The sequence below is a fragment of the Engystomops pustulosus genome, chromosome 2 (assembly GCF_040894005.1).
Source record: "Engystomops pustulosus chromosome 2, aEngPut4.maternal, whole genome shotgun sequence".
Taxonomy (NCBI): Eukaryota; Metazoa; Chordata; class Amphibia; order Anura; family Leptodactylidae; genus Engystomops; species Engystomops pustulosus.
The window spans coordinates 96,212,259-96,284,347 of NC_092412.1; the positions used below are offsets into that span (position 1 = coordinate 96,212,259).

Consider the following 72,089-nt stretch of genomic DNA (forward strand, 5'->3'; position numbering starts at 1 on the left):
GTTTCGAGTAACGAGCCCCATTGAAGTCAATGGGAGACCCGAGCATTTTTCAAAGGGACCATGGTTCGGGAATAAAATGTGTTATTTAATTGAAAAAGAATGTCTTCTGATAATTTGCAAACATCTGCGATCTATTCTTCACTGTTCCGCGCGTATATTATCTCCCGACAAGTTAGCAGATGTAAAGAACAGTGAAGAATAGAATAAAAACAGTGAACACAGTGAACACAGTGAACACAGGATCATTTAAGATAAAAACACAGTGCAGAACACAGTGCAGAATAGATTACAGATGTTCGGCACATCTGCTTACTTGTCGGGAGATACGCGCGGAACGGCGCGTACAAAATAGCATGTGAAGAACAATATATATGTGTGAAGAAGACATTGCAGATGTATGGAAACATCTGCAATGTGTTCTTTACACACATATATATTGTTCTTCACATGCTATTTTGTTCGCGCCGTTCCGCGCGTATCTCCCGACAAGTAAGCAGATGTGCCGAACATCTGTAATCTATTCTGCACTGTGTTCTGCACTGTGTTTTTATCTTAAATGATCCTGTGTTCACTGTTTTTATTCTATTCTTCATTGTTCTTCACTGTGTTTTTTTAATTAAATGCTCGATCTCGAGCAGGGGAAATACTCGTCCGAGCAACGAGCCGTCTCGAGTACCCTAATGCTCGACCGAGCATCAAGCTCGGACGAGCATGTTCGCTCATCTCTAATGGTTACCTAGGCCCCCGCTGCCTGTCGGGGGAAATCCGACTCGCTCCAGGAGGCGGGGGGTGTACCCTTACTATTAAAGAAATTAGACTTCCCGTAGGAGGGGAAATCAAAGAAAGAGGCAAAATTAGGATGAGTAAGGGGGGGGGGGGTAAAGGAGATCTTTTCTTCTGTATTTGTGACCATTCTGGTGGCGGTGCAGGGGGTGGGGGAGTAATTTCCCAATCAGGAATATCAGGGACCTCCAGGTCCAACGCCTTACAAAAGCTATGTAGGTCTGCATAGGAGCGTAGCAGAGATGTTTGGCCACCGTCGATACGGAATGCCCCATCGATACGGAATGCCTTTGTCTCTCAGCTGGGAGAGCAGCAGCCGCAGCTGGCGTCGTTTGTGCAAGGTAATCCAAGAGAGATCAGAAAATATCTGAACAGTGGTTCCTGCGTATTTGAGGGTTCCTGCTTTTCTGGCTTTGCTCATTATCAGCTCCTTCATCTCGAAGTCGTTCACACAACAAACTATGTACCTGGGTCTGGTGGTGGTGCCACGAGGACCTAGTGCTCGATGGGCCCTGTCAAATTTGACCTTGTGTGTGGGAGACTGGTCGAGGTTTTGATTAAACAGATATTCTAGCAGTGCTCTAACATCTTCTGGGCCTTTTGGTTCAGGCATCCCCCTAACCCTCAGTTTGTTGCGGCACCCCCTGTTATCTAGGTCCTCAATGTGACGATTCATATCCCTTATAGTGGTTGCCTGAGCTGCAGTATTGTCTGTAAGTTGGGCCACATACAACCTCGTATCATCATGAGCAGATTACAGACCCTCCACTCTTCCCACCAGGAAATGTAAGTTTTCTTTCACTGACTGCAATTCTGTACGAAATGTGTCCTTAACCTCTTCTATGAGGCCCCTAAAGTCCTCCTTAGTAGGTAGATTCTGGAGCAACAGTTGCATTTCTGGGGATGTGCAGAGAAAGAACTTTGCAGGTGATCCGCTTGGGGATGCTGAGCTACTGGGAGGTCCCCAGTGGCAGCTACTGGCAGCTAGACCTGTCAGGGATGGGGTAGCACTCAGGTCATCCTCTAGGGGGGTATGCCAGGTTACTGATGGAGCCCTGTAGTTGGGAGAGTGGTGGGTCAGTGGGGCTGTGGCTCTATCTGGCTGGGGCAAGGGATGTTGCCCTGAGGGGCTGGGGGGTGCCTCTTGGGGTCCCGCAGGCGAACCTCCAACCTCCTGATGGTTGTGTAAGGGGGAGGCCGCTGTAGGTGTCCCAGCCATTGGTTCCAGAGGGCAGTGGGGGGAGCCGACCTGCTGTGTGAGCTCCACCTGAGACGTGGTGGTCGGGGATGCCCCAGCGTTGCAGACCCCGTTCTGTGGGGCCTGGGCCAAGTCGTCCCGGGAGATACTGGGGAGGGGGGCAACGGTGGCAGCTACCTCTGCCCAAGATGGCGCTTCACTGCGCGCCATGCGGTCTGGGGTCAGGGAGACGGACAGGGAAGGTCCTACCCGGCTCCTGTCCTGCGTCTGTTCCTTCGGCCGCTGCTGCTTTGGTGCCGCTAGATGGGTCCCTGCAGGATCCAGCGCAGCTCGTCTGTCCTGGAGCAGGGTCTTCTTTACCACTCCGGCGCTGTGTGCCTGAGGCAGAGAGACTCGGCGAGCCGGAGGTTGCAGTGGCGGGAACTCTGTCGGCCCGGTGAGGAAGCGGTCCAGAGTTGCGCTGGAGCCACTCGGGTGGTTCTGTCCTTTAAATCTGCACCCCTCAAACTATTAGAAACAACTTTTAGGAAGATTGTTAACCCCTTGAGATCTTCATAGTAATTAAATCAAAATGGGGGTGAAATTTAGAATGGTCACATTTTGTCAGTCATACATTTATTTGGCCCTAAATTTTAAACATTTCCAAAAGATAAAAAGAGAGAACCCATCATAAAATTTGTTATGCAATTTCTCACGAGTACAGAGGACCCCCGCATGTGGCTGTTACTTGTTTTATGGACACACAGCGAGACGCAGAAGGGAAGGAGCCCCCTGCAGCTGCCAGGATTTTAGTTTTCTCATTGGCTCCTTTTGTAGGCTATAAAATTATTGCTTTTTCGTTGTGATCATGTGATGCCACTTTTTCCAGTGTTACAATTTTGGGGTTGGTATTTCCTATTGTTGAAAATGTATGTGCTTTTTTGGAGGGCAGGAATAGAAAAGCATTAATTCTGTACTGAATTTTTTACTTTTTTTTGGTGTTCACCATACAGGCAGTTACATACGGGGTACATATAAGATAGGTTCTGTAGGTTTGTTCTTAAGTTGAATTTGTATGTAAGTCGGAACTGTATATTTTATAATTGTAACCCCAGTCAGAATTTTTTTTGGTCTCTGTGAAAATTGGATTTTAAAAATGTTTGGTTGTCATAAGAACCAGAATTAACAATAAAGCTTATTTGCAGACACCTTTTACAACTCCTACAGCTGATTATTGTAGCCTAGGGCTAAAGTATAGCGAATTACCAACATCCAGAGGTCCGTTTGTAACAAGGTGTTGTCTGTACGTCGGGTGTTCTTAAGTAGGGTACCGCCTGTATGGCCTAATAATCATGATATCTTTATTCTATGGGTCAATACGATTATGCGGATACCATACTTGAATATTTTTTCTTATGTTTTACTAAATTTGCCAAATAAAACCCTAATGTGGGGAAAAATCTATCATTTGTTCATCGCCTTCTCCCAAGTGGCATAACATTTTAACTTTTTTGGCTACAGAGCTGGTTGATGGCTTGTTTTTGCTGGACATGTTGTACTTTGCAACAGTATCATTCTGGAGTACATGTGTTTTTTTTATCATTTTTTATTGCATTTTTTGTGAGATTAAATAGGTAAAAATCATAAGTTTTCGGCAGGGTTTTAACAGTTTTTTACAGCATTCATTGTGCGGGTTCAATAATTATTTACTTTTATTTTATGGGTTGTTACAGACGCATTGATACTATATATGTGGGGTTTGTGTTATAATTTAGACTTTTTTGTGCATTGTGGGGGTCATTTACTAAGGGCCCGATTCGCGTTTTCCCGACGTTTTACCCGAATATTTCCGATTTGCATCGATTTTCCCTGTATTGCCCCGGGATTTTGGCGCACGCGATCATATTGTGGTGCATCGCGCTGGCATGTACGTGATCGGGGGGCGTGGCCGAACGAAAACCCGACGGATTCGGAAAAACCGCCGCATTTAAAAAAAAGTGTCGTGCGACTCGCGCTTACCTTCACCAGGAATAGGCCGGTGAACTTCAGTGCATTCTAGCAGGCCTCGGCGGACTTCAGCGCAGCAGCGCCACCTGGTGGACGTCGGAGGAAGTACCTTAGTGAATCCCGGACGGACCCGAATCCACCGCAGAGAGCGCGTCGCTGGATTGCGAATGGACCGGGTAAGTAAATCTGCCCCTATATGTCTCTTTATATGTTATGGGGCTTATGGGCATATTAATTGATTTACTAATTTATTTTTTATTGCATTGTTTTTTTAATTTTTTTTTTATTATTTCTACCATTGGAAATGAACAAGCAATCATATGATGAGTGTCATCTGGTGAGAGCATTAGCTGTGCCAGCCTATGCACATTCTTAGGCTGACAATGGCCTTTAAGATGAGGTCACAGATGCCATCTTACTGGCACTGCCAGCAGACAGCCCCGGGGTCCTGATCAGACCTCAGGACTGCTATAGGAATGATCGCCGCCCCCTCGAATCGGGGGGGACCGTTCTGTAGGCAGAGACCCCCAAAAGGAAAGTAGAAAGAACGGAAAACGCGGCCACTCACCGTTAAAAAGTCTTCTTTATTTCATCATCCGTTAAAACAAGTCCAATGGCACAGACCAGTCAGGGTAGAGGTGGGAGCAGGGGTTAGACAAGGCGACATTGAGCATGTAACTAAAATACACGGAGGCAACACGCAAGTACTCCGCTTTGGAGATATCGCACATGTACCGGTACCACCTAACGGCAGAGACCGTCACAGGGACCTCCTGTGTCTCCTGGGGCTTAATGACAAAAATGATTTGGGAGTATTTCTCTAGTTTTGTCGAACCAACTCTGAGTGTACCTCAAGTACCTCAAGTACCTCAAGCCCGTCATAAATAACACCGTGCAACTGTTTAAATGAGTCCCATATAAATGTATTGCTCCTGGTTACTTACTTATTGATGCATATTTTCTCGAGTGTGTCCCGTTACATACTTCTCAGCCAGAATGTAAATATGACTAGTACGTCTCTTAAAAGTCTGTGCTTCTAATTTGTACTTACATATCTTGTTCCTCTTTTAATGCAATTATTCATGTTGTTTTATACTGTGCCTTCCAAGAATACAATACACTTCCGCTCTTCCTCAAGAGCGTCTTGGTTGCCAGGTTATTGGGAAGTGACGTCTCACCTGCTAGATTAAATACCAGGTGTGGATGCCACTCCATAGAGGCTAGAGAAAGTGCTGAACAGCGCAAAACAGCTGTCGCTTTGTCTAACCCCCTGCTCCCACCTCTACCCTGACTGGTCTGTGCCATTGGACTTGGTTTAACGGATGATGAAATAAAGAAGACTTTTTAATGGTGAGTGGTCGCGTTTTCCGTTCTTTCTACTTTTTATAGGACTTGTCTTGTGCTAAACGCAGAGCACCACCTATACGCTTCTATATATGACAAATGTCATCTCTGGACGTCATGTAAAGTTATCTAGTACCTAAGTGAAGGCTTTCCGATAGTGCCCCTTTTTTCTGTTCTTTAAAAGGAACTCTCAATGTCGGCTCGGCTCCGGTGCAGAGCTAAACTGGCATTGGCTCGGCACCGTACTAGCGCTGCACTGAGCGCTAAGCGGTTAAATATTAGTTTTGTTACTTGCTTTACTACTACTTACTTATCAATAAAGACAAAGACAAATGTATTGTCAAAGAAAACTGCAAAACACCATAAATGACAATATGACAGTAACATTAACCCCTTAACAATAAAGCCCTTTTTGGTTTTTGCGTTTTCATTTTTCACTCCCCACCTTCAAAAATCTATAACTTTTTTATTTTTCCATGTAAAGAGCTGGGTGAGGGCTTGTTTTCTGCATAACAAATTGCACTTCATATTGACAGTATTTAATATTCCATGTCATGCACTATAAATTCCAATTGTAGTGAAATTGGTGAAAAAACTCATTTGCGCCATTTTCTTGTGGGCTTGGATTTTACGGCTTTCACTGTGTGCCCCAAATGACATGTCTACTTTATTCTTTATGTTGGTGTAATCAAGGGGATACCAAATTTGTATAGGTTTTATAATATTTTCATACATTTAGAAAAACTTCCTGTACAAAAAAAATAATATTTTGCCATCAATGTGTGAACGTGCACATTGTAATGAATAGGTTAAAATGACACATCCTCGAGTCTTCGGTTGTCATGGCAACCAATCGCCCTCCCCCCCCTCCTTCCCCGAAGAAGTCATGGGGAGCAACAATCTTCGGCACCATCTTTTGTAAGCTGCTGGTAGCTTTGCCGGCAGCGATGGAGAGGTAGGTTAACACCCGCGATTGGTGCTATCACTGATTGTGGGTGTTACCGATATGCCATCTCCATTCACCTGCAGCCGACACGCGATGTAATACTATGTCATGTGTTGGTAAGGGGTTAAAGCGGTTTGCCCATGAAAGAAAGTTCTCATATTTAAATCCCCTAGTGATGTTTTTACAATAAAGCTAATTTTTTAGCACTTACTTTACATTTACTTTTACATTTTACTCAGTTTTATTGTTGTATTAGATCCTATCACTCAGTGATGGTCAGCGTAAATTTCCAGAGTGTGGGCGGGGACTCTCTAAGCAGACACTTCATGATTCCTCTGTGCTATGAGATGCTATAACACACACAGAGTGCCCCTCCCGCCCCGGATAAAGGCCTTATATTATTTGTAGTATGTAGAGTAAACTCTGAGCTGCTTGCTTGCAGGGAGTGCCTGTGAGCTGGTTTTGTAAGGCAGGGGGATGGGGCTAAATGCAGAGTGCACTGCAGTGCGCAGACAAAAGAAGCTATTCATGAGAAGAATCTTCCCTTCCTGAACATAGTCAGAAGATTTATGGTCGGATCCTGGGGCCAAAATTGTATACACCAGGACTAATAGAGACAGGTTGATATTATATCTGTGAAATGTTGTATTTCTGATAATAACAGTGTATTAGAGAATGTGTTATTGTGTTTACCTATACCTATATATTTAAGTATATAATTAGTTAAGTACTGAAAATAGCAATTCAGACTGTTCTCCCCATAATTGTATATTAAATAGATAGAAGCAAATATATATATATATATATATATATATATATATATATATATATATATACAGGCAGTCCCCTACTTAAGAACACCCAACTTACAGACGACCCCCTAGTTACAAACGGAACTCTGGATGTTGGTAATTTACTGTACTTTAGCCTTAGGCTACAATACACAGCTATCACATTTATCACAGGTTTCTGCACTTAAGCTTTATTGCTAATCCTGGTTCTTATGACAACCCAACATTTTTAAAATCCAATTGTCACAGAGACCAGAGACCAAAATAATGTACAATTATAAAATATACAGTTCCGACTTACATACAAATTCAACTTAAAAACAAACCTACAGAGCCTATCTTGTACCTGATTGTACCTGTAACCTGGGGACTGCCTGTATACAGTATATATATATATATATATATATATATATATATATATATATACAGGCGGTCCCCTACTTAAGAACACCCGACTTACAGACGACCCCTAGTTACAAACGGACCTCTGGTAATTGTTAATTTACTGTACTTTAGTCCTAGGCTACAATAATCAGCTATAACCTTATTAAATGTATTACATTAAATGTAAATTTATAATCAATCCTGGTTCTTATGACAACCCAACATTTTTAAAATCCAATTGTCACAGAGACCAAAAAAATTTGGTTGGGATTACAATAATAAAATATACAGTTCCGACTTACATACAAATTCAACTTAAGAACAAACCTACAGACCCTATCTTGTACATAACCTGGGGACTGCCTATATATATATATATATATATATATATATATATATATATATATATATGCGGTCCCCCTACTTAAGGACACCCAACTTACAGACAACCCATAGTTACAGACGTACCCCTCTGCACACTGTGACCTCTGGTGAAGTCTCTGGATGCTTTATTATAATCCCAGGCTGCAATGATAAACTGTAAGATGTCTGTAATGAAGCTTTATTGAAAATCCTTGGTCCCATTACAGCAAAAAATTTTGAAACTCCAATTGTCACATATATATATATATATATATATATATATATATATATATATATATATATATATATATATATATATATATATATAATTTAAATTGATAAATAGGTAAATATTTATGAAATGCAGGAGGTGAGATATATTCATCACTCGCTAATTTTAGAGAATCTTCAGCTAAAAAGAAATCTTCCTACAATCTATTCTGTGTCTTTTACCTATGAACATAAATAGCAGAAAAGAATCCTGTGCAGTCCGAGATGATTATAAAGGGGCATTGTGTTTAGCAATATGAGTCCATTTGGTAGACGGCCTATAGACCTATTGTTAACGAATAACATATACAGCTTAATGAAAAAGTATGTCTTCACAGGGAATTACACAATGTCAGATCATACAGAACCTACTATCCTTATACATTACATCTATACATCTGAGCTGTGGGCTTTAAATATTCTTCATATGTTTTAAGCCTCCAGATGGAGGGTTACAATACATATGTTTTTTTTATTAGAAATGCTTTTCAATTTTCTGGAAACTAAATGAATGAAATGGCCTCCTGTATATGATTGAATGTGTAATAAGCTAACTAGCTAGTGTAGAATAACAAAGCGAGAGATGCATATGTAGTTCTCTGCAGCCGCTACCTGAATATCGCTGCTGTCTACTGCTACCTTACAAAACATAGCTATTATGTTGACAATTTCCCATTGTGAATAAACTGGAGACAATGAATTAGTGTTTCAGAGTTGAAATAACAACATGTTCATATAGTTTAACAGAAATATACTTTGAGATAAATCTATTGATGGATAGGGAAAGGTGGAATAGAGCTATTATGTTACATTAAAAATGTGCTTCTCTTAGAGACTGCTGTATACTAGAGCTAGGGCTGTATAAGTATTAAAGAGGTTGGACACTTTACTTCATGTTTTTTGTAATGTATGGGGGCAGGATATTAGGCAATTTACCAATATACATCCATTAATAGTTCTGTATCACTTTTTAGTAATGTAAAGTAAAGCCACTGGTTCAGAAATTGATTTTACCTTAAAATGGCTGCATGTGAGCACGATTGTCCATAATTAATCTACTGTCCACAGGGCCGGTTCTAGACAAAGTGGGGCCCTGGGCAAAACTAAAAGTGGGGCCCCAAAATAAAACTATTTTATGACTATTTTATGACTAGTCACAGTCAGCAAGAAGCTCAGTATGGTAAAACAAACTGTAATTCTGGGAGAATTTTATAGGCTCAGTTGTTAGCACTACAGCCTTGCAGCACTGGTCAACTTTTGCAAAGAGTTTGCATGTTCTCCATGGGCAATTGCCCACTTTGCCTACCCATAGCGCCGGCCCTGACTGTCCATGGCTATCCACTGTCCATGACCAATATACTATCATAAGGTTCTTTGAAGGTAGATTGGTTATGGACAGTTAGGATCACATCCTCCTATAATAACTATTCACACCCCCTTGTAATAACTATATACAGTCCCCTACAATAACTATGTACAATCCCCCTATAATAACTATATACAGCCTCCATATAATAACTTCATACAGCCTCCCTATAATAACTATATACACCCCCTATAATAACTCTATACAGTCCCCCAATAATAACTATATACAGCCCTCTGTAATAACTATATACAGCCCCCTGTAATAACTATATACAGACCCCCTATAACTATATACAGCCTCCCAATAATTATATACAGCCCCCTGTAATAACTATATACGGCCTCCCTACAATACTATATACAGCCTTCCTATAATAACTATATATACCCCCCTATAATAACTATATACAACCCCCTGTAATAACTATATACAGCTCCCTATAATAACTATATAAAATTGTACTCCCCTTTCATCGTTCCCCTGATGCGCACCGACCTTCTTCCCTTCCCTTGTGGTGTCAGGATAGTGGCTATCCGAGGTGCACCAAGATGGCCATCTTTGTATACATATGATTGTATATGGCAGAGCAGGGAACTTATTCTTCCCTTGCTCTGCCATAGACTGAAGTCGGGGAATATCTGTTGGATATGGCCCGCGGATCCCAGACCCAAATACACTGTGGCCAATTTGGGCGATCATGTGACCCTCATGGTAGGTGCCCCTTTATGGGTAAAGTGGCGGGGCCCGGGCGCACCTGGTAAATTACATAATATCCTACTCCCAACACCTTATAAAAAGAACAGAAAAGATTGTACGGAAATGTACAGAGGCCAATCACTTTAAGTTAGATGTTTCCTGTATATTTGGTCAAGGTACAATGTATAATGACTGTGCTTAGTTCTACAGCTCAGACCCAAATGCTTTATTGGGACTAAACAGCAACAAGGCGGTATGACTGAATGATGATATCACTGGGCTGAAATCTAATAGCAGTGCTCACTGTAATTGCCGCTGCCACTTCGAGTGCCAGGTATTAAATCCCACCAATCTTATTTTTCTGAATAATCCCATTTTAATCCTGTACAAACCAATTTCATGCAACCATGGACCTGTCATAGGTGAACTCAGCTATTCTTGTCAATATTTTAAAAAAGGAATCTACTAACCTACTCTGACTAAGCTATAATACCAGAAACTGTCTATGGATTAGAGTTCTGGAGAATGACATTCTCTAACTTTTAATGCCTTAAAGAGAACTTGTCACCAGTGACCACCCCCTTCCCACACACACAAACCACAAACAGTCAATTTTAGATGTCTTTATACATGTTTCACTTATACCTCTATCCATGGGATTAGTCAGCATTCTTTTTAAAAAAATTACTTTTACGGATGTAGTATAAAGTCAAGCTACACCGCCTCCTTACTGACACTGATACTGTTAACCTGGGTTAAAGGGAACCTGTCATCTGGCTCCCCCTTGGGCCCATAAAGAATAGTGTACATATTGCCAAAGAGTTTTTTATAGTAAAACTTTTTCCGAAAAAAAATAAGTTAGATGAAAGTTAACCTTTCTGTATGCAGAGCTGTGTCCCTAGTCCCATGGGAGAGGTCAGTGAGGAGTGGGGCAGATATGTATGACATCCTGAGGGGTTAAGCGATGGGGGTATGAGATATGGGGGACATGGGAGGGGTTTTTTTTGCTCGAAATTGGTGCATGACAGAGCAGTTTCCCGAGGGGGAGGGGGGAGACCACTCTTCACTGACCACTCCAATAGGGACAAAGCTCTGCAAGTAGAAAGGTAAAGTTTGATCCAATGTGTCTTTTTTGGAAAAAGACAGTTTTACTGTAAAAAAAAAAAAACTCTTTGGCAATGTGTACAGTATTCTCTATGGGGACGTTGGGGAGCCAGGAAAAGAGCTTTAGAAGACAGGTTCTCATAAGAGAATTCCTTGGGGTAAGGTGACTAGCAAGTTAATTTCTCTTCACATAGCCAACATTACTCTCAACCCCCACCTTCCTAAAGAATGGTTAACCCCTTATCTTGGCACCCATTTTCCAAGTTAATATTGTGTATTTTTCAGTTTTTAGAAGCTATAACTTTTTTATTTTCTGATCACCATAGCTGTATGGGGTTTTGACAAAATTTAGTTTTTAAAAGCACAATTTTGGGTTTCATAAGTCCTACTGTTGAATATTTATCTTTATAAATGTATTATTTTTATAGTGGAACCTAAATAACGTAAAAAACTTTTTACTCTGGGTTATTACACACACAGCCATACCAAATGTATAGGTTTTCTTTATTTTACTAACCATATCCTTCTGGGAAAAAACCTTTTCCATCATCGTTTTCCAGAAGTCATAACTTTTGACCTTTTTTTTTGTCAATGAGAGCTTTAAGTTTTGCATAAAGACCTGTAGTTTCTATTTGTTCACGTTTGGGGCTCATAAAGCATTTTGATCATATTTAATATAATTTTTTGTGATGGAAGTTTTTTGTGTTTTTTGCACATATACAGCCTATGCATGTTCTTAGTGTTCTATTTCATTGTTTGCTCTTGTTGTTTTACTGTTTCTTGCAAGAAAGTTAAATAGACCAATACATGTAGAGATGTTATTAATCCGCTGCAGCAGAAATTCCACAGCCCTTTTGCATTTTAATGTTTTACTCCCCTCCTCCCAAATTCCAAAACTTTCAATGAAACCAACAATTTATCATCGGTTTATTAAAAATCACATACTACATAAATGTGCATAATTTTTGATCTTCTGCTATATGCCTTGCAAACAACTTGTTTGATACAGTTGATTTTTGCTCCTTGAACAACTTAGTTTTAATGCCAGGTGTCAGTTTTTGCACATGCAATGCTTTTCTTTTTGTTATACTATGTCTATATATGCTGTATTGATGCATCTGCTGCAAATGTTTTCATTTATGTCTGGCTGAAGCAGAAAAACTGATGGCCAGAGACAACTAAAACATGTAGACCCAACGTTTGTGGCAGGAGATCTTTTTTCTTTTCAACATAATAATCTGATTGTGTTTTGGCTACTACCCCAATCCTAAATCTTCTATGCCAGGATTAAAGAATTTGGTTACAAATTTTTCTTCTTTAAAAGAAAAAAAATGTAATGTATCTTAACTGCAGAGGAATATTTCAGAAGTAATTATCCCCGAGATAACATTGTTCTATATACATTACCTGTCTAATTGACGTTATTAGCATCTTATGTGAACATAAATATAATTTACAACACATTGCTAATTGAATTCAGGAGTAATAGAATTTTCAATGCTTTATAATACCATGCTGCCCTCAGATTTTGAATGGAGCGAATGTACTGAGGTTGACATAGATTACTGGATAGAATACGGAAAACCTCAAAAAGTTGCAATTCCGGGCAGAGTGGCAGTTTTCTGACATAAAAGACATGATAAATGACCCTCTTCCCCCTCCCAATGTTTTCTTAAAATATGTTATTAATTGTGGATGTCAATGGTAATCTAAAATCAGGTGCAACAATGTACAAGATCATATTTGTTAACCATGTCTGTGTAAGTCCTAAGTGCTTATAGTACTGATATTGTTGCTGTTTCCAAGCTGTTAAATAAAAATCATTGAGAGAGAATTATCTTTTTCTAATTTTATTTTTTTTTTTAAAGTTGCCCATTTTTGTGCAGGTTGTTTTTGTGCATTTTTCTACAACTTTTTCATATTTGCACAACAACTCATAGCTGCACAGTATTGGATGGATTTGCTTTATGTATCTAAGTAATCCAGCTGCGTACATTAAAGTAAGTTGTATTGGCCATCTACAAGGGCGCCAGAGGTAATTATTGATTACTACTGGATTGCTGAAGGGGGCCCTGCCTAATGGATTACTGAAGGACGACCCTATATAATGGATTACTAAGGGGAGCTACTAAGGGGGGCCCTGCCTAATGGATTACTGAAGGGGGGCTGCCTAATGGACTACTGAAGGGGGAGTTGCCTAATGGATTACTACAGGGGGAGTTGCCTAGTGGATTAATGAAGGAGGGACCTTGCCCAATGGACTAGTGAACGAAGGATCCAACCTAATAGGTTACTGAAGGTGGATCCTGCCTAATGGACTAGGGCTGTATATTACATTGATCACTGAATGGGGGTGCTGGTTGCTGGATTACTGACTGAGGGGGGCTGTATATTACATGGCTTACTGACTGAGTGGGTTCTATATAATATGCATTACTGACCAAGAGGGCTGTATATTACATGGATTGCTGCTTTAGTGGGGTACATATTACATGGATTACTGCTGGAGGGACTGTATATTACATGGATTAATGACTGAGATTGGGCTGTGTATTACATGGAGTACTGACTGAAGGGGGCTGTATATTACATTGATTACTGCTGGGGGGGGCAGAAATAACATGGATTAATGACTGAGGGGGGGTGTATATTACATGGTTTAATGACTGAGACTGGGGCTATATATTAAATGGATTACTGCTGGGGTGCTGAATATTACATGGATTAATGACCGAAGGGGGCTGTATATTTTACAAATTACTGACTGAGGGGGGCTGTATATTACATGTAGTAGTGAGGAGGGGCTGTAAATCAGGAAAGGGGAGAAAAGATGTATCCAATGTACCGGTAGCCGTTTACCACTGCGCCATTTTGGCCTTTTTTTTACCAGAGGTTAGGAACAGAGGTTTGAACTATAGCCTAAGAAAACATAGATAAAATATTAGCATTAAATTTCAGAAACATGACTGTATGTGCATTATGGCTTGCAATTCTATGTATTTTTACAACACTGCTGTTTTTTTGTTAATAGAGTAGCAGTGCTACCATCATTTTTCATTATCATGACAGCTCACTATAGGTCAGTGATGGCTAACCTTTTAGAGACTGAGTGCCCAAAATACAACAAAGACCCGCTTATTTATCGCAAAGTTCCAACACAGAAATGTAATTTGTGATTTATACTCCCTTCTCTGTAACAGTTTTCATTGATACCAGCACCTGAGGACACCAATAAAGCAGAAAATAGTCCCAGGTAGAGCGGTCACTTTAAAATAGCTCTGTGCACAGCAAGTCCTGGGCTGTCTGGGACTGCAGGAAGATACCTGGAGTCATCTCTGGTGATGGCCTGAGTGCCCACAGAAAGGGCTCCGAGTGCCACCTCTGGCACCAGTGCCACAGGTTAGCCATCACTGCTATAGGTCATATCTCACCTGACAAACGTTGTACATTTTTAGCAATATCTACATAAATCAGATAAAGTATTTTACAGTATGTCTAATTTTCCCGAAAGATTTTTATCATAACAGGTGAATAATATTTTGCAAAACCACTGGCCAAAACTGTAAAGAGAATCTTAGATTTGGAATGCATTACCAGTATATTTGCAAATATATCATACAAATACCAAATATCCTTTACACAAAGCCACTGTGTGAACTCTGTAACGGAAAATAGCGCCCAAATGTCAAATTTGGAATTAAATTGATCAAAAGGTTCTATATTCACCAAAATAGTAGCTATGAAAATCTTATATTAAAACATAATAAAACCTATATACATTTGGTATCCTGTGATTGTAACAAATGAAAGAATTAAGGGGAGCTGTCATTTGGAGCAGATAGTGAAAGCTATAAAAAAAATCCCACAAAAAATTGGTGCAAATTCATTTTTTCACAAATTTGGAATGTTTTTCCAGCTTTCCAGTACATAGTATTTAATATAAAAAAACCTCACTAGGAAGTACAATTTTCTACACAGAAAACAAGACCTCATAAAGAAAGTTATGGATTTTTGAAGGTAGAGGTAGAACTCAAAAATGGAAAAATGCTGTGTCCTTAAGGGTTTAAAATTAGCTCTACTATATGAATATTGCAAATATGGACATCACGTGGAAAAAATACCCTCCTGTGAAACTGCCTTTGCCATGCTTACCCCAAAAATGTCAAATAGGATTCATTGTCAGGACATTTGTGTGTATGAAAGGCTGGCATCTGCAGAGTGTTGTGCACTTAGCCAAACACCTACTATTAGAAGAGACTGTCAAAGCCAGCTTACCGACAGCTGCTTCCAGCTCACAATGCAATGCATGGCAAATACTCCCATGCCCAACTACCCCTCCTTCTCCTGGACTATCCCTACCTCATATCACCATCTCAATGGATAATAATTTCTGCAAAAATAATTTATGCAGTCGGTTTGGCAATATTAAATGTCTACAGTAATACCATGTATTCGAAATATTTTTCGATAATAATAATAATAATAAGATAGATAGATAGATCGATCGATCGTAGGCAGACATCGAAAAATATAGGGAGAGAAGGCAAGGAGAAGATGGGTGTAAGTCTACCATGTGAATGCCCTGTCTATAATACTTGATGTTTCTTATTCTGTTAAATAACAAAAGAAGAAGAAGTCCAGTGTTACCTAAATTCCTGTCTTCTTAGGATGAATTCTCCCACCATATATTCACTTTCCTACCTAATGAAGAGCAATGCCCTGCATAGATGTGGAGGTTAGGAATCTAGCAAAAAATCTTTTCTGGCTTCAGTCCATCATAATTTCATGTACCGTGTTATTCTTATGTTACAGTTCACACATAGACTGCATTAAATTTCTCCTAGACAGCTGCAGTTTGCTATTCTCCTTATAATTTAAAGCAGCGCTCGCTTTTGGTTGCTTACAGAAATCCTGGGAGTGTTACCTGGTGCTTTGTGTGGATTACTTGCTGCACCTCCTAACGCTGCTTGTGTGAATAGAAAGGATCACAGCATTGCGTTTACTGAGACAGAACCCCAGGGCAATCTAGCAAACAAGAGACTAATATAATCTGTACATTATATCATTTCAGCATCTTGGTGTATAACATCCAGATCACAAGGGGTTATTGCACATGACTGGCGCTGAATGTTAGATGGGGGCAAAGAATCTGCAAGTATAAGAAAGGAGTGAGAAAGAAGAAAAAGAGGGCATATGTCTGTGATGGATAGATATGGTGAGAGACAGGTAGAAAGAAAGGCAAGGAGGAACGCGACTGCAAGAATCAGGAAAGAAACAAGCAGAAGTGCGAGGCATAAAGGAGCTGCAGGGATGAGAGAGAAAAGAGGAGGCACACTGCTATGTAGGGGAAAGTGATGTGAAAGTGTAGAAAGGGTCGAATGAGGTAGAAAGGGAAAAGATGTGGAGAAAACGGAAGGGAAAAGGGAAATACATGGGAGTGAAGGGAAAGGCTGGAAGGAAACAATAGGACTAGCCAGAGATCAGAGAAAGAGGAATACAGCAGAAAAAGAAGATGGGGAAAGTGACAGAGAGAAGGGAGATCCAGGAGAGCTGCTGCTTTGTATAAAGGAAGAGCAGGGAATGAGGAGAGAAGAGGAGAACAGACAGGGAGAGAGAGAGGGAATGAAGGAGGGAGATCCTGAGATCCAGAGAATAGACATGAGAGGGCCTGAGCTCCACCTCCCAGCTTACAGCGTCCCAGCTGCTCTCAAACCAACTGCTCAATTCTATTCACTGTCGAGGCTGAACAAAAAAGTGGCTATTTATTAGACTACTTGTTTGGTATTGTTCCCTGCCACACAAAAGACGTTTCATTATGTTAGGAAAAAAGGCCTCCTTTTTCCAGAGAGAGAAACAATAACTTGAAATTGTCTTCAAAGTCTTTACTATCAATAATAAATTTCATTTTCTTGTCTCCCTGCCTTGCAGTGTATGTGTGTAGCCGGGCACTCCGCTTGGGGAGCTCTGCCTAGGCTGGTACCTCATCTAGGGAAATGGGTAAATACTACTGTATAGCTGTATATATATATATATATATATATATATATATATATATATATATATATACAGTTATCATCAAATAGACAGTACTCTAGATGAAGTCCTTGGCTGGCGGTGGGGAAGATGATCTGGAAGAGGTGTACTGTAAGTCTATTACTTCTTACCCTGTGTTATATGAATATGTGTGCTACTGTAACTTGATGGGTTCTTTATGTGCTGTTTTAGGGCTTGTAGAGCTATGCATGTGCACGTTGGGGTAAAGGGGGAGTTGTGGGGTGAAGCAATGCTTTTGGAGGCTACATAAAGGGGGGCATGAGGGGAGGTGTCAATACCCACAACCAGCTCCTTATAGTGGTGGTTGTGATGGATAGTGAATGGGAGCTTTAGCATGCTGGGGTGCAGACCTCGGGATATTGTCTTCACTCTGCTGTAGGGGCAACTTTACGCCTTAGTAGGGAAAAGCGTGATTGTTTTTCATCGTGTGATATATGAGAATGCTAAAACTTCACATGTTCTATTATTATTATTATTAGTTTTGTTGTTATTATTCTTAGTGGTATCATTAGAATTATTATAATTTTATATAGTTCATATAAACATATATAACCGAGATGTAGTTATTCCTGCTGAGACGTTGTGATATGAACTCCCCGTCATTTCTTGTAACCTCATGGTGACATATTATTATTAATGTGAATCTTTACGGTCCACACCCTTGATGTCAAATTACAAGATCGTTTTGACTAATTAAGATGACCAGACCCTTCAATCAATCAATAAGTAGAGATAAAGACGCTCTTCATTATTAGTCTATAGTATCACCGCGTACTTATTATTTATTTGTGTATATTATATATTACTGTAGACTGTGTGTATGTATATATATATATATATATATATATATATATATATATATATATATATATTATATCAACAGGCTCTGCAAATATTGATTTGGACAAATAAGCCTAAGACAATATTTGTAAACAGCTGTTTAAAGCGATAGCAATGCAAGTCAATGAACCCATTGAGATCTGCTTTCACTTATATGTAAGGGACGGAATTAGGGAAGACTTATTGCACACTATTCTCCATTGCACTTACTGGGGTGATCTTAGTGGGGGTTTGTGATACACGTATGATAAATAATTAGAAGATCCTGGAGAGTTGTTATTTAGGAGAATAACAATTGGGTGATGCACAAATCACGGTGCCAACACTGTCATGTAACCCGCTGGTGTCTCCCGTTAACATCCCGGTGATAATGCAGGGACCGAGGCTGCCAGTATGTTCTTATTTCACAAGTGACAGCGGCAGTAGCTTCTTTAGGGGGATGTATGTCAGGGGGATCACCAGGAGCCTGGCATCTCAAAACTGCACCTGCCTGGTGCATGGAGACTCACGACTGCTCCTACAAAGGATTCCAATTATACTACTTTATATACCGCAAAACGTAAAAAAGCACTGGCAACTAATTATTTACTGATTACACAGTAATTATTTATAGTATATAATGTTGTTATTGAATGTTGTAGCAAACGATTTGTATTTGTTAATTCTATATATTATAAAAACTCGTAAATGTGTGTTTTATTTCAATACGAATAAATATGTTTAGAAATTATATATTTATATCGGATACAGAAAGTATAGAGTTTACATACAGCAGCAAGCTGTACTCATCTATTTCGTTTATTTTATGTAGCTATATATATATATATATATATATATATATATATATATATATATATATATATATATATATATGGGTGTGTGTGTGTGTTTAAAAGCCTCTCATTTATTTCATTTAATTTTCTGATCGGATTATCATATATATATATACATATATGTGTGTGTGTATATGTATATATATATATATATATATATATATATTAACATCAAGTTCCATCATATGGCATATGGATCGGCGTGTTTTTTCTATGGTTTTGAACTGGTGTCAGGGTGATGTTTTAATCTGCTTGTATTAAAGGAGTAGATGTAATTTGGATGAGAGGAGAGATTGGAGTGGGATGATCCGCTCCCTCTCCTGTGAACCCCATGTCATGTTTGTACTGTTTGAAGTCAGTGCATTTAATGTCATTTGCAAGAGCAGGCTTGGCCTGGAAGTAGAGAGGACGATGTAGCATAATTCCTTGTGACTTGTCTTCTACTTCTGAATAATCACTTTTCTATTTAGTCTAATGAGGAACAAGGGAAATATTTACTGCAGCATATATCTGAGTGGCACCCATCTCCCTGGATTTATCATCTTTTGTTACACATGAAATACTACACTTAACTTGTACAAAAAAAGCCCCCACCCCCATTACCAAAACACTAGAGCCTATACTTCCAGTACATAGAGAGCCATTAATCTAATTGTAACCGATGGCTCCCATCCTAATGTATTGTTGTCACGAAAAATATTCTTCTGAAAAATATTACCTTGTGCATCATATGTTACAAGTGTGACATCTTAAGTAATTTTCTTCAAGGAGCCGCCTTCTACATTTCAGCTAAACTGGGGTTTCTTACAATTACATTATTTCCATAGAGACTTTCATTTATTATTGCAGGACTTTATTATCTCAATAATGTATTTTACTATATTATGACACGTCCATCATTTTACTAGAAAGTGCAAACTAAAATAGCAAAAATATTTTGTTAAATATCAAGTTTCAAGTTTACTTAGTAACACATGAATATAAATGACCTGATACCTGAAGTCATAATAATGTAGCAACTTGTCTCAATTTACAATTATTTAATTTTATTCAAATTTTATATTACATTCATGTATTCTATTTTCTTCGTATATTAAGATAGATAAATGCGATAAAATTGGGACCAGGACACTTAGTAATACTTCAGTTGATTATTTTTACCGTTTGTAAATAGTGTGATTTCACTACTATAAGTTGTTTCTTTAGCATAGTCCAAACCAGTGTTGCAATTTATTACAACTGTCTTAGTTTTCAGAGTATCTGGGAGTTTGTCATCCCTGTTTCCCATGTTCTCAGATATTCTTGGAGATGAGAAGGAAACAGATTACAAGGTGGATGCTATCTTGTCCCTCTATGTCTTTTCATTCACCATCCAAGGGGCTCCCACACAGCTTGAGTATTGACGTGTCTCCCCGTTGTTAACCCAATTAGAGAATTCATCAAGACCTGTATTGAATGATCTCTCTCCATACAGTATCAGCATTAGGCTAATTAAAAGCTATAATGTCTGATATAATGATTAAATCGTTAGCTCTGCTGTAGGGAAGCGAGATTTTGTTTTCTCTTCAATTAGAAGCTGATTGAGGTTTACAGAGCAGGTCAGCTGTGAAATCTGAATTATATGTGTGAGTATTGCTCACAGGGTGAGACTGTGGACAAATCCTCCTTCCCTCCGTTCTTAGTATACACAAACTATACAGAACACTCTATCATGGTATCATGGATATAGTTTTATTATACAATATAATCCTCTCCAATTGTCCAGAGATTTCTAAAATATTATCACAGGATTAACATGGTATTCTTGGATTTGCAGTACTATGCGTTCTCTTTTGTAAGATAATGTTAAATACACTACATGTTCAATGTATTTAGAACTTGTACATAGGGTTAATGCATTTTGCACATTTTTCCATCTAAATTGTGTATTCTGTGGTCCAGGTCGTCAGCACTTTTAACCAGCAGACGGCGATCAAACTCTTTGGAGAGTGGGTGCTGTGCCCCCCTCATAGTGTTTGCATCTGCTAATGTTTGGCAGCTTGGTAGGTTCAGGGTAGGGACCTCATATGCAGGAAAAAACTTGGAGAGAGGCAGCTTGTATGAGTCCGGCAAGTTGTCCACTGCAGAGCTGGAAAAAAGTCTACCCACAACTAGAAGGTTCTCCTTGACCTTGAGGCAGCTAGTAGAATCTGAAGATGTCTAGCAAATGCACTAAGCATCACATACAGATGTTTATAAAGACATTTTCCTAACTTGTGGTTGTGACATGTAGACATCTATACATTTAGAGTAGGGAGCTCATCGCACAGTACTGTGGAGAACTTTGGGGCTAAATATTGTAGTCCTCAGCAGAAGAACATGCACGTTTTCATTGCATTTTCCTGTAGTTGTTGTTTTTGTTTATTACATGTTCCAGGCACAGAGCCCACAATCCTATGAATAGGGTTTCCTTTATCTTCTGGTCCTAAGGTGATCTCCTGAGAAGCCCTGCACCTACAGGTGATAGGCAGTAGGCAGCTGGGAGTCTCTTATCATTGCTGCGACCTGTTGTGGAGAAGTGACTTCTATTGTGAGAAGAGGTAGGCGGCCTCGGTTGGCGAAGGGGTGGGGGGCAGCTATTTCTATTTGGAAGGAATTTGGCCCGTCTGGTGAGCTGAAAACTGCAGCCTATGAAATCCAAAAGGTGAACAATTGATGTCAGCAGCATTGTCTGCAGTCTGCTCTACTCCCAGTGTAAACCCCAGCGGATCCAGTACTCAGGAGTATACACTTTGTATCATAGGAGTGTGTAAATCATACCAAACTAGGAGCTTCACATTATATATACATGGAAGCCTGAGAAAACGGAATTGATATTTGAGCATGAATGGTGTATCTATGTATGTGTACCAATTTTACTATCTGTCCACCTATTAAATCTGTACCTATCTCTCTAGTATCTCTAGCATCTATTACTACTGTCTATCTGATCCCTATCTTTATTTCGCGATTATCTATCTATCTATCTATCTATCTATCTATCTATCTATCTATCTATCTATCTATGATATCGTTATTTTCATCTGTTATTCATCTATGGATTATGAATTTATTTCTCTTTTATATCTTCAGAAATCTCTATTATCTATTACATTACATATCAATATCTACCACAAATATTTTTTAGAAATATGTTCTATCTATTCATCTCTCTCATATATATATATATATATATATATATATATATATATATATATATATATATATATATATATATATATCGCTCTCTGTATAAATATTATCTATAAATTATGTAGCTATTTCTTTTATTCCTGATACTTCCTTCAAGTGTCTGGATAATACATTTTATTACATTCTATCTATCAATCAATCAATCAATCAATCAATCAATCATCTATATACAGATATGTAGATATTATCCCACACTATATATTTATAATAATCCTCCATCATCTATCTGCCCATGTATCTCATTATCTCTATCTATCATTTCTTTGACTTTTTCTTACGTCCCCGGAGTTTTGCACATATGTGTGACATTAGTGTTGATGTCTGTAGCTTATATACTTGATATAAATGTCCCCCATGTGCTGTGATTTGGGTTAGAGCCTGAGATGAGGTGCACTAGGGATGAGCAGCTTTCTCCATACATTACAATGTTCTCAGGATCCTTGATGGATGAGTGACATGTGTGTGACAGTCACTTAGCAGATCCCTCCAGCTGCTCCCTGCATTCCCTCACACCTGACCTCTGCCGTGACCGGTACACAACTTTCCCGGGGCTGATCTCCCGAGTGTGGGAGCGCTCCATCTCTAGAAGTGGTGCCCCGCAGTTGCCCTCAGCAGCACCTGGACGGCAGATAATAGGGCAGCGCTGTTCCCCTCAGCCAGCAGCACACCCCCCGTGCTCCAGTTGATATTTTTCCCCCGTGACGTCAGGCCCCGGTGTCCCGCTACTCATCACCCCCGCCCCCGGCGTCCTGTGCCCGCCCCTTTCTCCCGGGCTCAGCCCTCCCCTCCCCGCCGGCCGCCGGCCTCCCATTGGCCAAGGCAAAATCATTTAATGGCAGGCGGCGTGCGGGGTATGGCTGCTGTTCGCTGCCTCTAGAGTCTCATGCCACCGGCACACACCGCCCCGTCCTGCTGTATCGTGGAGAGGCTGCAGCACTGACTCTGCCGCCCCCTCCCTGGCACCGTGTGAGGAGGACCGTGCGCTGGACTTGTCTTCAGCCTCTGCCTGACAGAGCATCAGTGTGACCTGCACCTGCCGATGCCCCATCCCGGATACTAACGCCCGGAGCAGCCAGCACTCCCGCCTGGCACCTGTTGTGCGGAGGAGGAGGAGGACCACAAACTTTGTCAGAGTTTGTCTCCCAGAGACCTGATGCTCCAGTCATCTCCCTGCTCCGCAGTGTAAGAGAGTGACCCGCAGAGAGGTGCCCGAGCCGCACCGTGTGCCAGCCTTGTGCCCAGAGCCCACAGCCAGCGGCTTGAATGTACAGCATGATGATGGAGACGGACTTGCACTCCCCCGGGGTACAGCCCCCCAGTAACACGGGGCAGGTCGGGGGAGGAGGGGGAAACAAGGCCAGCCAGGACCGGGTCAAGCGGCCCATGAACGCCTTCATGGTGTGGTCCCGGGGGCAGCGGAGGAAGATGGCGCAGGAGAACCCCAAGATGCACAACTCTGAGATCAGCAAGAGGCTGGGGGCCGAGTGGAAACTCATGTCCGAGGCGGAGAAGAGGCCCTTCATAGACGAGGCCAAGCGGCTGCGCGCCCTGCACATGAAGGAGCACCCGGATTACAAGTACCGGCCCCGGCGCAAGACCAAGACCCTCCTCAAGAAGGACAAGTACTCCCTGGCCGGGGGGCTGCTGCACGCGGCCGGCGGGGGGCACATGGGGGTCGGGCTGAGCCCGGGCGGGGGGGCTGGCGGAGGAGCAGCCGGGGCTGGGACAGTGGTGCAGCGCCTGGAGAGCCCGGGCTCAGGGGCATCTGCCGGGGCCGGAGGATACTCGCACATGAACGGCTGGGCTAACGGCGCTTACCCGGGCTCCGTGGCCGCTGCAGCCGCCGCTGCCATGATGCAGGAGGCTCAACTCGCTTATAGCCAACAGCAGCAGCACCCGGGCAGCGGGGGGCATCACCCGCACCACCCTCACCATCCACACCACCACCCGCATCATCACCCGCACCACAACCCCCCTCCACACCCGCCGCCGCCTCCCCCCCAGCCCATGCACCGGTATGACATGAGCGCCCTGCAGTACAGCCTGCTCCCCGGGGCGCAGAGCTACATGAGCGCCTCTCCCTCCGGCTACGGGGCGCTGGGCTACTCCTCGGGCCAGCAGCAGCACCAGGGCTCCCCATCCTCCGCCGTGTCCTCAGGCTCCCTCAGCGCCCTGGGCTCCCTGGTCAAGTCTGAGCCCTCCGTCAGCCCCCCAGTCTCCGGGGGAGGCTCCCACAGCCGGCCGCCCTGCCCGGGGGATCTGCGGGAGATGATCAGTATGTACTTACCCAGCGGGGGGGAGGCCGGAGACCCGGCGGCTGCAGCGGCGGCGGCGGCAGCAGCGGCCGCAGCGGCAAATAGTAGACTGCACAGCCTACCCCAACATTACCAGGGGGCAACCAGCACGGGGGTCAACGGCACCGTGCCCCTCACACACATCTGACAGGACAGAGACTGAGCGCCCAGGACTTGTCACTTCTTTCCTTTTGTACAGAAATGTTTTCATGTTTTGATGATTGTATAATAATAATATGGGAAATTTGGAAAGTGAAGGTAATAATAATAATCCCTGATAGCTGATGGGTGGGTTGTGTACAGTATTTATCGCTTCTGTAGTCTAGCAGCGGATCCCTTTCTTCTCCTACGTTTCTTTGGTTTGTGATGCTGATTATTTATGGCCCTGGAGTTTCTTTTTTTTAATAATTTCTTTAAGTGTTTGTTTCTCCCCATTTCTTGTACATTGCTGGTGAAATATTTTTTAATCTAGCCGGTGCGGATTCTTATTGTGTACATAGTTTATTAAACGTCTCCTCTGCTTTAAAAAAAAAAAAAAAAAGAAAACAAGAAGTCATCAAAAAGATGAGGTGAATTTTAAGCAAAATAAATTTTCAACTGAAAAAGAACTAAATGTTTTTTTAATTATTGAATATATTTAGTGGATGAAGTTACTGGGATGATTTCAAGATTTCCGACTTTCACTACATATATGTTATGATATTATTTTATGAAGGAATGAAACGAATATATTCTTGTATATATTCGCATGGAACGTTCTGCTGTGTTTCGCTTCCAAAGTTTCTGATATGAATGAGAATTCCTTTACTCGCAAGTAGTAAAGTTTCTCTCTGGTGAATGGCTCTCTTTGCTGCACATTGGCTTAAGTGATATTTTAGACTTTGGAGAAGTATTTGATTATCTTGTTATTAAATTAATCAGAGCTGAGACAAATAGGTTGGCAAAAATTGTGGCGTAAATCTAAAGAAATTTAATTTCCTCTCATCCCTGTCATTGCAGTTATTATACAAGGTCCTTTGACAGTCCCTGTGTAAGGTGCAGTCATCTTCTCTCTTACTTTCTCAGTCCCCAACAACCTGCTCCTATCAGTCCTGAAGCCATTGTAATTACCACACTAATGACTGATCCTATTGTGTCCTGGGGGCTTTTTATGTGCTTCGTTAAACCCATTGCGACATTTTCATTAAGGCCTCTATTAATTTAATGATGTCATAATTAAGCTCTATTAAAGCTGAACTTTTACATGTTTGATAGGACACTACTTTTTTTCTTCATTAGGTCCAGGATCACATACAGCATTGGCATTTTTAATGTGTGTGTGTGTGTATATATATATATATATATATATATATATATATATATATATATATATATATATATATGTGTATATGTCTATATAATATAAATTTGTAGTTTGTATGAGCTGAGCAATAACCTATTTGTAATCTATTTTACCATAAAATCTAGCACATTATAAAGTCGTCCATTGCATTTTACCTTGTGTTTGTGCAGCATGTGTCTTGGAGGTGGAAATGAAGTTTGTAGCAGTTATAGAATTGTTTGTTATCTGCATTTGTGCTGGAAGTCAGGATATCAGATGTGGAGACAATCTAATTCCTGCGCTGTATAAATCAGCATGGCTTTCAGATGTCAGCCGTTTCCCTGTATTTCTGGAATGTAGAATAATTACTACGATTTCATGGAGGGGAATGAGTGGAGCACTGAGGAACTTCCTCTGGTAAAGATGACAGTCAATGTTAAATGTGCGCTCTGCTTCTTGAAAATTCGGCTCTCCTATAATAACCAGTGATTAGTTATATTTTACAGTTAATACGGTATGTTGTCGCATATAAAATATATTGCACAATGTACATAAACTACCAGTTTAATGCTTAGCTCATACACTGGGATTTAGTATTTTCATTTTGTATATAAGAATAATATACTAATTCTGCACAATATATTAATTTCGATTACTGGTGAGAGAATCCGTTGTATTTTAGCTTGTGAATCTTCATCATTCGGGCAGAAAAGACATGATTATTTCTATGGCTGAAGGGTCCTCAGGCTGGTGACACAGGATGTGCAGTTCAGTGTCTATGCAATGTGTCAGCAGAGATTAAGATGAATAGTGGGCATGGGGCACAGTGTTTTGTATTTTCACAGAGTGGGATTACTGCACACAAGTCCTGACCCTGGGGTCATCTGAGAGTCAAACTCCTTTACCATCACCTAGTGGAAAATCAGCAGCTCAGAGCATTATCAACAAGTGAATTTCTATTTCCTTGCACTTGTATAGTTACTGTTGCTTCTAATTATTTGGTTTTAATTTTAGCATGAATGTACAAAAACGATATGCATAATATAATTGTAAAGGTACATATAAACTTTGTGTTGGAATGAGGAGGGGGTATGCTGTCACAGTATGCATAGATACAAAGCTTGGGCTGTCCCATGGACATGCAGGGGGCATGTGCTACTGTTTGAAACTTCTGTCAAGTCATGCAGCACATTAGTTAATGCCATCGACTATAACCTGGATGGTGATGATTATAATAAAGAATGGTTTGTATCTTACATGATAAAATATATTATTTTTAATTGATAAAAAATCAGATTAAAATGTGTGTAATACATTCTGAAACAGATAGAATCGAGCCGAGGAATACATAGTTAATACCACCTCCAGGGCAGGGCACTGCAGGCAGGGCATGTGCTTGGCTGGAGGACAGACGGAGGTGTCTCAGATACCCCGGGTAAGCATGAAATTGCTGGATGTTCCCAGCTGAATGGCATGAGATGCAGCTAAGCCCCCCCAGAGGCACATGGTTATAGCTGGGATTTAATGGAGCGAGCAGGGTAAATGCTGCTCCCAATGGACAATGCAGATTAAAGCTGCCAGTTAAATTGGATCAAACTATGTAAATGAGGAGATGTGAACATTAGGAGGGAGAGGACACGCTGGAGGAATAGATATCCTTTACTGGGAGTATTAGCCAGGGCTGCCGCATGATCATTACACCCAAGTGTCAAAGTGATAATGTTAGAAGTGGAGTTCTTAGGTCTATGGATCAATTACTTACTCATTGCTCCTTTAACACCTATCAGTATACAGAAGTATTCAGTACTAAAGGGATGATCTGCACTGAGAGATTGTCTAGTGGAAAGACCCTGTGTGATTACACTGGGACAGAAAGGATTTCGATAAAACAGATAAACTGTATTTATACATCGTTTTTGGCACCTACTTGTTCTCCTAGTTTCTGTGTACTGTGAAGAACTCCGGCAGCAGGATTACTACTATATGTAGACTTTACTGTCAATGGTCCTTCTAATACTTCATGTCTGAAAATTGAGCATACATGTGTACATGCTTGCCTTTATAAATTATACAAAATGATTTCCATGAGAATCAGGCATCACTGTATGCTGCTCTGAGAGGTCGTGCAGGCTTGGCATAAAAGACATATCGCTGGTTTGCTCATAGCAGAAAACTTGCTCAAATCAGCTTTATGAACTTGCATATTTTTGCTATGCCATTAAATGAAGCCAACTGCAATATATTTTATTGTTTAATATTATATTTATATTATATACTAGAATCATTATAGAAATGTCCTGAATTATTGTCCCAGGATATGCCAGGATCATCAAGTGGGCATTGCTGATGTTTTACCAGATGTCAATTTCATATGAATGTATAACACCACCTCTATGGTTGTACTGTAGCATCTGCTCAGTTACAGTTTTCTTGTGCCAGGGGCATTGTTTGCTCTTGAGAACAGAAAGTGTAAATTGATTAAATGACCTTCTTTCTATAAAGGGACGACTTCTAAAAGACTTTCTATACCAGAACTACATATAAGTCAATGCACTTGAGTTTTTTTTCCCAAAACAATTGTATAGATTAAATTTATGCTGAGAAGCTTTAAAGAGTTATGCTCATTCTCCTCATAGTATGTATAACTCTAGTCATGTATATGTTTTCCACGAATAATAACAGCTCCGTACACTTACAGATGCTGTTATTGTGCATTATCCAGGAAAATAACTGTGTTAAAACATATTTTCAGATAGTTATTATTTTTTGTTAAAACAATCTATCCATCTAAATACAGACACACACACACATATATGTGTGTGTGTGTATATATATATATATATGTGTGTGTGTGTGTGTATATATATATATATATATATATATATATATATATATATATATATATATATATATATATATATATTGAATAGCTATTTAAAAGTAAAGTATATCACTAAGGATCTTCCCTGAGGGTGAAGCAGATATCGTATATTGTTTGTAACTTTATTATAGCCTCTGGTATAACTTAGCCATTCTCTGGAAAGAGTAATAGTTTTCTTTAAAAATATATTTGTAATATATTTTTCCCCATTCCACAACACCTTAGGGTATTTCCACATAATTAATTAAGTCTTGGATTTAAATTTTACAGATATTATTGATAGATAATCTAACACATTTTATAGGATAAGCTTGTGCATGCATATCCAAGGCAATCTATACAATTTAGACCCTGTATAAACAGGCTTTTAGGTCTCATTCCATGGATCTTCTATTGATCTTCATATTACATCAGAATGATATTTCTCCACTACTAGTAGACTTTCAAAAAGGAGTTTGTACTTAAATGATGTTAATATTCCTGAATGTTTGAATCTGCACATTACCAATGTTACCTCTTTGCATATTGCTTATTACAGTGCTAAATACTAATCACACTTCTTATTAGGATTTGTATGTAGATAATTATTTGTGTGCAGCCACATGTACATCCTTGATAATTCTCACATATAATATTAGTTTATTTCATTAGAAAGTTTTTATGAGGGTGTGTTTACCTAAATCAGTTGCATTTGACCTGAAGTTTTGGATACAATTGATAACATTTGGGTGCACTGGATGCAACCTTTTGACACCCATAGAGAGATCATAGAAAATAAGTGACAAGACCTATAAAATGAATGCCTGAAAAGATCCAAGAGTAAACAATTGAAGAATTTCTGCCATTTTCTGCAGCTTGCTGGAGACAAACTGAGAAAGATTCTGGATATACATGTACCAACCTAAAGGAGAAGTAAATGGTAGCAATCCATTGGGATTTAGTATCTTCTCAAAAATTAGTAAAACAATAAAGAAGACTGCAGCCAATTTACCACTTAAAATTAAGGCCTTTTGACATCCCAAATCAAACCTTTGGCCATAATAATTATAATATTACTAAACATTTTCTATAAGGATTTCACACTTCTTCTTCCCTCCATCAAAAATGAAATAATAAAAGTTTAAAGGAGTTTTAATGTATCACTTAAATATTGCATTAACATCAATGTAAATTTTATGTCGGCTATTATGTTCCATTTAGGCAGGGATCCGTTATGTATGCCAAACGGACCATAAGGGATGACATAAAATTTACATTGATTTCTATGGGATTTTTAACTGATATGCTCAACCTCCGCTAAACCTCAAATCTTCACTTTTTTTAGGGAAAGAACGTTAGGGTGAATTTAGCATAATACATTTTTGTAATACATTTTTATTTCTATAACACCATCAAATTCCTCAGCCCTGTAGAAATCATGGGGTACATATAAAAATAAGTAAGAAATTACAGAGCAATAACATGATCAGGTGAAACAATAGGAGTAAGGGCCCTCAAAAGAGCTTACAATCTATGAGGAAGAAGTGGGGATGCAGGATGTAAATGTATCCACTTGATCATATTCTTTGAAGCATTGGCAGCGGTTTCACATTAAACAGGACTAAAAAGGAAACTAGACAGCATATAATAGTAGAGACAGCTTTGGACTTCCTCTTAAAGGTCATATTTCTAAATAGAAAACCAAAAATAACATTTCTACCAGTTAGATAGAGACTGTTCACATACATCCTTTGGTCTATTTTTATATCCTCTGATGTAGTGAATAAAAAGAAGAAGTAGTCTCTTTGCTGTAGGGTCAGTTATGTGTTCAGTGCTATTGTAACAGCTGGGATGCAGGATGATCCTCTGAGGTACATAGAATAATGCTGAGGAGCTCTGTCTGCCTACTGATGCTGTGCAGGTACACAAAAAGTATCATTTTTGGACTCATTGGCCCACATTTACAAAAAACAGTGCAAACTGCACTATGTGCAGTATGCCTGTGTATAGTGCAGAGTGAGGCAGATTCAGGATTTCTGGCACCCCCTGCACTGCCCTAACAGAGTTCAGATGCACCTTTAACGTAGGGCATAACACTCATTTCTGTATGACTTATCATGATAAATATGGCGCGACTGAGCACCAGAACACCCATCTCAGTGCATTTGTGTCACATGAAGAACAGTGCAGCCATGCCACAAAACGGTCGCACGGGTAGCACATGCATAAGTTCTTAAATACCTGTGCAAGCAGTTTGCACCTAAAAAAACATGCTAAGACTGACAGAAAACTGGCACACGCCCCTTAGTAAATATGGCCATTGTGGTTTTCTGGCCCATAACTTTAGTGTGGATTTTCAGCATGATTTGATATTGTGGCACACAGCCATTTATAATTTGTTGCACCAGAAACAAAACAAGTGAGCATTAAAAACAAAACACCAAATCCAGAAGTGGTGTGCAGCATTATAGAGCTGGTATAAATAACTGTGAAACAAAAGGAGCCAAAAACACAAATAGATGTACAGCCCACACTAACATTAGGACCTAACCTAATGAGATGGCTGGTGAAACGGGCATATTGGTGCACCAACAGACGACACAGGCCATGCAGGCGTAAACATATTATTTAAAAAAACTTGTGTAAAGTTTTTAAGTCTCTTTTCACGCTACCATTTCTTACCTCTGTTAAAAAAAGTAAAGAATGGAGATTCAACTGAATTTTAACTTCTCAATTAAAAATCCCATTGACATTAATGTAAATTTTATGGCATCCATTATGTTCCGTTTAGGCTGGTATCCTTTAGCCATGCTTTTTTTTGTACTGAAAAAATGATGGAGACTGCAGTACTTTTTCTCAGTTTGAAAAAAACACATGGATAATGGATACCTGAACTGACCATAACGGATGACATAATATTTACATTGATATAAATGGGATTTTTAATTGAAATGTTAAACCACCGTTAAACCTCGATTCTTTAATTTTTTAACGGAGGTAACTAATGGAGGTAAGGAATGGTAGTGTTAAACTAGCCTAATACATTATCCTCCTATTGTGCATGGCACATTCAAAACAGAACGGATATTAGCGAATGCATCCGCCAAAAAAAGAAAAAATCTTTCCATTATTCTTATGATACCAAATCACCAAACATTCCATTACATGAATAACTTTGAATAATATCTATGCACTTTGGCTTTGATTCTGAATTGTATGTGATTTGCCTTTTCTGTTGAAGAAACCAAGACCAAATGGTAGGGGATAACCTTGCCTTATATTCCTATGTATCTTCACAAGTATCGATACTAACATTATAAATGTCAGTTACCGTTCTTAACATTTATTATGACAAATCTATCTATATATATTGATTAATTATATATATATATATATATATATATATATATATATATATATATATACTTACATAAAACTGATGTGATACTGACACTTTTCTGACCATACGTCTCCCATTGACTTTAATGTAAAAATCATAACATTTGCTAAGAATGTGTTTTTTGGAAAAAAAAGTACTTCAGCCATTTAAAAAAAACTGCATGCATAATGGATGATTGCCTAACTAAACATAATGAATAACATAAAATTAAATTTACTTTTTTTAATGGAATTTTTAACTAATGCATTAATACTCCATTCTTTACCTTTTTAAAGGAGTTATGGAACGGAGATTACACGGTAGTATGAACTGAGCCTTAGAAAACCAATATCAAATAACTAAAACTCTTTTTAAGCTCCCATAGATACCAACACATTGTGTAAAAAAATGCATTATTCACATCTTAAGTTAGAATAACATTCATTTAAGTAAGCATTGTAAGGTGTATATTCAGACAAATAATATGCATGTTCGTTTCGTTTCCTTTCATTTTATTTCTGTTTTTATTTTAACATCAATATTTAACATTAATTCATTGATATTATTATGATAAAGCGGGATTTTCTCCCAGAATTACATAACAGCATCGAAAAAGACACATGTGCAGCAATGAGCACTGTGAAAATGTAGATATGCAGGTACAGGCGGTCCCCTACTTAAGAACACTCGTCTTACATACGATCCCTAGTTACAAACGGAACTCTGGATATTGGTAATTTATTGTACTTTAGTCCTAGGCTACAATAATCAGCTGTAACAGTTATCAAATGTGTCTGTAATCAAACTTTAGTGTTAATATTGATTCTTATGACAACCCAACATTTTTAAAATCCAATTGTCACAGAGACCAAAAAAGTTCATGCTGGGATTACAATGCTAAAATATACAGTTCCGACTTACATACAAATTCAATTTAAGAACAAACCTACAGTCCCTATCTTGTATGTAACCCAGGGACTGCCTGTAAATTAATTCAGTACATCTCAAGAACCATGTTCCTAAATATATCAAAGACAGATGTTTTCTTTGTTTTGCGACTTTCTGTAAAGCAAATTGGAGACTTTTTAGGTGCAAAACAAAGTACAACTGATGCATGCTTAGTTTCATACATGCACAGAAAGAGTTGCAAAAAATGAAAAAGGAAAAAACAAAGGAAAAAACAACAAATGTAGAAAGCTACAAAGCACTGATAAAGTATGCTGACTTCAGACAATGTTAAAAAGTCGTGAAAGAAAAGAAATGATACATGTGCCCCATTGTCTCATTTCTTGTCCAACTTTTTGAGACTTTTTCATCTAAAAAAAAAGTCTCAACTGATACACAAAGTCTCAAAAAACAATACACCAAGGCAGGCGAAAATCCCCCTCCTCCCATTGAGTCATATCTAGACCACAGGTTGCTATCGTCCATGTGGCTGCTGTACAGAAAATCTCTAAACTCTTTTTACAGCAGTGAAGGCTAAATGGCCAGAAGTGGATATTTGTGCAATAGTCGCCTGGTATCTGGAAAAAGCCAGACAGATAAATGCAGCATGAAGCCCTTTTCTGTTAAATGCAGGAAGACATCTGGCATTACAATTCATGTTACTCATGCCAATACTGCTTCTGTAGGAAAGCATGTGTTCCGTTTTGGCATCAGTTTCTCTATGGCATTTGTGTAACCGGCTGCTGTACACGGTCATACAGGGAATGTGTCCTTAGAAAGCTATACATCTTAAATCTACTGTCATCACTTAAGGGTTCAATAGGTTGGAGATCCACTGGTAGTGGGATCTAGAATGTGAAAAACTGTACTCTTCTATGGTTTTTTTGACAAAATGGCCTAGATTTGACTCAAATCTAGCATATAAGTCTGAAATCACATTTTAAAAGGGTTGGGAAGTACAGAGACTGCCAATTAAGGCTGTGTATTCTGTTGTATATCTGTGATGGCCCTTTATTTCTATTTTTTAGTACATGGAAATTGCTAGCAGACAGAATTGGACACCCACTGTAAAAAATGATTTTTAGGCAATCTTATGGATTTTCAAAAAAATATGTCATTGAGAAAGTTGATCTGTTATGTATATTTGCGGACCCATTGTAGAACTTTACCAATGTCAATGCACGCATGGCTTTCAATCTGTCGAAAGTAGAATTATCTTTGATAAGAATGAATCTAGAAGATATTGATACAATTTCAACATGGCAACAAGAAGTTTACACTTCAAACTTAGGAAGAAACATATAAAGAGGGCGATTTATCTTAATTTTTTTGCACCTAAAGTATCTCTATTTTGCACCATACTTCTCTTATGTCAAAATTTGGTTAAATATATGTGTTCATTCTCTGTGGCTTATTTTTGAGACTTTTTCATATTTTTGCGGCTTTTTGTAATTAGTCTCAGGGAGTCATTTATCTTTAGTCAGGACATTTGTGAGTGTCTTTTCTTGTTTTTTTTCCAAGTTTTGGACTTGTTTAATTTATCTTAGAGGTTGATTTATCAGGCAGCCGAGTCTATAGGGTTTTTGTGACTCAAACTCTTCAAGTTCTTCTAAAGTTTTTCCTATGCCTGGTCAGGCCTGGAATTTATTTACTACTTGCGCCAAAATTGTGACTTTTTCCTACTTTTACTTCTTTTTTTTTAGAGATATATCAGGCACAACACTGAAACATTTTTGCACAGCTAACTTTGCTAGAGGAGTAGAAAATGTAGGCTCAAGTGTGCCAAAAAAAGAGGAAATGTTAAATGACCCCCATTGACTGCAGCTTTTTAGCAGTTTATCTTTAAGTATTTGTGCATATGTTGCTAGGGTTAATAATGTAAAATCGATGGGCTGTTACATCTCAATAGAGGTATGTCCTGTTAATTTTATATGCACAAACAGTTATGTGTTTCTAGATTTAAAAAAAAACAATTTCAAAATATAGTTAAGTTAAAAAAACAATGATCAAACATTAATACTTTTTGCTTATTTGCAGATGTGGTGATTTCAACTTTTTTAATTTGGTTGGTTGCCTTACAAAAATGTATGTTGTTTTTTTTTTTGTGAGACAAAGGGCTATTTAATATTTACAAAGAAATCATGAAAATAATAATAATATTGACAGGAAACTTCTCCAGAAGAGCACCACTTTGAGAAAAACCCCTCTCTAAAACACTATGGGGGGATACTTTTCTCTACAATGTAAGTGCAAAAATGTTTCTGTGCAGTGATCGTTTTGCGCATTTTTCTGTCACTTCTCAACATTTGCACCACCACTTGTGGCATACAGTTTTTTAATGGATTTGCTTTATTTATATAGTGAATTCAGCTGTTTAGACTCAAGTTAGGGCACATTCACAATCCCATTGCCCACCGTACCTTAGCACAGCTGGCACACGGCGGCGCCAGAGAGAAGAGGTGGTGAGCTGCTCACCCCCTCCCCTCTCCATAGCTTGCTTGGTCTCAGGTTGTGAACTTGGCATGAGGAAGCAGAGCAATCAACTTTGTGACTTTTTTGCTCAAAAATTTGCTACTTTTTTTAAAACAAGTTGCATCCTCCAGGCAGCAATGTTAGGCTCAACTCACACTACGGTTGTGCATCCGCCTACAAAAGTAAAAAACTGAAATAGAACGGATCAGTTTTAAATCCCATTGAAGTCAATGTAAATTTTTATGTCATCAGTTGTACAGTGATCTGTTTTAGATCATTTTTTTTCACGGAACAAGAGATGGAGCTTGCAGTACTTTTTAGATAGATAGATAGATAGGAGATAGATAGGAGATATGTAGATAGATTTGTTTGAGTGGTGGATAGATAGACAGATTAAAGAAGCTGTAGATCGATGTGTTGAAAGTGAGAGTAAAGTGTAATTAAAATAACTGATTGTTCAATATAGGCACAAACTTAGATTTGGGCCTCCTATAATTTCCCCTCTGCTTCTCTCCCACTCCCCAGCATGAAAATGATACTCACAGCAAAGCCCAGGTGTATGACAAGATTCACCCAGTGAACCTCCCCAGCAGTAGCTTCTCTTGGAAAGGATCATCCAGTGCTGATCTTCTGCTGCCCTCCAGTGATTCTGGTCATCCTGCTACTCAAGGACACATCTCATACACACTAGATTATTTGTATATAGATGCTCATGAACCATAAACAGAGGCTGCATGTAGTGTAAACACTGGCTGAGCTCTGCTGCTGTAATACACAGGGGATACATTGCTCTAAATAAGAGCTCAGTCTTGCTTCTCAGTCACCTTTGGACACGCCACCTTTGGACAAGAGTGTTATTGCGCCAAAATTAATGAAAAAGTTGCTGCTAATGAATTATTAGTAGGCGCAGCTAAACATCTGGATTGACGGGATAAACTTACTTGTATTAACATTTCCAAGTTTTCCTATCATTAAAATAATGATTTCATAATTGTGAAAAACTGTTTCCAGGGTTGCATGGCATAAAAAATAGTAATTATTGGCCAATGCCATGAACTAAGCAACTTACCACTCCCTGAAAACTGGAAAACTGGGAAACTGGGAGGGGGGGGGGGTCACCTTTTCTCTTTTATTTGCAACTGATGAACATTTTTGCCAAAATTTGCGACTTTTCCATTCACCAAGCAAAGTTGGACGTGCAAAATATTTTGGCACCAATAAACTCCAATTGCAAACAAGCAATGGTTTAGAAGAGGGTTTCAGAAGAATTTGTGACTTTTTTGCCCCTTTTTTTTTTTAAAGAAGGGGTACAAACAACAGACACACATGCCTGATATATTACCCTGCTATATAAATAAAACAAGTAAAAAAAACTAGAGGAACCAAAAAAAAAGCAACATACAGTTGCTACACTTTTTAACACCACAGGAAACATTAGTGTAGCTTTCTGTCATAAATGGGAGATATGTTTAGCAGCAAGAGAGACTTATCTTATCTTTTTCTAGTTTTCTAGTCGTTTAGTTCCTTTTTTGTTTAGTTTTTTTTAGTCTAGTTTGTCTTAGGGTGCATTCACACTGCCGTTGCCCGCTGTACCGTAGGGATATATGGCACACGGCGCCGTATGCCAAGGAAAGATAGGACATGTCACATCTTTTCACGGCTATGGAACGGTACGGTGCTGCACGCCCATTTCCAGCTTATGGGGGACGTATATGCAACATATATACGTCGCCATATATACGTCCCCTGTACGGCCGTGTGAATTCAGCCCTAAGAAGACATTCTTAAATGTACTCAGGATAACAAAATAACACATTCTCTAATTCACTGTTATTCACAAAAATAAAGAATTTCACAGATATAATTCCAACCTGTCTCTATCAGTCCTGGTGTACCCAATTTCAGTTGCCCGAGCTGGTTTCCGAGCTGTTCTCTGCCTCTAGCCCCTCCATTCCATTCCATTCCAAGAGGAGCTCACACTGACTTCAGGCGGCAAACAACAACACATCACATTGTTAACTACAAGCTACAGGCAGATAAGTTCTTTATCTGGGGAGGGGGAGGGAGGCACATCAGATCTTACAGTGTGTAGCCGGGATGTAGCAAGAGCTGGAGAGTATCAATGTGTGTAATGTGCATCTCATGGATCTCATCACCTCTGATCTGTCTCATCTCTCTTTCTATGTTTCAGATACTAGTACGATATTCAGTGACTTTTTTATTCTAACATTTAGAACCAAGGTAGTGATAAATCCTCTCACATGATTGAAGCTGATGTGGGTCAGTGTCAGGCAGAAAACATATCTGCCTTTGGGCAGGGGGTGCTGGTCATGCAGACCACTGGACAAGCATTCTAGCCACCCTGCCATTCAAAGAGTTGTCATGGTGTTTTCTGAAAAACTCTATTTAGCAAAAGCCCCCTTGCGCTCCCTGTTGTGGTGGAAGCTTAGCAATGTGGAGTAATAGTGACTGAAAGACCTCTGATGGTGTCACCACCATGAGATCCGTATGAATGCAAAATCATGCAGGGAAGACAGTCAAGTGGCGGAAAAACAAGGAAAAATATTTGAAGTTGTTCTGCTCACCACATACAAACCTTTATGTGATATCCTATGCAAGGTTATAAGCCTGAAAAGCTTTGAGTTGGAGTTCCTTCTGTCTTATATCATTATATTTAGCTCACTCATTATAAAATACTGTGCCCTCCTTTAAAGAAGTGACTATTGTACTTACATATTATACCTAGCATATTACAGTAAATTATGTTGATGCTGTGCCATTCATACTAATATATAGGCTCCTGTAGGATAGTAAAGGAAATGATCAGTTTTATTACATTCAATAAACCAATAGACAAGGTAGAGCCTTACAAACGGTATGTTGTATCTGTTGCTTTGCTGACAGTTTGGACAGATTGTCTAATTAAAGTGCAAGGAATTGAAACTTCTCCACCCAATTCGTTGGTTAGGCAGCGAGGGGGCAGTGCCGTGCAATGCAGTGGACCGACACGGGGTGTTGCTGCCCCATGCTTGTGCACTACCTATAGTTTGCGCCCATTCAGGATGCTTACTATTATCTCTATTTTTATTTTTCTACCATCCCTCATTTATCTATTCAGCATTTATACTCACTCAATATAACCCACACAACAACCAGTCTTTCCTTTCCAGTATATTTCCACATCACAGCTACCTATTCTCTCCAGACACTGCTTGTAGATGCCTGCTAACTAACCATCTCCATCGTGCATGTGCCTACTCCCTGAGTTGCCATCTGCGCAGGCCCGAAATGCTAACTCCAGCAATCAAACCACACACTGAACCATGTTATTGTAAATAACTTGCTTCTACTGCCCATCGTTGTTCCCTAAGCCCTATACTTTAATCCCTTTCTTTATCTGGTCCCCATACAGTATACCTTAGTATAACTAAGGTCACCAGTAGGTCATATTACCTGTGATCCACTTTGATCACCTGCAGATGACATTGGCATCATAGCTTACCGGCTAGTATAATTAATGTCCGATACATAATTTAGAACCAACTAATATGGGGATATTTTCAATTAACATACATTTATGACTATTTCATCACTCATTTGGGGCTGTATACCATTAGACAAAACAAAGTGGGGCGAAGCCCAACCAAAAGTGCCTAAGAGTTAAAGCCTACACATGAAAACAAAGTATACACTAAACAAAAAGAAAAAGTAGTGTGGTAACAATAGGCTAATATGCAACATTTTCCAGGATGGGATAAGGAAAACCACATCTCCCAGCTCCCTGTCCAGCTCCCTTGACATCAAGCATGACTTTCAGGAAGCCTTATGAATAGTGGAGCGTCAATAAAGTAAAAACACCTACATGGCGGCCTCAATTGGAAGTCTTCGGTAAGGACAAATTTTACTTCCCAACAATAGGCTAGAAATGTAATGTCATCACAGACAATATACGAGTACATGAGACACAAGCTAAAAACATACAAACAGCAATGTTATGAGACCATTGTATCGTCACTCAACTAGATACCTCCATGGTGTAAAATAGCAGACAACACTGCCTGCCAAAATCTGCACTAAGCCTAACATATATTGGCAACATCAAAATATGAAGTATTGTGCCTGGCTGATATAATAAAAGTTAGATCATAGATAAACAACATATGTCCATGCAAGACCAGTCAAATTGCAAATGAACAATTAGCAACAATAAATTGATCAGGAGTAAAGGTAAGGCATACAACGGGAGATGATCAAAGCAGGAGGTGGAGGGCTCCCCATACGTATAGTGTGCCCCACATAGTACTGGCTCCCCTCTTATAATCTCAGCACACTCACTTAGTGACGCAATCATGGCATTAGGATGTGCCAAAAAAGATGGAAGTTGTCACAGCCCACTGGGAGTGATATATCGCAACCTAGCAACACCAGATGTAAACAGGTGTATAGACACCCAGTACATGTATATGACATAAAACATATGTTATGTATTGACATACTGAATATGGTGCATCAGGACCCACAAGAGCACAATGGGTTGCCAACAGCAATAACTGCAAACAAGTGCAGGAACGCTGGATACATATATACCTCTGCTGGAGATGGCATGTCCCTACAACCTACAAGCGGGCAACACACCGCCCAGGAACAGAATATCAAAATAGATATCAGCACACCGAATACAGATATAATAAATGTCATGGAAAAACATGTTAACCATAAAGTAGTGTTGCTGTTAAAGGATATCTATAGAAATGTGCACAGGTGAGAACATGAGAATATGTGTATAATAAGTGCACAAGTGCCTGTATATATATAAATAAAAAATGTTATAAAAAGACACCAACATGTGAGGTAATAATGTGAATATTATTTATATATAAAGATCACCTAAAGCACAATACCTCCTCCATAAGTATAAGGTCACTTGGTATATAGACGTCTAAAGAAACCGTCTACACAGGTTTTCATGAAAAATAATAAAATAAAATAAACCGAAGTTGGACAATCAATGCATATATAGATTTATGTGCGCACAGCAGTAAATCATTCCCATCATATGGCGTTGTCGCTAAAAATTAAAGACTCACCAAATTATGAATAAAGAAATAAGTGTATATTGACAGATATAGAGGAGAGCCACTACTGAAAAGTCTGTGAGAAAAAACAATTATGCGGCCCCATTACTTATTGATTTATTTTACTTCTACTTATTAATTACGGTAACTAGTTTTGTGCATAATGAATTTTTGCCATGCCATATATACACTCACCGGCCACTTTATTAGGTACACCGTGCTAGTAACGGGTTGGACCCCCTTTTGCCTTCAGAAATGCCTCAATTCTTCGTGGCATAGATTCAACAAGGTGCTGGAAGCATTCCTCAGAGATTTTGGTCCATATTTACATGATGGCATCACACAGTTGCCGCAGATTTGTCGGCTGCACATCCATAATGCGAATCTCCCGTTCCACCACATCCCAAAGATGCTCTATTGGATTGAGATCTGGTGACTGTGGAGGCCATTTGAGTACAGTGAACTCATTGTTATGTTCAAGAAACCAGTCTGAGATGATTCCAGCTTTATGAAATGGCGCATTATCCTGCTGAAAGTAGCCATCAGATGTTGGGTACATTGTGGTCATAAAGGGATGGACATGGTCAGCATCAATACTCAGGTAGGCTGTGGCATTGCAACGATGCTCAATTGGTACCAAGGGGCCCAAAGAGTGCCAAGAAAATATTCCCCACACCATGACACCACCACCACCAGCCTGAACCGTTGATACAAGGCAGGATGGATCCATGCTTTCATGTTGTTGACACCAAATTCTGACCCTACCATCCGAATGTCGAGGCAGAAATCAAGACTCATCAGACCAGGCAACATTTTCCCAATCTTCTACTGTCCAATTTCGATGAGCTTGTGCAAATTGTAGCCTCAGTTTCCTGTTCTTAGCTGAAAGGAGTGGCACCCGGTGTGGTCTTCTGCTGCTGTAGCCCATCTGCCTCAAAGTTCGACGTACTGTGCGTTCAGATATGCTCTTCTGCCTACCTTGGTTGTAACGGGTGGCGATTTGAGTCACTGTTGCCTTTCTATCAGCTCGAGCCAGTCTGCTCATTCTCCTCTGACCTCTGGCATCAACAAGGCATTTCCGCCCACAGAACTGCCGCTCACTGGATGTGTTTTCTTTTTCGGAGCATTCTCTGTAAACCCTAGAGATGGTTGTGCGTGAAAATCCCAGTAGATCAGCAGTTTCTGAAATACTCGGACCAGCCTTTCTGGCACCAACAACCATGCCACGTTCAAAGGCACTCAAATCACCATTCTTCCCCATACTGATGCTCGGTTTGAACTGCAGGAGATTGTCTTGACCATGTCTACATGCCTAAATGCACTGAGTTGCCGCCATGTGATTGGCTAATTAGAAATTAAGTGTTAACGAGCAGTTGGACAGGTGTACCTAATAAAGTGGCCGGTGAGTGTATATGTGTATCCATGTATGGTATATATGATATCTTGTTATTTACACATGAATTAGTGCCAAATTATATATAAATATATATGTTTCCATATATCTACCTTTCAGCCACTACCTTTTAATATCATTTCATGTTATTATTTTGTTGATATAATATTTTTAATTCTTTTTATATCTTTTTCTGGTTCACTGTGTTTTCTATACACATGTATATACTTTTTTACATACCAACAGCTGTACCAATTTTTTAATGTTTATTTTATCCTGGTTTCTGTTGGACCTGATGTAGGGAGCTGTCCGCCCCTGAAATGTGTTGGAAATAAACAACCGTTGTTGTTAAGTAGTTTGTCGTTATATTTCAGTTTTTACATCTCCAATGCACTGGAATGTGTCCATTCCCAGGCTGCAAACAATGGACCTGTTTTATCAGCAAGTAAGGTCCATTCATGAACCAATGACAGTAGAAAATATTGTATTGTATTGTAAGTATTGTATAAGACCAGTGAACTGCAAGTTTTGCAGCACAGGCATTTGAATCAGATGGAATATCATTGACATGCCTGTGTCAGTGGAATTAATGGGTTGCATATGGAGAAAAAACAACCATCTTGTGCTGGGACCTGTCAGGTATCTTTATAACTTAAAGTGTAACCGTCATTCTGAACAAAAAAAAAACTAAAATACATAATTCTGCTCCAGGTGTCCCTGGGAATCATTCCTCAAAATATTTTGCCTCTCGGTCCTCATTTAGTACCTTTTTGGGCCCATAGCAACCAGGGATTCCAGCTCTCAAAAAACAAAAGCAAGATATAGGGGGGCGGAGCCTGCCTCCTGTCACCTCATCACAAGCGCCTGCTGCTGACCAATGACACCAGAGCTATCTATGTAATATCTATCTATCTCGTATCTATCTATCTCTCATATCTATCTATCTATCTATCTATCTATCTATCTAGAAACTAGAAAGTTCAGAGCAGCACCGCAATCCTGGTGGGTGCAAAGTCCAGATGCTCTCTGGCCCAAAAGCTCCAATATAAAAAAAAAAACAAAAACGGCAGCACTTCAAAATAGTGTCCAAAAGTGACGGGGTGTCTTTATTCCATGTGCACATGGAATAAAGACACCCCGTCACTTTTGGACACTATTTTGGAGTGCTGACTTTTTTTTTGAATTTTTTTCTATCTATCTATCTATCTATCTATCTATCTATCTATCTATCTATTGTCTATCTAAGTAACACTCCTGCACAGCACATGAGGACACAGCATGAAGACTTGGAGAGTCTCCTGGCACTTCCTTGTGTGAGGTGATGGGGGAGGGGATGCTGCAGTTTGTGTCAGTGTGGATTATTAGCTTATACACAAGTGAAGGGGAAGCTGAGGGAGAGTGTTTAGGTTTAAGTGTTTGGTTACTACATTAGTGAGGGTTTCTCCCTGAACATGACTGCTGCAGCACTGAGCCATGAGGTAATCAGCTGTGAGCAGTGAGACATGAGGTAATCAGCTGTGTGCAGGGAGGGGAATGGGGGGGTGTCTCTCCCTCGTAGTCTTAGCTTCTTTCTGAAGACAGAATGTCCATAGTAACGGACATATGAGAGATCATTGCTATCTAGGGGAAGTCTGCAGAATACAAGAGAAAGGAGCAAGATTCCAGTTACTAATCCAATTGCAAAAGGGCTTAAAATTACCTGCCCTACAACATATCAAAAGTTTTTTGAAATGACGGTTACACTTTAAGAAATATAATTCATGCTCATTAATATAATATAATTACAGTAATCTTGCCACCATGATGTTATTTTTTCATGAAGGGCATGTGTAGAAGACCCACAGACTGAGCCTTCTCCATACAGGGAAAGTGTCTGCTTTATTAAACAGTTAACATTGACTCCTTAATGCCATGATTGGTGCTGGCAGGGTCGGCTCCAAGCTTCAGAAGGCCCCTGGGCGACAGAGCTTCATAGGCCCCTTTGCAGTGAACTCAAGTGGCAGCATTAAAAATTCAGAAACAATAACTGTTCCCTAAAATATTCCCTAGTTTATCAAACCAAACAACATGGTTATTTTATATGCAGACCCCTCATGGTTATTTTATATAAGCCCCCCTCACCCCCTTTGGATTCATTAGATACATTGCCCCTCACCCACATGGATTCCTTATGTACAGCCTTATGTGGGCCCCCCGGCAGCCCTGGGCCCCGGCACTAACAATTTCTGAAGTTAACCTGTTAGTTGCTGCAGTAATAGCCAACAAGGACATCCAGAGCTCTGATAGGTTGCCATGGCAGGCAGGCTGTACACAGAAATATAGTATGTACATGTAGTACATACTACATAGTATGTTCAAGTAGTATGAGCGATTAGTCCTAAAAATAAATTGTAAAAAATGAAAAAAGTAATATAGAAATACATAAACATAAACATGTTAGGTATCCCTATATCTCAAATTGCTCAATCTATTACAATATAATAACCATAAACCTTTGATTAAAAATTTTCACAAAAAATTGATCAAAAGGTTGTAATGTTCTCAAAATGGTTTTTATCCCATAATGGTTTATTTTTGAGAAGCCACAAAAAAACACAGAGAAAGGCCTCATGACACATGGCAGTATTTGGGATCCATGGGCTAGAAGGGTGAGCACCTTGAAGTACTGTGCAAGTGCTACAACTTTAACTGTAGTTTATCTAGTAACTAGTCCAGAAGCTCTTTTGCAAATAAATCATCAATATGGTATTTAAAAATTATAACCATGACAATCTTTTTTGTCAAATGAGTAAAAAAACGTAAAAACTAACTGTTTTTTGGACTATGGCCTGATGTGTACAGTCAGCTGCAATGTCAAATTGAAGATGCCAGCTCCGAAATGACACCATAAGTAAAAATAGCATTGTGAAGGGTACTTCATAAGCTTTCCAGAGATGGTCACATCTGCAGTTTCATGCTACATGTGCTTCAACTGGCTGATAATGAAGCATCAGGATGCATCCCTTTTGAAGATCGCTGCAGCACCATTACTAGGGCAACCTCCCAGACCAAGTTTCTCTGTAAGGCTTTTAATTTTTGCAAATTTACAGCTTTAGATCAAGATTGTTTCTCTTAGATGATTTTGTGAAGATATGTACTCATAAACATAATTTTAAGAGGTATGAAACAACTGTGAATGTTCTTAGGAGTATTTGCATGCCTAATTCTAGGTTTGGGCAGATTATCAGCTACAAGCATGATTTTTAGTAGAAGTACAAAAATATAGTTAATTTTGTGAAAATGTATCCAAACTGTCCCCTTCCCTGCCGTGTTTGATAGATTCAAATGATTAGTCATTATAAGCATACACCCAGGGGCGTAACTAGGAGAGTCTGGACCTTATAGCAGACTTCTGAGTGGGGTCTGCCTTTCCCTTATAAAACTATAGATATCTGTACAAGTTGAATTCATCAGACATTTATACACATATTTATATATTTATATACACACAAACATACACACATTTATACACTAATATACACATTAACATACTTATATGTACACACATTTATACACTGATACAGACACATTATGAACTCATATATACACTTATACATATAGTTATACACACATGCAGTAAATAAACATCATACACAGAATATGCATAAATATACAGTTCACATATATACAATGAAGTGGATACCCTGCACTACCCCTTGAGGACAATTCTCTCCTTAGCGTCCTTCTCCAGTCAGGGATAAAGGTTGCACTCAGGTGGTGCTCAGCTGGTCAGTAGGATACACCGATAATATCACTATAGTGGAGAAAGCAAGAAGCGGCACTCACCGGACTCGTGCAGAAGATTTATTCAAAGACACAGAGTTCAGACGTTGGACATGGTGCAGACCGCGGCAAGCGACGGGCCGTTTCGCGCCTGTGTGGCGCTTTCTCAAGCCTACAAAGTCGCGTCTCCGGAGCTGTCCCTCTTACAGTCGACTTCCGGTGACGTGCCGGTCATGTGACACAGCACTTCCGGGAGTCGGGAGGAGGTGAACGCCCCCGGTGACGCCACGTTGCTCAGCAACACAACAACATAGAAAACATTAAAACAGTATTCATGGGAATGCCATTGCGGCAGCGAGATCGCCGTAATTATGCTAAGTCTGTCAAACAAGACCGGACTAATAGGTCGATAAAGGCATGATCACTAAGGGGATATAGGAAATACTTATGCCTATATGGTATATATGTCCTAGCATAATCAGGTATAGAAAAAGACCACCTATAATAGTGAAAAAGAAAAAACAGTGTAAAGAAAAATAGTGAGCAGGCGATCTCGGTGAGCAGTGGGTAAACCCAGGAGCCAATCAAACCAGATGCACAGATAAAGTGTACAGGTATATGGCATTATGATTTTTTTCTATTAATCTTCTTGGTTATACGGGCATATGTTTATCTGTCTGAAGGATGGGACAAGTGGGGAGCTGTAAATCGTAGCACGCAAAGGTACTGCAGTCTCGTTTATTCAAAGGGAATGCAATAATCTCATTTAATATTCCTTTTTATGTTACATTTTATTTTTTATTTTTTTGCTCCTAATCATCTTTTGACCCTCCGATAATAGTATTTAGAATAGAAGATGTTCTATTATATATATTACACTTCTGCTCAAACTGTGCCCAAGAAGACACTGAGGTCATTTCTATCATTAAGGCCCAACCTCCCCATGGCATCAAACCGTATAATGTGTTTTGCCTCACGGCGTAACAATTCTTTCTCCTTGTTACCTCCCCTCGGATCCTTTTCCACCCTTTCGAGGACAGCAAATTGGAGTACCTCTGGGTTATTTCCGTGTTGTTCCCTTATATGTTCAATGATTCTAGGGCAGCCGTTGCCCGTCCCTATAGATCTACAGTGTTCCCTGAAGCGTACAAAAAGACTACGAATAGTTTTTCCTATATAAAAACGTCTACACGGACACCAGATGATATATACCACATGTGTGGTTCGACACGTTATGAAGGAGTTGACTTTCCATTTAATGCCACCCATATCGATACACTTAGCCTGACTGTTAAATTTGCAAAAACTGCAAGATCCGCATCTAAAATTCCCACTAGGGATGCTGCGCTCTAGCCATGTATTTTTTGTGTTTTTTTGAGAAGAAAACTGGCTACTAACTAGATGGTTCCTGATAGTTTTACTCCTTCTAAATGAGATAACAGGTCTTTGCATGGTAATTTCATTTAGTTGAGGATCGTTTTTTAGAAGGTCCCAATTTTTGTGTATGGCCGTTCGAATAGCATCCCCATGTGGGCTATATCCAAAGGAGAACGCAAATCTCTCGCTCTCCTTCGGGCGTGCCCCTTTTGAATTCTCTGGGGTTCTGACTGTGTCATGCCTTTGGGGAGAGTCTATGGCTTTTTTTAAAGCTGTCTCAATGACTTGTGTAGGATACCCCCGCTCTAATAATCTAGTCTTTAGGTCATGTGCTTGTGATCTGAAGCCTGTCTCAGTGTTGTTAAGTCTCTTTATTCGTAAAAACTGGCTATAAGGTAAACTGTCACGGGTGTGCTTTGGGTGAAAACTGTCGTATCGTAATAGGGAATTAGTGGCTGTGGGTTTTCTGAAGGTGGTCGTAATGAGGGTTTCCCTTTCTATATTGACTCGTACATCCAAGAAGTCCAGCCTCTTTCCCCCAAACACAGAGGTAAATCTCATATTCATATCATTGACAGTATTCAAATACCCCACGAACCGTGAGAATTCATCCTCTGGGCCATCCCAAACTAAAAACACATCATCTACAAATCGCAGGTAAGTTTTGATATATTTAGTGAATGGGTTGTCAAGAGAGAACACAAATCTGCTCTCAAATACTGCCAAAAAAATGTTGGCGAACGTGCAGGCCAATTGGTATTTTTTACCTAAGGTACATAAGACACTCTCCAACCCCCCTGGGCGCCCCATTGTGGCGGGTATTGGGTCACTCACTGAACCTATTTCTCAATATCTCGATTGGCTCCTACGGCCCATTTTAGAAAATATCCCTTCATATTTGAAGGATACGGGCGAATTTTTGAAGGCCATACGAGATATTGAATGGCAAGATACTTTTCATCTGGCCTCTATCGACGTAGAGAGCCTTTATACGCGTATCCCGCATCAGGCGGGGGTGGAGAGTGTCCGTACGGTATTAGAAAATGCAAAAAAAGAGGAAAAATACATCAGGTTCGTCTGTGAAGGTTTACTCTTCGTGCTCACACATAATGCCTTTATATTCGATGAGAAATGGTATATTCAAAAGACCGGTACGGCCATGGGCACTCCCGTGGCCTGCACGTTCGCCAACATTTTTTTGGCAGTATTTGAGAGCAGATTTGTGTTCTCTCTTGACAACCCATTCACTAAATATATCAAAACTTACCTGCGATTTGTAGATGATGTGTTTTTAGTTTGGGATGGCCCAGAGGATGAATTCTCACGGTTCGTGGGGTATTTGAATACTGTCAATGATATGAATATGAGATTTACCTCTGTGTTTGGGGGAAAGAGGCTGGACTTCTTGGATGTACGAGTCAATATAGAAAGGGAAACCCTCATTACGACCACCTTCAGAAAACCCACAGCCACTAATTCCCTATTACGATACGACAGTTTTCACCCAAAGCACACCCGTGACAGTTTACCTTATAGCCAGTTTTTACGAATAAAGAGACTTAACAACACTGAGACAGGCTTCAGATCACAAGCACATGACCTAAAGACTAGATTATTAGAGCGGGGGTATCCTACACAAGTCATTGAGACAGCTTTAAAAAAAGCCATAGACTCTCCCCAAAGGCATGACACAGTCAGAACCCCAGAGAATTCAAAAGGGGCACGCCCGAAGGAGAGCGAGAGATTTGCGTTCTCCTTTGGATATAGCCCACATGGGGATGCTATTCGAACGGCCATACACAAAAATTGGGACCTTCTAAAAAACGATCCTCAACTAAATGAAATTACCATGCAAAGACCTGTTATCTCATTTAGAAGGAGTAAAACTATCAGGAACCATCTAGTTAGTAGCCAGTTTTCTTCTCAAAAAAACACAAAAAATACATGGCTAGAGCGCAGCATCCCTAGTGGGAATTTTAGATGCGGATCTTGCAGTTTTTGCAAATTTAACAGTCAGGCTAAGTGTATCGATATGGGTGGCATTAAATGGAAAGTCAACTCCTTCATAACGTGTCGAACCACACATGTGGTATATATCATCTGGTGTCCGTGTAGACGTTTTTATATAGGAAAAACTATTCGTAGTCTTTTTGTACGCTTCAGGGAACACTGTAGATCTATAGGGACGGGCAACGGCTGCCCTAGAATCATTGAACATATAAGGGAACAACACGGAAATAACCCAGAGGTACTCCAATTTGCTGGCCTCGAAAGGGTGGAAAAGGATCCGAGGGGAGGTAACAAGGAGAAAGAATTGTTACTCCGTGAGGCAAAACACATTATACGGTTTGATGCCATGGGGAGGTTGGGCCTTAATGATAGAAATGACCTCAGTGTCTTCTTGGGCACAGTTTGAGCAGAAGTGTAATATATATAATAGAACATCTTCTATTCTAAATACTATTATCGGAGGGTCAAAAGATGATTAGGAGCAAAAAAATAAAAAATAAAATGTAACATAAAAAGGAATATTAAATGAGATTATTGCATTCCCTTTGAATAAACGAGACTGCAGTACCTTTGCGTGCTACGATTTACAGCTCCCCACTTGTCCCATCCTTCAGACAGATAAACATATGCCCGTATAACCAAGAAGATTAGTAGAAAAAAATCATAATGCCATATACCTGTACACTTTATCTGTGCATCTGGTTTGATTGTCTCCTGGGTTTACCCACTGCTCACCGAGATCGCCTGCTCACTATTTTTCTTTACACTGTTTTTTCTTTTTCACTATTATAGGTGGTCTTTTTCTATACCTGATTATGCTAGGACATATATACCATATAGGCATAAGTATTTCCTATATCCCCTTAGTGATCATGCCTTTATCGACCTATTAGTCCGGTCTTGTTTGACAGACTTAGCATAATTACGGCGATCTCGCTGCCGCAATGGCATTCCCATGAATACTGTTTTAATGTTTTCTATGTTGTTGTGTTGCTGAGCAACGTGGCGTCACCGGGGGCGTTCACCTCCTCCCGACTCCCGGAAGTGCTGTGTCACATGACCGGCACGTCACCGGAAGTCGACTGTAAGAGGGACAGCTCCGGAGACGCGACTTTGTAGGCTTGAGAAAGCGCCACACAGGCGCGAAACGGCCCGTCGCTTGCCGCGGTCTGCACCATGTCCAACGTCTGAACTCTGTGTCTTTGAATAAATCTTCTGCACGAGTCCGGTGAGTGCCGCTTCTTGCTTTCTCCACTATAGTGATACAGTTCACATATGTATACAGTATTAACACACATACACACACCACATATGCAGACATACATTATATAAACACACACACCTTACACCATATACAAATACAGCATATACACACCATAAAGCATTTCCACACATACAGAATATACACATCACATATACACACATACAGCATATCCATATCACAAACAGTACCCTATACACACATAAAGCGTATATACACACATACAGCATATAAACATAAATATACATAAGTATTGAAAATACCATGGGGGTAGGGGCTGTGTGTGCCACCAAGCGGTAGAAGTGGCATAAGGGGGTGAAAGGCTGCATTTAATGGCCGTAGGCCAGAAACTATGAATTTATAAAGACTGATTCACTGGTACATGGCTTGATAAATACAACCCCCCCCCCCCAACACTTTGTTTTGTTGTTTATCAGAACAATTCTGAAAGTCCATTTTGATAAATGCCTTAATATACTTTTTTAGGAGTCTAAAATCTGCATGTTCCGCATGGACACAATACATTCTAGGGATGAACCACATGGAAGCAGGCACTTAGCGCCTAATGTGCATGAAACATTATATACTTGTGGATTTATAGTGGATTTCAGGGCAGATAATGCGGGTTTCTTTCCCCTACCTTTGAGAGAGGAGAGATTTGTGAATACAAAGCAGATAATTTACTTAAGGATGTCTAAAAAAAATTAGAACAATTTAGGTTCGTGCCCACATTAGAATGTAACAGCGAAATATATATACGGTATACTCTATCAGTGTGTTACTCAACTGTGGACTTAAATTTGCTATACTCGCCTAAAATATACAATTTAGCACAAAATAGCATGGGGGTCATTTATCTTATTTCCATAAGCTCTTTTTGCGTCTTTTGTGAGTCTATGCTTTGCACCAGATTTGTCTTTGTCTTAGTCAAATAAAGTGGCTTATTGGGCGCAAATATTTTAGGTGCAATTTTGTTATGCAAATCACACCATTGCCTTTCCTAAGCATGGTCTGGACTATCATGTTATTGCAAAATTATTTTTGCCCTTATAGGCACAAATCAATGTTAAATAATGTGTAAACATCTGGAAGCTGGAGAAATACAAAGACAAATTAGGAGCAAATCGGGATTACTGCTACAAGGCAAACTCCAATTAACTGCCTGAAAAAGATGCAAAAAATTGCGCAACTACTGCAATGCACTCAAAAAGTCATCAAAAAAGGCGCATCAGACTAAGATAAATGAACCCTATATTTCATGGGTTTCCTACCGCTCCCATTGAACGCCCGCTCAGCATTCAATATCTCCCTAACAACAGGCTTCTCTTACTACAAATATTAAAAAAGTTCATAATTATTACCTATCCTACACTGTGAGGTAACCAGTAATATCCATTATTATACAGCATTAGAGATGAGCGAGACAAACTTTTCCAGAGGCTCGAGAGCTCGTCTCGAATAACGAGCCCCATTGAAGTCAATGGGAGACCCGAAGAAAATATTCCAGATGTTTGCAGATGTTTTACTTGTAAGAATACATTGAAATAACACTATTCTTCACTTTGCAGGTGTTCGCGCGTGTCTCCCGCTAAGTTAGGAGATGTATACGAACATCTGGAATGTGAAGAATATTGTTCTTTCAATGTGTTCTGCACTTAAATGGTCCTGTGTTCACAGTTTTTAATGTTTTAATTCTATTCTTCACTTTGCAGATGTGCGTGCGTATCTCCGAACCTATCGGAAGACATGCGCGCAGATGTTCCAAACATCTCCGAGCTTAGCGGGAGACACACGCGAACACCTGCAAAGTGAAGAATAGTGTTATTTCAATGTGTTCTTACAAGTAAAACAACTGGAAACATGTGTAATATTTTTTTTTACAATAAAAATACTTTTATTCAATTTATTTTATTAATTTACTGCTCGATCTCGAGCCGGCGAGATACTCGTCCGAGTAACGAGCCGGTCCGAGTATACTCGCTCATCTCTATACAGCATGTAAATAGATCTTAACTTTATCTTTTTCTGTGTAGAAGAGTTTTACTGTCCTTTTTTAGTCAAAGTAGTATGGCCAAAAATATGGCTTTCCTTTCTCCCTCTGGACACTTTATAGGGGATACTTACTTATATAAATGTCCTATGTAGAGATGAGCGAGTATACTTGTCCCAGTATACTGCTCGGTCGAGTATTAGCATACTCGGACCGGCTCGTTACTCGGACGAGTATCTCGCCGGCTCCAGTTCGAGCATTAAATTAATAAAAGACAGTGAAGAACAGTGTTTACACTGTTCTTCAACACATAACACATGTTTCCAGATGTTTTGATTGTAAGAATACATTAAAAAAACACTATTCTTCACTTTACAGGTGTTCGGGCTTGTCTCCCGCTAAGTTCGGAGATGTGCGCCGAACATCAGCAATGTAAAGAATAGTGTTATTTGAATGTGTTCTGCACTTAAATGCTCGTGTTTTCACTGTTTTTATTCTATTCTTCACATTGCTGATGTTAGCGCGTATCTCCGAACTTAGCGGGAGACATGCGCGAACATCTGCAAAGTGAAGAATAGAATAAAAACAGTACAAACAGTGAAAACACGAGCATTTAAGTGCAGAACACATTCAAATAACACTATTCTTCACATTGCTGATGTGCGCGCACATCTCCGACATTATCGGAAGACTTGCGCTTACATCTGCAAAGTGAAGAATTGAATAAAAACTGTTAAAACAGTGAAAACAGTGAACACAGGACCATTTAATTGCAGAACACATTGAAAGAACACTATTCTTCACATCCAGATGTTCGGCGCACATCTCCGAACTTAGCGGGAGACACGCGCGAACACCTGTAAAGTGAAGTGAAGAATAGTGTTTTTTTTTAATGTATTCTTACAATTAAAACATCTGGAAACATGTGGAATGTGTTATTATTTACTGTTCTTTTAATGTGTTGTGTTAGGGAAAAAATGCTCGGGTCTCCCATTGACTTTAATGGGGCTCGTTACTCGGTACGAGCACTCGAGCAGCGGGAAAAGTTCGTACCGAATAACGAGCACCCGAGCATTTTAGTGCTCGCTCATCTCTAGTCCTGTGAATATATGACTTAGTAGCATAATTAGAGGCCTATGGTTCCCAGGCCAAATTTCCTAACAGGGTTTCCCTCCCTCTATCTGTGACCATAACGTACAGGCAGTCCCCTACTTAAGAACACTCGACTTACATACGCTCCCTAGTTACAAACGGACCACTGGATATTGGTAATTTATTGTACTTTAGTCCTAGGCTACAATAATCCGCTGTAACAGTTATCAAATGTGTCTGTAATGAAGATTTGTTAATCCTGATTCTTATGACAACTCAACATTTTTAAAATCCAATTGTCGCAGAGACCAAAAAAGTTCTGACTGGGATTACAATGATAAAATATATAGTTCCGACTTACATACAAATTTAACTTAAGAATAAACCTACAGACCCTATCTTGTATGTAACCCGGGGACTGCCTGTACTGTAAATAATGTTTGTGTGCAGTGGGCCATAGATTGTGCCCCTTTAGATTTATTGGCTCCCTGCTTCTCACTTTTCACCTGATACTTCCTAATGAAGTCTTTCGTTCCTGCAGTATGGTGCCCAAGCACCAGCATCGCAGTAACATCATTGTGCTGCTGGCTCTCGGAGTGCTTATGTCCTGTGTGATGCTGTGCCTAATAGCAGAACAAGGAGTAAGGGCAATTTCTAAGTCATTTAACTAACAGGGCAAACCTCTCCCTGCATGCCTGGTATCACAGAACAGTGCTCTCTGCTTCTTATAACCAAGCTTATTAAACTTTGAGTAAATAGTTAAAAGAGCCCAGCTCACATTATTTTCACCGCAATGACATGCAGAGACCCAGTATGAAGTAATATCATAAGATACCAATCAAAAGGTTCCAATTAGTAAAATGTTTAACTCTATGAGTAGAATAATTAATTATAAATTACATTGTGGTTCAACCCCTTAAATAACTTATTCTTCACCATATTGTTATCAGGATTTGAACCGGCATCCTTTGGCCTTTCTGGTCGGTTCTCCACCACGGTGCTATGTGGCCTGATTGTTTACACCTGTCTTTTTGTTATTGGTGTTTCTGCATTACTTGCTTGGGTTTTTAGGTCTCAGCTGTGTTAATTTGTGTTATCCTATCAGCAATGGCGGGGCTCCATTTAAGGCTGGTTTTGTCATTCAGTCTTTTCTAGGTATTGTTTTATCTACAGCTTATCCCTGTCTCTATTCTGATAAAACATCTATATTTACTAAGTAGATTGTTATTTTATCTGTGGTGAGAGATTCTGAAGTTTGTCTGTTCTCTTGTATCCACTCACCACTTTCCTGTCTGTTCAACTTTGTTTGTGTTTAGGTAATTGTAAGTGCCTTGTGTACTCTGGTTGTTACCATTTAATCCTGTCCTCCCTATTGCCCTCCTTCCTGTATTAAGCCTTGGTTGTGTGTTTGTGTGCATGCTGGGATTGCTAGCTCCCCAACTTTTACTTGCAGCAATCTTTTCGCTAGGGGGGCCCAAATTGAAGTTGCCCACCCCACCTTGTTCAAATCTAACAAAATCGGTGCCAAATGTTTGTGCTACGCTTGTGCTGGTTTGTGCAGCAGAAATTTTCGATTGTGCCTATCGTTTCTAAGATATTAATAAAAGTTTTCAGAGGTCATCAGAGGTCAACTTCTGCTTTTGTTTTGAAGATATTAACTAAATTGTAAAGTTCAAAAGGTCAACCAGCCCCCCCACATTAACCGAATCAAACAAAAGTGGTGTTTGTGCCACGTTTGTGCTGGTTTGTGCGGCAAAAATTTTCGTTTGTGCCGCTATCATTTTTAATGTATTGATCATTTTTTCAAGAGGTCATCAGAGTTCATTCCTTCCAAAGTACAATGTGCTTGCTAACTCCCTACGGTGATGAAACTAGAGAAATGACACTAGGTTTGTTTCTTTTACCAGTTCATCCTAAACACCTTAACTTTTGTAAACACCTAAACATACCTTAAAAACGATAGCGGCACAAATGTAACACAAACATGTAGAAAAGGAAAATGCGCTACAGCACCAAATCGAATAAAAGTTTTCTTTATTATAATCAATAAAAGTCCATAATGCACATACTATACAGCCTTTACAGCGACACGTTTTGACTAAATGTAGCCTTAATCAACCAATTTTGTTAGATTTGAACAAGGTGGGGGTGGCCAACTTCACTCAGGTATCCAAATTTAGTACACCAGACCCTAGTATCCTTTAGTCCCTTCCCTACACTCTGGATATGTCTTTGTATTTAGAGAGAGGGAAATTGTCCTCATTTGCCCCTTACACCGTCTTGTCACATTTGGAGGGGTGTGAAAGGGGCATGCCAGTCCAAAGAGTGGGCCAGCGCATGACTGCACCTTACCTATAAAATCTGCCATTTGACAGATTTAGCAGGATCCTAAAGCCTCCTCATAAATGTGGCATGGCAGGGGGCACCAGCGTATGATAAATGTGTACCATAGACTTTATGTAGCAACTCTTGAATGTCACCTTGTGGTAGGGGTCACACAGTTATGTCCATAATATAGCACATATTGTGAAAGAAGAATTATATTCCACGCTGGGGTAAGATGCACAAGAATTATTACTAGGCTCTTGTCTCTAAATTACTAAATTCTCAAAAGTCCCGTGCACCAGGGTTGATTTCAGCTGCACTATTTTTGTGAAACAAGGCATAGTCCCCGCTTCATCTGACTTAATCTCCATTCTACTTCACCCACTTTTTTTTAGAAGCAGTGAGTAGTGCACAAAATTTAAAATGTATATTTTTTTGTGAAACAGCTCTACTTTATTTTAGGTTTCTTGTATTACAAAACTGCCATACAAGGTAGTTTATGATATATTGACCTTATTATGTCCAAAAATCTTGTTGTTTCACCTGCAAGTGCTATGCTACTGGAAAAACGCATAGCATTGCATCTTCACAATCATAGAGCCCCATAAGAGGGGCCACACAAATACATGCAGAACGCTTTTCATTGTATCAATATATTGAAAACTTTTAAACTGGAAAAAGTTTTCCTGTGCAGGTGTTTTTAGGTTATCTCCCTAACAAAGGATCCTGTCTAAACCTATAAACGTCTTTTTCTCTGCAGTTATTAATAGCTTGTTCCTCCAAACAGCTTAGCAGGAAAGTATCGATAAAGTAGAGAGAAAAGTTGGTTAGTAAGAAGAATTATTTATATGTTTATCAAGAAAACCTCTGGCACAGCAGTAATAGATTTTTGTGTATTTCTATTAATAGTCCAGTGAAAAGAACTGAAATTTTTAACTACCATTTCAATATAATTCTTGAAAATTCCATCACATTGTAAACAATTTTCTTTTATTTCTAGTGGCTTAAAAAGTAAATGCATGTCAAAGTATCTTTATAATAATAAATAATATTTTTCTTCACGGGAGTTGGAAAACATGGTTGAGCACCCAGTCCCTGGTTCATTCCACATAACTTGGGGTTGGCCTCTTTTCAATAAATCTCTTTTATTAGACATGTATGTATAAGTACCTATGTCTTTACCTCCTTTGAAAGCTGCATCCTATTTCTGCTCCATGTGATCTCACTCTCTCTCTTCACAGTCCAACCACTGACAGAGACAGGGAGAATGTAGGGGAGGGATCAGGCTCCACCTATTCAGCAGAGCTCAGAGATGTAAAAAAATAAGCACACAGTACAAAAGTAAGTAGCAGGACTGTTTTATCACTTGATGAACATTCAAGGATTATCTAGAAGGCAGTAAAAGTACATAGATAATTTATGCAAAGAAGGAAGAAATGTGTTAAGACTGGCTTCTTATAATAAAAAGTATACTGTAGTAAAATCGCTCACACCTCTTATTATTTTAGTTTGGAGCAATTTTTTGCCATTTAGATTTATTTATTATGATTTACTATGATCATTTGTGGCACAGATTGCAGTAAATTTGTTGTTAGGCAATGTCTCAAAAAGATGTGAAGAAACTGATATTTAAGTATATGCCAGGTTATGACTTTTATGGCTAATACAATTTTTTTTTGCATTTCAAGTATTATTTTAAATTACTATATAGTAATACTATATTACTAATAGTAGAGCTGTAGGATTGTTAGGACCGTAGATAATATTTTGTGTTACCCATTCACAATTGTGAAACACTCTTATCTGCTAGGAATCATACACCAGGCTAATAGGAATCATAAACCGCTAGGAATCATATTAAATTAAATATATATTTTTGGGGTGTTATTTTTGATGTGTACTTTTATTTATTCGATTGTTTTTACTTTTATTGGGTTAACATCTGATCTAGAGACTAAAACGTAGCTTTTGGGGAATAAAGTAACCCAAATTTTTTTATTTCATACTATTCATACTATATCATCAGTTTTTTTTATTTGTATATTGTATATTGAGGATTTAGTTAATTCCAAAAGCTATGCACCTGACTCCCTTTGGTGACTCTCTTGCTGATTTGATAATTTTGGGCACTTTTAATATACTTTGGAGGCATTTACTTCGGGTTTCACGATTTTTTCCAATTTGCCCTGAATTGCCCCGGGTTTTTGGTGCATGCGATCGGATTGTGTGGCGCATTGGCGCCGGCTTGCATGCAACACAAATGGGGGGGAGGTGGGTGGACGTCGGACAACCTGACTGATTCGGACAAACCGCGGAATTTAAAAACCAAATTGTGTCGCAAGATCAGCAGGTGGACTCCGGCGGACCTCAGCGGGGGAAGCGACACATGCAGGAAATTGGACGCACAATCTTAGTGAATCGCAGCAGCTCCGAATCCTCGTTGGACATTCCAGATCGGCAACGTCAATGGGACGTGTAGGTAAATGTGCTCCTTTATGTTCTAGATCTTTGGGGACTTAATTTTTTAAAAATATTTTTGCCACATTTTACTTTTCCACTGTGCCTGGGTTGGTTCTGCAATCCCACGTTAAAAGGGGCACAGTAACAGTGACTGTTAGGTTCTAGACTCAGCAGCAGCCTCTAACTACCAGCATCCTAGCAGTAAATACTGTCTTCTCTCTAGGGTTTCCTGCAGATAGGCAGTCATAAATGTGCTATGGCGCAGTTTTTAGGGACCTAGACCAGGACTTAATCTCCTGCTGTAAATCTACAGTAGGTGGTCAAAGATCAGATGAGCAGCATATACACAGCAATAAGGATTTCAGGGACTGTAATAATTCTGCTGGCTCCAATTTGTTATTGCAGAGCCTGCAGCTGCACAGATACCATGCAGCTGCAGGCTCTGCAAAAATATTTGGAAATGTTTTTGTAATGCCAGATGTCGTGAGTTGTTTGATCATCTGGATGTGTTTAAGCTTACCTACATCATGTTAATATGCAATTATGTACATAATTCATTCATCAATACTTATTTCCAGTAAGTAAAAATATGAAACTGTTGTTATGTAAAGCAAAAAAAAATCAATGTAATTGAAAGTATGACAGTGGACACTGGATGGTGTATGAATGGTTATTTTTCACTGTAAGAACATAAAATAACGATTACAAAAATATCTTGTTTATAAGGTCTTATATTATCAGAGGTATTTACCACTAAGGTTACATATCCTATATGGACAAGATGGGGCATTAGTGTCTGATTGCTGGGATCCCACCATTGAAACCTCCAGGATCGTGAGAACAAGGACCTGTAACTCATCTTACGTATCCCATGTTAATAAAGCACAGGTGTATTCTCAATCTGTGCTCAATTTACTTCTAAGTTACCTCTGGGACAGCTTTGTCTTGCAGTCCAATATATATACAATACAGACCAAAAGTTTGGACACACCTTTTCATTCAAAGAGTTTTCTGTATTTTCATGTCTATACAAATTGTAGATTTACACTGAAGGCATCAAAACTTTGAACACAAGTGGACTTATATACTTAACAAAAAAAGTGTGAAACAACTGAAAATATGTCTTATATTCTAAGTTCTTCAAAGTAGCCACCTTTTGCTTTGATTACTGCTTTGCACACACTTGGCATTCTCTTCAAGAGGTAGTCACCTGAATAGGTCTTCCAACAGACTTGAAGGAGTTCCCGGAGATGCTTACCACTTTTTGGCCCTTTTGCCTTCACTCTAAAGTCCAGCTCACCCCAAATCTGGCGTAGCACTTGTTCACTCTCCTTCTTGGTCAAATAGCCCTCACACAGGGCTTTAGCCCAAACATGTCTCTTCTGCTTGTTGCCTGTCCTTAGCAGTGCTTTTCTAGCAGCTATTTTACCATGAAGGCTGCTGCATACAGTCTCCTCTTAACAACTCTGTGTGGCATTGACCTGGTCTCTAATTTGAGATCATGCTTACCTTCAGTTTCTGAGGATGGTGACTCGGATGAACTTATCCACTGCAGCAGAGGCGACTCTTGGTCTTTCTTTCCTGGGGCAGTCCTCATGTGAGCCAGTTTCTTTGTAGCGCTTGATGGTTTTTGCAACTGCCCTTGGGGACACTTTCAAAATTTCCCCAAATTTTTCAGACTGACTGACCTTCATTTCTTAAAATAATGCTTTTTTCTGGCCATACTACAAATTCTAATAGTCTATTCAGTAGGACTATGAGCTGTATATCCACCTGACTTCTGCACAACACAACTGATGGTCCCTTCCCCATTTATAAGGGAAGAAAGTCCACTTATTAAACCAGACAGGCCACCTGTGATGTGAAAACCTTTTCTGGTGACTATATCTTAAATCTCATCAAGAGAATGGCAAGAGTGTACAAAGCCATAATCAAAGAAAAAGGTGGCTACTTTGAGGTGGCTATATTTTCAGTTGTTTCGCACCTTTTTGTTAAGTATATAATTCCACATGTTAATTCATAGTTTTGTTGCCTTCAGTGTGAATCTACAATTTTTATAGTCATGAAAATATAGAAAACTCTTTAAATGAGAAGATGTGTCCAAACATTTGGTCTATACTGTATGCATGGAGCACAAGTTGGGAATACACTCTTGTGCACTATTAATTTGAGGCCTTTCTAAGGGACTTTTGGATCCCTGTTCTTGTAATCACTGTTGGTCCAAGTGGTTGTACTCCCAGCGACCACTTATAACCTACCCGTGGAAGGAGGAGACCTATATGTTAATGTCTTTATACTGAGTTGGTGCACCTAAAAACCTGGACCTTGTACCCTATGAATCAGTTCTTGAATGTGGAGAATAGAGATATTGTAGTAGCATCATCCAATAAGTTGTCATAAAGCCAAATTTTGTAGTCATTTCTATGGACAGGCTTTTTTGAGCTCAAAGACATTTTTCTCTTCTTTTTAGGGGGAAAGTGACCTAACCTCTTCTTCTCTATCTACCAGTAGTAATTTACCATCTGAGTATTCACATTGTGAATCAGAGAGTTGCAAACACTATTTGATTAGACACTATCTTTGGCATGCTTCAAGTCCAAGCTGCTTCTTATAGATTTTGAGAATGTTATCACGTTGAAATCTTAATCTGAGTTCATTTGGAGTTCATAATAACGTTTTAGGATAAAACACACAAAGAATGAATAAGGACTGTTACAGCAAAACAATGTCTATCAGATGCTAATCAACTCATATCAATGTGAGGCGCTGGCAAAGGCGTAAATGGAAGACTTTAATAGACACTGAGGATGCCATGTTTGGTATCTGTAATTGAATTATTCTGATTCACAAAGAGAATATTTACCGTATATACTCGTGTATAAGCCGAGTTTTTCAGCACAAAAAATGTGCTGAAAAACCTAAACTCGGCTTATACACGAGTTAATAAAAAAAAAAACATGAGTTAATAAAAAAAAAAAAAAAATTAATACTCACCCTCCGGCTCCCGGCCCTCGGCGGCGGCTCCTGGTCCTCGGCGGCAGCTCCCGATCCTCTGCGGCGACTTCTCCCTTCGATCTTCACGTGCCGGCAGTCGCGTCTATGCGACTTGCCGGCGGGCGCATAATATGATGTAGCGGTGTCGCCGCTGACGACGTCATCAGCGGCGACACCGCCGCATCGCACTGTGCGCCCGCCGGCAAGTCGCATGGACGCGACTGCCGGCACGTGAAGATCGAAGAGAGAAGCCGCCGCCCAGGACCGGGAGCCGCCGCCGAGGACCGGGAGCCGCCGCCGAGGACCGGGAGCCGCCACTTCAAATCAAAGGTGAGTATCGTCGGAGGGTGAGTATTAAGTTTATTTTTTTTTATTATACTGAGGGCAGGCTGTATACTTTTTGGGGGCAGGCTGTATACTTTTTGGGGGCAGGCTGTATACTTCATGGGGGCAGGCTGTATACTTCATGGGGGCAGGCTGTATACTTCATGGGGGCAGGCTGTATACTTCATGGGGGCAGGCTGTATACTTCATTGGGGCAGGCTGTATACTTCATTGGGGCAGGCTGTATACTTCATTGGGGCAGGCTGTATACTTCATTGGGGCAGGCTGTATACTTCATTGGGACAGGCTGTATACTTCATTGGGGCAGGCTGTATACTTCATGGGGGCAGGCTGTATACTTCATTGGGGCAGGCTGTATACTTCATTGGGGCAGGCTGTATACTTCATTGGGGCAGGCTGTATACTTCATTGGGGCAGGCTGTATACTTCATGGGGGCAGGCTGTATACTTCATGGGGGCAGGCTGTATACTTCATGGGGGCAGGCTGTATACTTCATGGGGGCAGGCTGTATACTTCATGGGGGCAGGCTGTATACATCATGGGGGCAGGCTGATTGTATACTACTTGGGACAGGCTGTATACTACACCCTCGGCTTATACTCGAGTCAATAGGTTTTCCCATTTTTTTGTGGTAAAATTAGGGGTCTCGGCTTATACTCGGGTCGGCTTATACTCGAGTATATACGGTAAGCTATTTAAAATGGGAAAATTTAGTTTTATCATCCACCACTAGTTTGCCAAAGAAAATCATATTTGATCTCCAACCAAAAGGCTGGAATTAATTTTTTTGACGAGCACAAACATTTTTTAGATTGTCTATTACATTTCCCTTTTTCTACATGTGGTCATCATGACATATACATATAATGATAAGTATTTCTGTAATATTGCTATTTAATATACTGATCAAAGTTTTATAGTTAAAAAGTAGGTTATGGACATGTGATATATACTCCTAAGATTGTTAGATGCCCAAACGATCTATCAATAATTCTACTATATCTACAGAATACTGTTACATGTCGTGTCAAGACAAAGAACATTTTGAATAAAAATACCTTTTGGAGAAAAAGATCTTTAGTCAATTTATCATTGGACTATTGAACAGTAAAAAAATTTTTTATAACAATAATAAACAATTATTCTGGACACTGGGTCCACAGCAATCATAAGAACAGAGTTTCCTGAATTTCATGTTCAGCTGCACCAGGTATACAGGATAATAAGAGAATTGGTAGACTTGTTGTTGTGGGAACAAGTCTGTTTCCTAATATATTCTGCAGTTACAAATAGTATTGCACATTTCAAATAATAAGAGCTAAAAAAGAATATCAGAATCTGCCAGCTCCAGGAATGATTCCATATGCTAGCAAAGAGGCTAACTATTAGATCTGGAGAAAAATGTATTTTCCATCCTGAATTGGGGGTCTTCTTAATGAAGTTTTCACAAGAATAATATTATTTATTTTGCACTTGAGAATGTTGAGTATATTCTAGTTGCTATTATAATTTTCATTTTCCATCTTAATCATAGTTTAAGAGTACAGTAGAAGCTGTATATAAGTATTATAAGGGAAGCTAAGCTAATGTATGTCCCCTTACCTGGCACATGTCCAATAAACCATGCCAACATATATACAAATAAAATAAAAAATACAGATGCAATGCTAAACTGAGACCATTGAGCCTAAGGCATTTAGCCTTATAGTGCCCATAGTAAGAAACCTCAATCCATAACTCTTTAATAGTGAACTTCTAATGTCTATACTTCTGGCCTTCTTAATAACTTTCTAGTATGCTTTACATTTTTCATATTGAACTTCCAATTTAACATTTTTTTCCTCTTTTTTTGCTCCTGGATCTATTTTTAGTCCCCAAAGGTTTCTGTACATTTTATAGAGAAAAATATTTTGACTAACCTGGCATAAACTGAAAAAATTATGAATTCATTTACAAGCTATAGAAATGAATTCTTTTCTTTAGGATGGTTCTACCTTCAGGACCATGGACACCGCCTGCTGTTCTTTTTCTTTTTTTTTCATCCTTGGAGAAAAAACATATGGACTGAACTGATACAAACAGATGCATTTCTGCATTGGTTTACAACACACTGAAATAAGGGGAATATGTAAAAATGTACAAACACTAGTATGAACATGTAAAATCATCCATTATAATAAATGTATTGGTATATATATAAATGCAATAGAATATATTATATTTATATATTTTGTAACACCCTTGTCTTGTATGCTACCTCTTTATTGGACAAGCTAAATGTGACCTGGGCCCAGGGTTTTAGGGCTGTGGCACCCATCTTGTTCGGCTGTGCTGCACTGGACTTGGGCAATACACTATGTTAGTTATTAGAATTACAGAACATTGGGGATTTTACACTTTTCTGGAGCAACAAACACCCATTATGAATGACAATGTGGTTCCATATTGTATGCAAATACTATTGTTTATGAAAAGACTATTCAAATCTGTGTCGCATACATGTCCTCATACATGAGGAATATGCCTCACTTCATGTCAGTACAAAAATAGCTTTCTGAATTTCAAAACTTTGCATGCTATGCCATTGATATGTACCTCTATATTTCATCTGTTCCTATTTTTTTTTATTAAAAAAATGTTAATGTGATATAATAAGGAAAATGTATGATTTCTTATTGAAAACAGGTAGAAAAAGTTTGAGTTCAAGTGACGGTATAAAAAAAGGAATGAAAAATAAAAATGATAAAGTTTAATGGCACCAGTAGAGGGTGCTCAGGTGGTTACCGCATACACATTTATCACTTTAATTGGAGCTCTGTGTATTTTGTTCGCATCAAATATAGCAACCACATTGTTATTATAGATATGTGTTCATACAGTGTATTTTCTGCTCTGTAAGATCATGTGGAAATTGATGGGCGTATGGTCATCTTCATGACAGACTGATATATTTGTTATATTATCAGCATCAAGCTCATTTACAAAATGGATATATTCAAGCCATTCATTTTATTTGCGATAGCCATGAAGGATTATTTTCCAGGAACACACTGGACTATGGACATCACACATTTGTGACGAGACAATTATGTAACAATTATTTCAGTAATATCACACTTTTGCTTATTGATGCACTTTTTTTCCACAATTTTTTTGTCTGTTCTGTAGAAAAATATTGCATGCAAGTAGCTGACAGGTAAGATATCCATTGGGATACCCACTTTCCACACCACTGCATGTCGTCAATTCTTTTACTAGAATAATTTATTTTAAGTGAAAGTAAGGTTTATGAGAAAGTGATTGAATTCAATGGTCACTTGTCCATGTTTTAAAATTTGGTCATTGCAGTTGGAAGTAAGGACCCCCCACTAGGGAACCAGGGAATTGTTGAGGTGTGTATGACTTTTTTGGCAGGGCCTAGTATTATTTGGTCACACATTCATCTGCCTAATATACTAAGCGGCCAGAGCCTCTTGATATTTATATGAAATGACCTTGGGAGTAGGGAAAACTTTAAGTGTGCCAGCGCTTGCAAAATTCCCCTCATTGCCTTGATTAGAAAACCCCTGTATTATCTTAATAGTTTTTTTTATTAAAGGGGTTATCCGGGTTTAAAAATTTTTTTATGGCCGGGCTGTACATTTCATTGTGTCTAAATAATATATTCCCCCTTTACACAAACAAATAAGGAGAAGTTGGTAAATATTCTAATAACACATGAAATACCTTGATAATATGTTACTTGATATATTTATCTTGCAGAGTTGACTCATCAAGTGAAGTATCTAGTTCTTTCCAAATTCTGGCCTTTCAGTTCAGTTTATATAAGTGCTTCATGTGCACCAATCACTGCACAAATAATGGGCAGATAAAACAAGCATTTTTATTTACAGGAAATTTACCATCAGAAACAAAGACACTAACTCATAGATCCAGGCACCATAACTGTGGCAATCTTCTTATATTTGTTATCAATGCCCCACTTCCTTCTAAAACAACTTTTACAATTATGCTAATATGTTACCAGAGATACTCAGTGCTGAAGCTTCACAGGCTGTTACACTGTACAGGAGCACTCCCCCCCCCACCACTGTGTATTGAGACCTCCTCTACTGCCATCTACTACAATACAAAGCAGGAGGGGGAAGTGCTGAGGAAGAAAGGGATAGGCAGAAAGTGCTGGGGGGGGGGGGGTTAATGTTTTCCTTGCACACTGTAATAGCCTGTAAAGCTGCAGCACTTATGTGCTTTGTTAACGCCCCACAGAGCCCTTCTGGCTTATTAGAATAATTAAAAAAGAGTACATTTTTCAAAGGAAGGAAGCAATGGATAACAAATGTAAGAAGATTTCCACAGTTATGGTACCTGAATCTATGACTAGTTGTCAAAAAGTTTAGTATGATTACTTGTACTATTGATTTATTAAATAAAAAAATATTAAAAGTTTGAGTTTGGTACTACATTCCGATAACAATGACTGACAATCCCAGCATGTTGTTCTTAAAGTGAATATTATCATCATTGTTCATCTCTTTAACCTGAGTGATCAGTGACAGTCAACAGTTCATGGTAACTTCTTTTTTTAACGCATGACTTTTCATTCTAAAAATTGTACATATGTTTTTTTCTTAAAAGAACTGTCCTTGGGCAAATTTCCAAAATACACATTTTAAGGGAAAACAAGTTTACTGAGGCAATTCATTAGAGCTAAAACATTTATGTATCCTGTCTATTGCTGGGAAGTGCTGGAATCATATTTTGATTGAAATGCAGATTTGAGTTTTTATAAGCAAAGTTTTCAGCAATTAAAGTTCATATGAATTGCTATGGTACAATACTGACTATTCTTGACTTCCAGGAACAGACTCTGACATATATGTATGTATTTTTAATTGGGAACTACTTTTGCTGGTTACAGATTGCATCCAAATGCCCCCGCTGAGAGAAGGTGATTTCACCTTGGGGCTGATCCTTCGACTTACATCTGATTATCTGCGCAATTTAAAAGAAATTGCCTATTACCACAATTATTTGTATCTTATCAACCGGCTCTATATTACAAGGACTTTTATTGAACCAGCACAAAAGCAGGGCAAGCCGTGGCACAATGCCAAATAAAAGACTGATGTTCTGGTGAATTTAGCCAAATAAATTTACTGCAGAATAACAGTGGGAAAGTGGGAGGTAAACCCCTTTGACCAATAAATCTCTTCTGCATGTGAAACCCTTATCTTGTCCCCTCCAATATATCCCACACTAGGAAGCCATCATCATTGGCTCTGGTTTGTTATTTGTAAACCTTGATCTTCTGCACTTGGTGTCCTAAATATGGATAATTAGCATCGGTTTATCACGTCTCTGCATATTTCCTCTGCTCTCCAAACATGCAATGCTTCTATTGGCTGCCATTCTGTCACAGAAGATTATGGAGACAGATTGCACAGAATGAATGTGCTAAACGAGATTAGAAAGGAGTAGAAATAGCAACTTGGCCAATAAATACCTCGTGAGAGCCTTATCATACAATTACACGTTGACTTGTTTCACACTCTCCCAGCCTCTTAATCCAGCACCCCACCACGTATGAAAATTCACTAATTTCTGAATTACTGCATATCCATGCGACTTGTCACTGAGAATATTTGGAAAAGGTAATATTGAAAAATACACAATCTAGATTGCCGTCCTGCTATGGCTTTTGTGTATTTTAGCTCAACATACAGAAAAACATTTGCATTTATATAACTTGTTACAGAGAATCGCTGGTTAACAGTCGGCTTTGCAACGCTGGTAAACAATTCATCTCTGCAAAACACTCAGTTCTTTGGTACAATTAGATGATGTATAATAAATAACAGCATTAAATGGATCAATGGTAATAAGTCCTTGAGGGGAAATACTGATACTAGTGAATGCTAAATCTAGGATTTAATGTCTTAGTCGTAAATTAATACGAATGATCTAACAGAAAAGGACCTCAAATTAAGGTAAATTGTATCTGACAAGTTTTATGACATCATTAGATTCTTACTTGTGGAATCCTGACCATGTATCTTGTTATATGGAACAATTCCTTATAAAGGATTATGTCTAATTTTTTGACGACGTATGTATCCTAGTCATACATACGTTACAATGGGATATCAGTAACCCTTTTCTTCCTAGATCACTCTTTGCATAGACACTTAATTATGTCTGATCCTAAAACTGAGTTAACCGCTCTGGTGTTTGCATCAGCAATGCTGGTTGACCATTAATATGGGAACCAACTGCTAACCTCAGGGATTGGTATTTTAGCTTTTCTTTTCTAACTTTTCTTAGTGTGGGGAAGCGGTGCAGCTTGTGTGGAGTGATTGTAAGGGTCTCTGCTGGAATTTGGCAGGCCAGAGGCTTGGAGAGCAGCCCCATGCTGACTCCTATTCACAGGGCCGGTTCTGTGTGAGCTTTGCAAGTTTCACTCAGCCGTGCACTCAATAGCTTCACAAAGCTGATTACAAGCTTCAGCGAATTCCTGAAGGAGCCAAAAGCGACGCAGGTGCAAACGAGCCGAGGGAGCCCGTGATCCCAGTGACAGAATGAGGCAAGCTGGGAAAGGCTTGGACCACACAAATCCAAGCTTCTGCTCACCAGGCAGCAGAAAACCTTGGGAACTTGGGGTCATTATCCATTCCATTCACAGAAGATCAGACTGTAAGTATCCAGTATCTCACAGGGAGCTCCATCAGTTACCTCAACCTAGTGCATCATGTGTTCTGGGAGGAGGGGGACCTGTCTACTTTTTACCCCCTGCACTATGGCTCACTATAGTATTCATTGTCTCTAAGCTCATCTGTATAACTTAATCACCTTGTTCAATGTGGTGGAATCAAACAGCTACAATAGCCATACTCTTCATTACTCTGTAAATGGAACGCATGTCCTCAAAATAATTAAAAAAAATTCAAAAAAGGAAGTTTACACAGTAAATTAAGCTAAGCAAAATTATACTTGTTGAGTGTATGGTCAAGGCCAATTTATGATATGTTTAAGAAACCTTTTGCGACTTACTAGAAAGTTGTAAAAATGCCTACAAAAAGGGCTGAGTTATAAAATGCACCAATTGTTTTAACACTGTGCCATTTATTAACAAAATAGGGTCTCATATGTATACAAAATATTTCAAATTTTACACATTTTCAGCAGTTTTTCTATGCAGGTAATTGATACCAAAAATTGTATACATCTTGCTCTGTACAAAGAATTTACAACTTCACATAATTTATGATAGTATGTACTCTGCTGCTTATGTTGCCAACCATATGGGTAAGGTAATAGTAATAAGTTATATAATGTGGAATATTATTTTTAAACACTTTGTTTCCATGCCCTATTATCAGATCTGGACACACTTGTATAATTCAGGTCTGTCATTAACTGGTAATGTGCTTTGTACAGATGACTGTCCATTGTTACCCCTTGCAATCCTTGCCTTCTCCTTGGTGATGAATGATGGAGAAAGGAGGGGTTGCTTTTGCCATTATCTTCAGCCTTCCTCTGCTCTCTTTCTACACTTAATATTTTACATTACAGTGGACTAAATCTTTTATATTACTCTTCATCTCTGCTCATTCACAGAATCCAGTATATATTACAGACGTGGCAGGAAAACAGAACTAAGAGCACTTTGTCGCAGCTGGGTACAGTTGTGTCAGATGAAACATAGTTGAATATTGCATGATGTGTGCATTAGTTTAGGTTCACAAAGTTTTCAGGGAAATACTCCAATGCCCAGAGTGTCCATTTTCCATAGTTTTGACAGATATATCTCAAAGCAAATGACAGATAAACATTATATTGAGTAGGTCTGCAGATGTATGTTTGCATTTCTTTTGACAGTATATTTTATTCTGGGCCTTTTATTTGTAGACACAACTTGATGTCAGTTTGGATTAGTTATTTCACTCTGTTTGAAACAACAACATATGCCACATACAGTGTCAGAGGTACGGATCAGCTATTTTTGTGCAATGAAGTTAATATTACCGTATTTTTCGGCCTATAAGGCGCACCAAAAATCCTTTAATTTTCTCAGAAATCAAAGGTGCGCCTTATAGGCCAGTGCGCCTTATATATGAACTTATACAGAAATGTACTACAGACAAGATGTACTGTACATTTACCAGTGTTTAATAGCTCCATCCCCAGAAATTTCCTGCACCTTCCCACACAGTATACAGGGTCCCTAGCTCCTGAAGTGCCCTGGCACCACAACTAACATTGTGCCCATCCTGCCCTCCCCTAGCACGGAGACAGGGCCGGTTCTAGACAAAGTGGGGCCCTGGGCAAAACTAAAAGTGGGGCCCCAAAATAAAACTATTTTATGACCAGTCACAGTCAGTAAGAGGCTCCTTTAGTATGGTAAAACAAACTGTAATATGGGAGAATTTTATAGGAGATAGATAGATGATAGGGAGATTTATGGGCAGCATGGTGGCTCCGTGATTAGCACTACAGCCTTGCAGCGCTGGTCAACATCTGCAAAGATTTTGTATGCTCTCTCTGTGTCTGCGTGGGTTTCCTCCGGGTCCTCCGGTTTCCTCCTACACTCCAAAATATTACTGGTAGGTTGATTAGACTGTGAGGCCCATTGGGGAGGGGGACCAATATTTTCTGAAAGCAGACACTTGCCCCATTTTCAAAATTGCATCAAAGATTTTATAGACATAGGCGCCTTCATGCAATTTTGATTCAAATTGAAACATTCTATTAAAAATACTTAAAATTTGACCTTGATGGCAAAAAATTTGATCCAAACAGAAAATGTTTACCTTCACATCTCCTAAATATAATACATGGACATTTGTAGAGTTCACAAATGTGCCCTATTGATATGTTCACATAAATAAATCCACATAATATCACTAAAACTGTAATAACTAGATATCTGCTTTTTAGCTAGACATTTTTAGACAGTCACAACCTGCAAAATATATCAATAAAACAGAATAAAAAGTAAAGGCGCCATAAAACCTATAGAATTCTGGAAGCAGACAACCAGGCGATGCATTTGGCAATTAACATTCAAAATTTCCTCTAAAATATGTACAAATCCAGAATACTTATATAAAGAAAATCTACTTTCCTAAAACAGATGTGAGGAGAGCATACAGACTCCACATGTATATTCACCAAAATATGCAGCAAAGGGAACTGCAGAAAATTCACACAGATGTATCATTGTCTGTTCCTTACACAATGGTAACCCAAATAAATAACTATATATCCATAAACCCCTCTAATGAAATAATAAAAGTCACGTTTAGATGTGCGCCATTGTATTATCTGCACAATAACAGAACCCTCCGCGCTTCATAAGAATGAAAGTGAGAATGTCATAACATAGGTGTAAATAATGGAGGATGATGGGAAATAAAAACTTTATTCCAGGACATGTGTGTGTTTTTGGTGTTACATATAACTTTATGGACATGTTCTGGTCGTGGTGTAGTGTAGGATTGAATGTTCATCGTATCAGTCAATTTTCCCAACAAAAAATAACTATCACAAAATAAAAGGGAATAAGAGAGAAAGGGCCGCATTTATCACTTTTGTGCGCCTAGGTGTAGTAGTTGCGCCTAAATTCTGGTGCACTGTTTTCCAGAATTATCACAAGCTACAACCATCTATGATAAGTTAATTTCCTGCCTCTTATTAATCACTTCACTTTAACACAGTTTAGGCGCAATTTTGGCACAGTTAAGGCTCAATGTTAGATTCAGGCACTTACATGTGATCCTGCTACAAGCTCCTCTCTGCTTCTCCCACAGCCCAGAATGAAGATAACACTCACAGCAGCACCCAGGTGTGTGACACCCAGCACCCAGTGACCTCCTCAGCAGGGGCTTCACCTGGAGGGGATCCCCCAGTGCCGATCTTCTGCTGCACCCCTGTAATTCTGCACAGTATCCCCCTCAGACACACTGGTGATACTGTGCAGAATGACATGGGGGACACTTGTCAGTACTATCTGCAACATTCTGTAACGTTCTCTTCTCTCTTGCTTTGAGCTCAGGATTCTGCAGAATGTTTTGTAAATAGAAGGTGATGAAGTGTAAATAGAGTCTGTAGCTCCTGTCTGCAGAGTATCTAATGACTGTATTATCTGTACTAGTGTCTGCAGAGTATCTCATGTCTGTATGATCTGTTCTAGTGTCTGCAGTGTCTGGATGAGCTTTTCTGCTAGAAATGAGCTGTTCTGCAAAGGGGCTCAGTGCTTTCTTCTCAGTTAACGCCAGCTCCGGGCTGGAGTGTTTTTGCGCCCGTTTTTGCGCCTAAATGAAAAGTCGCAAGTGATAAATATCATCAGGCGCATCAAAACATCTGGATTGCTAGGATAAATGAGGGAAAGCTGGTTATTTTTTGCTGCGCAGCTAGTTTGGCATTTAGTCGCAAAAATGGCACAAAAAATGGTGCGCCTGAATGAAAAGGCGCAAAAACAACAGAAAAAAAACGATTGATACATGTGGCCCAAAGTGTGTTCTTAGATTTGCATAGAGAAGGGT

At 39.4% G+C, this 72,089-nt stretch overlaps 1 protein-coding gene across 1 annotated transcript; it reads left to right on the forward strand.

Annotated features, from left to right (window-relative positions):
• Nucleotides 1-23,010: 23,010 nt before the first annotated feature.
• On the forward strand, nt 23,011-25,788 carry SOX1 (SRY-box transcription factor 1). The gene has a single exon (XM_072135582.1). The coding sequence runs from the start codon at nt 23,456-23,458 to the stop codon at nt 24,632-24,634; it is 1,179 nt and encodes a 392-aa protein (XP_071991683.1). The 5' UTR covers nt 23,011-23,455; the 3' UTR covers nt 24,635-25,788.
• The last annotated feature ends 46,301 nt before the right edge of the window (nt 25,789-72,089 follow it).

Bases quoted from the DNA above. Each gene is read 5' to 3' on its own strand.
- SOX1 (XM_072135582.1), top strand. From the start codon at position 23,456: ATGTACAGCATGATGATGGAGACGGACTTGCACTCCCCCGGGGTACAG.